Raw genomic sequence first — 72,089 nt, forward strand, 5'->3', positions numbered from 1 at the left:
CTATTAACTAATCGCATTCTGTGGCTGCTGTCCTTTGCTTTGCTGGTGAGAGTTCAGGAAAAGATGTCCCAGTGTCCACTAAGGGTCACAAAACCTGTAACTTGATCAGTTGCCAACATGTCTATTATCAAGTGAACTCCATTATCCTCACAGTGGTCCAGTGCCATTCTCACTGCCTACATAACACTGTCGTAGATGCTTTGTATTGAAGTTTTCGTGAAGTAGTGCCAACAGTTTTCTTGTATCGATCCATGAGTTCAAGGAGTAATCTGAATCCAAACAAAAGCATAGTGTAGTAAATCTATTCCCACACTTACAACAAGAATGTCATTGAATAGACTGAGTTTTTCATGTGTTTTGTGATATTGTATAAGACACTCAACAGCCTCAGCAACAGTGGGAAAGGACATTGGAGTGAAAATATATTGTTTGCATGCTGTGGCATCTGGCAATGATGCTGTTCTCACACAGCTGTTGAACATCTGTGACTCAGCACGGCTCTCTGGTGCAATGGTGTGGGATGTTGGTGCAAATATTGGCATTGCCTGAGTCAAGTGATGGGAGTCTGCCCTGCCACGTGTTCCTTTTCACAAACAATTGGGTGATGCGATCTACTGTAGGACCACAAGTAATTGGTTCCGTTCTTCCTATGCAGGATACTGTTTGGCAGATATGGAGAGTAGTAAGATGTGCAGGCTACTTTCCTATGTTAAAGCCAGTGTTTAAGGCTGAGGTGGGCCCTAAGCTCTCATCATTCTTGGAAGGTCACATGGAAGGTCACAGAGGGTGATGAAGCAGCCACACCTTACCGGTGAGCCCCGCTGGGGAAGGTGAGAGGCCGGGGCGCTTCATAGCAAGTGCTGCGCACAGTGGGAGAGCTTGGCAAACCCTGTACAATTGATTGAGAGAGGGTCGCTGACCAACTGGATATTAAAAGCATGGCAAAGGCCGAAGTCTGCAGTCTAATATAAGTCTAATACCCACACTTGAAATGAAGAGACTTGTGGATCTTTTGTAACATAATGTCCTAGCAGGAGGGAATACCAGGCACTTGCGAGTGTGGGACTCACACCCAAATTGTGTGACCAAATAACCTGTCAGGGGTGTACACCAGGTGTTTCGTGAGACAAAGAATCCTAAGGAAGACCCATGTCCTTGGGGATTGTGAATTGAGTGAACCTGTAAGAAAGTCTGTTAGGCAGAATTATATGCAGTACCCTTTGGGAACACCACACACAATAAAGACTACAAGTGACAGTACAAATTCACCTTTGGCACAAGCCTGTACTACACAGTAAAGTGGTAGTGATGGCTGTGCAGCCAGACATATCTCAAGAGCAAGTGAGCAGTATCAAATAGTTACACAAAGGACAGCTATTACTATGATTAAAACAAACACTGACTCAAGGTTTCTGAGTAAAAGAATATTCATTTATTTACACATTAGTTGTATCACATTTCACTAAAGTAAAGCAGTTGAAAAATCACCATCTTAATACACCACACCAAATCCCAATAGATTCTGGACAAGTTTAAACTCAAAACGAAGTGTGAGCCAAATGGCACTCCAGCAATTTAAAAAGGGAGGGAAAAACAAAGTTAGGCTAAAATTGAGCAGCACCAACAGGTAAGTAAGCAGGGCAATCAAGAAAGAGGAACTACAATGATGGAATAAAATCAAATAGGCTTAGGGCCAAAGTCAATAGGACAAAAGTCCTTTGCTCAAGATCACACAGTTCAGGGTAGTTCGCGGTTAAGTCTTTGCCAAGAATTCCGGAAGAAGTTGGTTGGCAGAAAAGTTAGTTTAAAGAGAAGAGGAGGAAAAGCCCTCGAATTGGCAAAAGGTTTCACACACCTTCACTGCGGCTGAACAAAACGCACAACCGAATTTGCACAGTACCTTTAAATGGAGAAGAAGCTGTAGCTGAGGTGGATGTTCCTGGTAGTTCTTGCAGGCTCACGGTTCCTGAAGCGACTGTCGGACTGACATGAAGTAGGAAGACTGGAGGGTCCTGCACTAACCAGGGAAGAAACCTGCAGCACAGCAAAGCAAAGCAACTAATAAAAGGTGTGCTCCTTAAAACCGAAGCAGGGTCCACCTTCTTGGCTATCCGGCCCACTGTAGCTCTGTACAACAAATTCGACCAGAGGAGGGAGTCCTGGCTTGCAGTTTGGACAAACTGGTTGGTCCCACAAGCTCACGGGAAGAAGATTCCTGGAGGATCCTCTCTGTTGTTGGAGTCTGAAGATTCAGACTTGCAGCAGGGCTTCACCAGGTGGTTCAGTCAGTGTAGGGGTCCTCTTCTGTCAGCTCCTCATTGGTTCTTTCATTCAAGTTGCGACTCTGCCTTTCCAATCCCAGAGACCTGCTTTTTATGCAGTTTTCCCCCATTCACACAGCCTGGATGGCAATCACACAGCAGGGTGGCTGTCCTGGCCAGACAGTCACATAGCCAATCAAACAGGAGTGTGACTTGGGTTACCAAGGGAACCCATGTCAAAGGTCCTAAAACCCCTCCCTCACATCCTGCCTACTCAGACTTTCAGGAGCCTAAGGTGGGCTTCGACACGCGAAGAGACAGTGAACAAAGGAACCAAACCTGGTTTGGCACGCAGAGAAAAACACGAGAAAGACATTTTCAAAAAGAAATGGCAAATAAACCCAGCCAGAACTGTATAAAAACGTATTTGTCTAGACGGTTTAAGTTTGAGGCTACCAAGATAGCCTAAAACAATACCAAGGTTATTTAAGACCACCGTGGTAGGAAAAATAGGGTAGTTACCACTGCCACCAGCCAAGTCTTGATGAAAAGGGAGCAAAACAATGCTCCAAGAGAAACAGGCAAAAAGGGATACGTATTAACCCTTTCCAGTAGTCCATGTAAAATGGCTTGTACTGGGTCTGTGGATTTAAAAAGACTAATAAAGTCAAATGGTAACTTTACATGTTCTGGGAGACAGTAGTAAGTCCCATAAAATGGAGTCTGAGTTGGGAAGTCTAAAAGACAACCCTGTGTCACTGCACTGAAGGTGCTCTGTAACACACAGTAAAAAGATGATGCCTGTGGAGTAGGTGAGGCTCCACAGTCTATGAACACAAAAATGTTAAACACACAGCAAAACACATCTAAGAGCAGGGAAAAGCACTCACACTCTTAGCGAGTGAAAGAAAGAAATCCTAGAAATCCAGCAAAGCTGCTGAGGGACTCAGTAGGTAAGGGAAATTATCCATTCTTGAGAATTCTCCCAAACAAAGTCTTGGCAGGAGAGTAAACCAGGCAAAGCCAATTGTAAGAAACAAATCTTAAGGAAGACCCATGCCCTTGGGATTGTGAATTGAGAGAACTGTGTAAGAAAGTCCAGGAAGGAGAATATACCAGGTGGAGCCAAGTCTGTGAAGTAAATTGCAAATGTCAGCAAGAGAAAGTTATCTTCTTGAGTTACAAAGAACTTGGTTATATTTTTGGAAGTTTTGTTTTGCTGGAAAGAAGCCTGGGGAAGGGAGATATTCCCAGGAACTGTGAGCATCATCTAAGTGGAAACCTTATTGTTGGAGTTATATGTGTTATGGAACTTGAACATGTGTGCACTTTTCAAGCCAAAGAAATTACCCTTAGTACCTTACAGTTACTTTTAGAATATGAGGGCCAGCATAGGATTTCGGACACAGGACATTTTTCTTTGGAAGTCTTGACATCTGACAGACCCTTAGGTTTGGGTGGAGCAGGGACAGCCAGGTTTTTTTCAACCCTCTTAGTATTTGCATAAAAGTCAATAACAATGAACATGGATCCTCTTTGTCTGTGTCCATTCCTGGCTCATCACATAGCTTACTAGGGATTTTTATTGGTTCATCGTGATGTCTAGATAACCAAAACTGCAAAGGCTGAGAGAAAAGGAAGGATAACTGAAACTGCACAAATTCGGCCTTTCCCATTTTTCCATTTTACCATCTTAGATAAGCAATAATTGAGTTGGTTTTGTTGCTAGCAGACAGAAGTTTACAAGCTTCAATACCAGATGCACATAGTAGCGTAGACCAATAACACACTAGCAAGATAAACTAACAGCGCCTCCAATGGTGACAGCAGTTCAATGCCTGCACAAAAAACACATTAACAGGTTGAATACATTTCTGGCAAAAAGGTCTAATATACTGGCCTGAAACTAAACTGATTAAGCTACGTATGTCATGACCCAATTAGATCAAACACATGCAAGCAGCAGTACGTGTCAAAGGAAGTATGGGACGATCTGTCCAAAGTTGAGCAAACTACTTGGGATATTGGGGCTCGTGTGAAATGTTGAGATGGGAGTGAGTTTGATAGATCGTTGGCCAGGCAACGTTTATATCTCTCCTTTCCCACCAGAAGCTAATTGAACTGTTCTGGATAAGTGTAACACCCAAGGCCACATCAGCAACAGGCACCTGTATTTTAACAATATCAGCATGTTGTGGTGCCATCAAATTAGAGCATGGTCAGATGATTTGCGAGACATGATGTCTCGCGTAGTTGGAGAGACTCTGGGCAAACTCAAGTATTATGATTGACCAATTGGAAAAAGAAATGTATATAACAATGTATGGGACATTATTTTTAACAGGCAATAGTAGCTTGTAGATATTTGTTTTTATGACTATTATGATGTAAAGTGTTTAGTGTGTAACCCCTGGGCTACCAGGAAGTCGTTGAGAACCTCTGTGTATCTTCTACCGGCCGAAGGTATCCATAAAGTTTGTTTCTTGGTGCACCGTGGTTTGCTCCCTTATGTTGGTTGATGTGGATTATAGCGAGCAGGTTCACACTTGGAGGTCACAGCAAGATATCCAGAGTTATCAGAATGGTTGAAGACTCCTGGCCGCACCAGTTGGATGATGGTGTTAGCCCGTTGAGACCAGAACCTGTGTGCACAAACAAGGAGATTGGCAGGGCCTGAGCCCTGCGAGAGTCCTGCCCGATCTCACAGGTGAACACGCTGGACCCAAGGGAGTGCAGGCAGTTAAGGGAGGTTCGGCATCAGAGGACTTAGGAAATCCTAGGACATGAGTATACCCTTGTACAAAAAACAATAGCTGTGTACATATGTAGGATTTGTTGTTTGTTTAAGTGTTGAGGTTAAGAAGAAGAGGAAAAAATTGATATTTCTGCAGAAATGTCCAAAATGACCGAGCTTAAAAGCCTGAATGCGTGATATTGCAAAATGTTTGTTGTTTGAAAATACCCAGCGCACCCATGCTCACTATATTGTGAGTGGGGGTGATGGGGGTGTATCCCGAAGCAAGCCCAAAAAGCCATTAAAAAAAACAAGGCCTGCAGGGATGTCCTCCGCACACTTGCTCACTATATTGTGAGCAGGGCTTGCAGGGGTATCCCCCGCAAACCATCCCAAAATAAAAGAAAAAAGAAAAGAAAAGGACCCTGCAGCGCCTGTTCCCGATCATGGAAGTGAAAGGGAACAGGCGTTGCAGGGACACAAGGTAAGTAGAGGTTTAGGGGTGTGGGTGGGTGCGAGGGCCAAGTTGTAAATATTCAGGGGAGAAAAGACCAAAGACTATTTCGGAAAAAGAAATCTTCAGCCTTTTCTCCCTAGAACATTAGGATAGTGGGCTTTCAACCTCAATCCATTTCTTCTGGACTAGGGAGTAATATCCTGTTGATGTGATCTGGAGATTGACCACATGGTTGTAGAAGTAGAAATGAAAAGGAGATATTGAAGAAGTCGATACCCCTACTGAATTAAGGGTGGACAGCATTGACTAGTTTAGTATTGTGAAGAAGGAGGATATTCCAAGGGGGAACGGCATGCTGTATAGTGTATTATGGCGCCATATTTGAGGAGAGGACTTGGTTATATAGCAGTGGTGTTTGTATAGTTGTTGATTGTGTATTTTGGTAGTGTAGGTTTTTGTGTTGATGAGAGTTGAGGTGTGTGATGAAGTATTGATGCATATGAAAGGGTGTGAGTTGGATTGGAATTGTGCTTAAGCCACTTTGAGGTATATAATAAAAGATGGGAGGGTGATTTGGGTAATGGGAAAAGGTAAATAAGCTGGCAGAGTGTTGATTACTAAAATTGGTAAGTATAGTATATTATTGTGTATGGTGGATACCCAGCTGGCACACAAGTGCAAATCACTCCCCCAATACCTGGAGAACATGTCAAGTATCATACATATTGGGCACAGGAAACTGCGGATAGAATGTTTAGGCCATGGTCTAGGGAGGGAACGCACATCAAGGAGGTACTGCAGCACGTTTACACAAAATTGTACCGCAACACATAAGGGAAAGAAGTTAAGAAACAGACTAAGCATTCTCGATCTATGGAAGATGTTTGAGGAAGAGGAGGAAAGCAGTCCAATTCTAGTAATGTGAAGCATGAAGAATTACTCAAGCAACCAACTGCTCCACCTCGTCAGCAATGCTTTCCAGTATTGACCATGCCCCGACAGTTCCTGTTACAGTGAGCCACAGGATATGCCAATCCCTGGTTTATATCCCCCGACAAAGACAGTGAGAGAAGGACAGAACCGATAAAATGGGACACACAAAGCTTTCTTGCATTGCAGGTAGAAAATGATATGCAGCTTCCTTTAGAAGAGCAGGTGAGAGAAGCGAAGGAGGAAGTAGAGAGGAACAGGCAAGCAAGAAGAGCGGGACACATGATAGGGACAGCTTCAGTGGAGAGAACGACATATTATCTTCAAGAACTACAGCATAGCAGCCCAGTTGCCCCAAGTGAGACCGCTAGCATAAGTTACTGCTCAGAGACAGAGGGTGGACCGGCAAATCTAGCTGGATAGAGTGAGTGAGCCAATAAGGAGAATAGAAATTGGCCAAAGGGTGGGACAATTTCACAGTGTTGATTATGAATCAGTGCATGGGGACGAGGCAATGGAATAGGTGGATAATGAAGAGGAAGTTGACAATGTTCAGGGCAGCCTCCAGCAAGCGGAAGAGGAAGAGTAGCCAGGGCCTCCAGTTCCTACGCCCCCAGTAAATGCAAGAGCTGAATCACTATATAGACTTGAACTGTGATGCCTTCCTGGCAGTATGGCTTTGGAAACAGGGAAAAGGGTAAACATGTTACCCCTGCGCTCGAAGTGCAGCACAGAGCTTCCCTTGTTACAGAAATGAATGGGATCGGCTCAGTACATCCCGTGGCCCTAGACAGATAAGGATCATTTTGTGGCAAAGTTGCCGTCCCTTACATCAAGGGCGGGCAAGTGGATTCATAAACTGGAAAAGAGAACAGCAGAAATAAGTTATCTGTGGGGAACATGAATAGTTTATTTCCTTCAATAGTGGAATACCAGGAAGATGACCTGTGGAAAAGGGCAGGATATGCAGGGGTAACAGCGAATAGTAATCAGCACAATGGTTTGCCATTAAATAATTATAAAGCAAACATGTGGAAAGCATTAACAGTAATGTACCCAGATACATCAGACATGACGGGCATAAAGGAAGGGAAAATAAAACCAGGTGAGGACCACGTACAGTATATTGATAAGATGAATAAAAAGTGGTGCTTAGAAACGAGAGATAGGACAAACATATTCCTGCATTTTATCACATTGTATGCCAAGGCCTTCCTGACAGCCTGCAAACTCAATTGGGAAAGGTATTTGGGATAGAGATGAACACATGGCCCAAAATAGGACAGTTCCCAAGGCGCTCTGGTATGTCAACTTCATATTGTTAACTCCTGACCACAGAAGAGGAACCGAGGCTGGAGGTGAGGATAAGGAATAGGACATTCTCTTTCTTAGTAAACACAGGGGTGACTAGGTCCAGTGTCACAGAGGGGGGAATCCTTGTTGTCAGACATGATAATGGGCTCATGTTAACGGTTCTTTTCACAGTAGATTTACCAGTTACAATTGGGTCGTACACTGTCAGTACCTTTACTATATTCACGAAGGACACCAGCAAATATTTTAGGTAGAGATTTGATGTGCAATTTGAACACTACTATTTTGTTTACAGAGAAGGGTATAGTGTGTTCCACACAAGGTTAATGCCAAAATATTCATTCCAGCATTTTGCGGCCAGAGATTTATGAGAGCAGTGTCACTTAATGCAGACTTCTTCTACTATGTAGTTCACATGCTGATGGGATGGGTCCCCAGAATAAAGGAGTTGCAGTTACCCAGAGAGTATGTGTTTAATTCCAAAAGTACTGACAGATATTTAATGTATAACAGATTTGTTTGTTGGTTTGTTTGTTTATTTTGCTTATATAGTGCACCATGACCCAGGGGTATCTGGGCGCTTGCAGTACAGATAGTAGTAACATATGGTTACAGGTGGGCAGCAGATACATAGTACAACCGGTACATAAAACAGATGTGAACATAATACAGATGTGTTCAGGTTGCAAGACACATGCGTGAGTGCAATATACAAGTGATAAGTATGGGAAGTGACAATAATCTGCCGGCGTCGCAGAGTTAGACACTTTTAGGTTTGTTTTTGTTCAATAACCATGAGATGACACGGCTTCTGAATTCTTTAGGAGATTGTGTGGATTTGATGTTCTGAGGAAGTGTTGTGTTCCATAATTAGGCGGCAAGAACCGGTAAGCTAGTTCTGCCCGCCTTTTTAAGGTTGTATCTGGGCACCACAAGGCAGGAGGTGTTGGTGGATCTGGTGGTTCTGGCTGATGATTTGTGGGTAAATGTATCTGTAATATACGGTCGGGCTCGATGGTTCAGAGCTTTCTGGGTAAGGCAGAGTGTTTTTAGGTCAATTATTTCTTGAATGGACAGCCACTTACAGTGTCTTCTAGTAGCCGAGATGTGCTCTCTTTTGGGAATGTTTAATGCTGCTCTGAGTGCATTATTTTGCAGAATCTGCAGTTTGTTGGTTATCAATTTGTTGGCACCTAGGTATAAACCGTTGCAGTAGTCCAACTTGGATTGTATAAGTGCGCTGGCCAATGTGAGGCAGCTGTCAGTGGATAGTAAGGGTCTGCAAGCCCTGATCAGCTTGCCTGTATAGGCAGTTGCTGAAGCAGTCATATTAACTTGTTTAGTAAGGTTGCAGTTGGCATCGAGGTAAAACCCTAAGGTTTTTACCACTTTGGCTATAGGTATGTTATTCCCATCTATGTGGATACTAGTGTAGTTAGGGCTGAGTTTTAGTATGTTGTTGGGTGATCCGACTATGAGCAGCTCAGTCTTATCATCATTCAGGCAGAGGCCATGAGTGGCCATCCATGCCTGAATGATGGTGTTGACTTCGTTGATCCGGCAGATGTCTATATTGTAGGTACCAGATAGTTGTAGGAGTATCTGGGTGTTATCAGCATAGTTAGTATAGGTGACACCCAGACGGTCCAGTTCATCGAATAAGGGCTTTGTAAATATATTGTACAAAGTGGGCAATACACAAGACACTTGTGGGACACCGCAGGTGATGGGGATCGGATCTGCCGCTGCTATAGGCGAGAAGACGCGCATGGTCCTGTTGTCAAGGAAGGACCGTATCAACATGATGGCAGAGTTTGAAAAGTGAACAGCCAATGACAGATGTTCACATAGAATGTCATGGTCGACCAAATCAAAGGCTGCCGACAGGTCTAGGAGGAGTAAAATGGCAACTTTGCTTTTGTCTTTCAGGTTATCAATGTGGCTTTTGAGGTCAACAAGGGCTGTTTCGGTTCCATGTTGTGGTCTAAAGCCAGATTGACAAGCTCCTAGTAGTTTATTGAGCTCTAGGTAGTCTTGAATTTGCAAGTATGCTACTCTAGCTAAGATTTTCAGTAGGAAGGGGACTGTAGTAATCGGCCTATAGTTGGTCAGAATAACCGGGTCAAGAGTTTGTTTCTTGAGTAAGGGGAGGACCCATGACTGATTTAGGTTACTTGGGACTGAGTTATTAATGAATGAAGAGTTTATTAGTTTAGTGATGGGCAGAGCTAAATCCCTGGCCGCATCTTTAATAATCTGTGCTGGGCAGCTGTCGTCTTTACAGTTCGAAGGTTTAAATGAAGCTATAATGATTGTACTTCAGGGATGGAAACCTTGTTGAATTTGAAACCTGAGTTATGGTCAGGGGTGGAAGGCAGAATGGGACTAATTGGATTGGCTGAGGACAGTTGGAGTCGTTTGTCTGCTATTTTGGTCTGGAGTTCTGAAATTTTGTTGGAAATCGTATTTTGGATATTGGTACACCAGGGTGCATTCTTAGAGCTGGTATCTGTAGGGGGGTTGGGATTTCCTAATTCTCTAGGGATAGTGAATAGTTCCTTAGTGTTGGATCCTGCTTGATTGAATCGATCGTTATAGGTTTCTTTTTTGGTTCGGATGATCTCACTTTTGTAGGTGGCAGTGGTATTAATAAGGTTGGTTTTGTTTTCTGGGGTAGGAGATTATTTCAAAAGTGTTTCAAGTTTTCTTTTTTTTTAACAGAGTAGTTTGATTTCAGGGGTGAACCAGGAGTTCCGATGTGCTCTGGGTTTACCTTTACGTAATTTGAGTGGTCCAATGGTGTCTATAGCTTTAGACATGGAATCATGTAGGTGTCAAACAGTAGAACAATGTCATTGGTGTCAGGTAATGCATTGAGGCTAGGGATAACCAGGGGTATTATGGCCTCGCTGCAATATTGCGTTTATTTCTGTTGATGCATGGTGGTGCAACTGGAGGATTTATTAACTCTGAGTTGTTTATGTTAAGTTCTAGGGATAAAAGGTGATGGTCAGACCACACAAGTGGTGTGGGGTCCTTGAGGGTGATGTTGCAATTGAGTTCTACTATCCAGTCGAGTATCCTTCCCTTCTCGTGGGTGGGTAAGGTGCTGACTTGAGTGAAGCCTTGTTCGGTTAGTGCAATGGCTAAGGAGGTGGCAGGTAAGTCATTAGGGTCATTGTAACCAAGGTTGAAATCCCCTAGAATAATGTTTTGTGACTAGAGTTTGGTGTTGTTAGCTGCTAATGAGGTTATGTCTTCCTCAAAGGATCCAGGAGGACCTGGGGGCCTGTATATAAGGTGGATAGTAATGGTATTTTTGGGGGATGTTTAAAGCTTGGCTGAGAGGAGTTCGCAAGATGTCAAAGATGGAGAGGTGACCTGTCATGATGCCTACCCCCAGGCATCCGGACCAAGCCCATCAGCCCCGGGAGCAGGCATCTAGACATTTAATAAAACCTCAGCAGCCCCGGCTAGGGGCTATCTGGGTTCAGTCCTGGCGCCTTAGGCGCCAGGCTCATAGTAGGAATCAGTCCTGGCGCCTAAGGCCAAAGGCTCATAGTCATTACTTACCTCAGGCAGACCATGCTGCAAATGACTCCAATCCAATATGAAGCCTGAAAGGGACTATTTTTCTACAGGGACTATTTTTTACTCGGGTGTGGTTCTAGGGACTTCTTACCTGGGACTACTTTTAAGGCTATTTAAACCACACCCAACCAGCAACACACGCTTCGCGTTATTCTGCATCCATCAGCGTAACACTCACCGTGCCTGCAGCCTGCATCCAGTCTTCTGCAACGCCCGCCTCGAATCCAGAGCTCCTAAAACAAAGAGGAAAGAAAGGGACAAGGTTAGAAAACAAACTTATTTCTATTCCACACCTGATTCTGTATCCATCTTGTCTCCGGGCCTGTAAAGAACATCATTTCTGGACGCGCCGCACCTCCAGCTGCAGCGTCGCGCAATACTCACCAGTCTTCACAGCATCCTTCGGGTCGGCGCTGCCTCCATCATTTCTTCGCCGAACTTCGGCACCTAGTAGACAAAAGAAAACCACAAGGTGAGCCGAGGGAACCCACAAATATAATTCTTACCACCATAGACTTACCTGATTTACCACCGGAGGCATCCTTTTGTGACTCTCCATATTTTCACGTGCCGCATCTGTAAAGAGAGACAAAAAAACACGTTTTCCTCATGCAACATTTACCGGCCAGCGCCGGGTAATACAGACTCTTACCTGAGCGCCACCAGCTGCCACAAGAGCATCTCTTCACCAGCCAGCTGCAAGACAAGAAAGGAAGGGGGGAACAAGAGTGAACATCGGACATATTGAACTCTATGAACTTAATACTTACTGGTGCTCACCAGGAACCTCAGAGTCAATACTCTCCGGAACTCTCCCGAGCCTTCAAACCTGTGAAGTAACTGGAATCGACGTGCCCCTGTAAATCCACGCAGGATGGAGAGCTCATCTTTCAAGAATATAAGGTGAGATTGCTGTGAGGGCATTTCGGAGGTGATTAGTTGGGGAGGACTGTGGGGGTGCCATCACTTGAATCCACAAGTGGCTAAATCCATCTCTCCACTTGCAGGAGAATATTTCTACGGGTTAAGCAGACAAGATTAGGAGGGCAGATCCAGTCAGTCATCGCTGCACTACGCATCACGTGGGTGGAGACCGCAGCTGTCCGGGTCTGGCCGACGCCCCTGTGGGAGCCAGGTGAGCATAACAGAACGCGAAGCCTATCTACAAATCCCCACCGGGGCGTTATGGAAACCTGGGAAACTGACCAACTAGCCCTATTGTTAGGGGAACTTAGGGCAGAAGTGCACTCCACGCTCCAAGAGACTAATGCCCTCAGGAGAGAACTGATTGTGTCAAAGGAGCGCACTGATGATCTTGCTCGACAATTACTGCAAAACCAAGCTAGGCAAACACCATTACCTGGACTCGGGGGGAATCCAACTCCTGTTTCATCGAGCAATCCTGTGCAAGTGGTTCTACCAGGGAGCATTCCTTTAGCTCCACCCGAACGTTTTGCTGGGGACCCAAAAAGGTTTGCCGTGTTTATGAACCAATGTCGCTTGCACTTTTTATGCAGACCTGGAGCTTTTCTAAACGACCAAACCAAAGTAGCCTTTGTACTATCATATCTTAGTGGCAGCGCAGCGGATTGGTCAATTCCATTTGTTAACCAGGATGACCCTCTTCTCAGGATTTTCAAGGTTTTCAATTGAGCATGGAAAGACTATTTGCCAGACATTCACAGTGACAGGCCCTGGATAACGAACTTTTATCATTACGACAAGGTAACCAGGATCTACTAACCTATATCGCCACTTTCAATAGGTTAGTGGTGGAAACCGGATGGCCAGAGGTAAAACGAATTACATTATTTCATCGTGGACTTCGGGGTGAACTCAAAGACGTTTTGGCCCAAGTTGTGAACCCACCTCAGGATTGTGCAGAATATATAGACTTAGTGGTCCAGTTAGACCACCGACTTCAGAATAGAAAGGCTGATCGAGCTAAATTCAAGAATCGGGTATTGGTTAAACCCAATGTTACCCTCAAAGGAACAGATGTATCAGAACCGATGCAGATCGGGGAGGTCAAGGGTCCCTTAACTGAAAAGGAAAGAGAAAGAAGATGGCAGATGCAATTGTGTCTGTACTGTGGGGCCTCAGGACATTTTCTACGGGATTGCCCTATAAAAACATCTAAAAAAGTAGTCAGAGTTGCTGATAAAAATCAAACAGAGACTGATTCGGGAAACGACCACGCCCGACAAGCGTAGAGGTCCGCTTGCTGAGTATGAAGAAGGATACTCAGACCTTGCACTTCATCATACCAATGGTCCTTATCCAAGGCAGCCATCACGTATGCACGCAGTGAGGGCATACATTGATAGCGGGGCCATAGGAAACTATGTGGACCACGAGTTGGCTTCTAGGATCAATCTATCTCTCTGAAAAAAGACAACTTCGGATGTCATCACCACAGTCGATGGAACTGAAATTGCCTCTGGGCCTGTAACTCATTCCACCGCAGAGATGACGCTATTGGGTCAGGATGGGCATCGAGAGACTATTGTGTTTGATTTAATCAATGCCCCCCATGTTCCAAATAATACTGGGGATACCTTGGTTGGAAACACATAATCCTTGTATTGATTGGCGAGAGAAGAGAATAACCTTCCCGGATTGTGCACATATTTGTTACCCAAAAAAACCCTTGAACCAAGGCCTGGCCACAGTCGCTACTCCAGTTGTGCAGTAACCTCAGGAATATCAAGAATTCCAGGATGTTTTCCAAAAGAAACTGGCAAACACCCTACCACGTCACAGATCATACGATTGTCAAATCGATCTCATACCCGGTGCACAACCTCCATGTAGTAGGATCTACGCCCTTACGGAACCCAAAAACCTTCACCTACGACAATACTTGGACCAATACCTTGCTAATGGCTTCATTTGTCCATCCAAGTCCCCTGCATCTTCAGCTTTATTCTTCGTGCCTAAAAAAAAAGGTGACCTCAGAACGTGCATAGACTACCGCGCATTAAATCAGATCACGGTTAAGAACCGATACCCATTGCTTCTGATCCCCAAATTACTAGACCAAGTAAAGGATGCTTGCATCTATACTAAATTAGATCTCCGAGGGGCATATCATCTGGTACGTGCAAAGAAAGGCGACAAATGGAAGACTGCTTTTCGCACTAAGTATGGATTATTCGAATACCAGGTGATGCCCTTCAGGTTGTGCAATGCACCAGCAGCCTTCCAGTATTTTATGAACGATGTCCTTCGTGAACTCATTGACGTCTGTGTTGTTGTATACATAGACTATATTCTAATGTACTCCTCTTCAGAATCAGACCATGTGAAGCACGTTCGTGCAGTCCTTGAGAAACTATGCCAGTACAAGTTATATGCAAAATTGGAAAAATGCATTTTTCATGCTACGGAAGTTGAATTCCTTGGATTTATCCTGACTCCAAAAGGAGTCCGAATGGACTCTCGAAAGGTGGACGCAATCCTCAAGTGGCCATCACCCAGTTCAGTTAAAGGGGTACAAAGCATGCTTGGATTTGCTAATTTCTAAGGCATATTCATTCTGGATTTCTCACATGTTGTACACCCTATCACAGCACTTTTGCGAAAAAACAAACACTTCTTGTGGACCGAAGAAGCTGAAAAGGCCTTCTAAGAGCTGAAAGCAAAATTCACGTCTGCACCTGTCTTAAAGCATCCACTCCCCGAACTTCCATACATAGTTGAAACTGATGCATCCAGTTTAGCCATGGGAGCTGTCCTGTCCCAGAAGGATCCTGAAACCGGTCAACTTCACCCAGTAGCATTTTGGTCCAGAAAGTTCTCGGCACCCGAGTTAAACTATGCAGTTACCGATAAAGAATTATTAGCCATCAAATCCGCCTTCAAGGCTTGACGGCATTATCTTCTCGGTGCCAGGCATACCAATACGGTAATCACCGATCACCGGAACTTGCAGTATTTAAAATCAGCCAAGGCCCAATCGTCGCGTCAACTTCGATGGGCATTGTTCTTTGCCGAGTTCGATTTTGTGATCACTTATCGACCAGGTTGTAAAAATGGCAAGGCAGATGCCTTACCCCGAATAGGGATGGGAGAAGCATATGCGAACCCGGAACCGGTGCCTATAATTTCAGAACAAAGAATTCTTGGCATAACCACTCTACAGACACTAGAGGATATTCAAGTAAAGATCCAACAACTCTTCGATCCAACAGCCCTGCAGGACTGAGTGAAGAAAGGCCCGGACTACTCAGTCATCAATGACCTACCTTATTATCAAGGGCGACTATTTCTACCACACAAGGAACTACAAGAACTAGTCATCTCCAATTATCATGACACCCTGATGGAAGGACACACAGGTATCGCAAAAACTGAAGCTAAAATTAAGAGACAATTCTGGTGGTCCACCTGGCGAAAAGACGTGAAGTCATTTGTAATGTCTTGTGGCATTTGCGCCCAAAACAAATGTCAGAAGAAAAAACCAGCTGGCCTCTTACAACTTTTGGATGTTCCACCTACAACATGGCACATCTTATCGTTAGACTTTATTACATATCTACCTCCATGTAATGGATTTAACAACACCATTCTAGTTATTGTGGACCTTTTTTCCAAGATGTCCCACTTTATTCCTCTAAAGGGATTACCTTCTGCTTCAATTCTGGCCAAGGAGTTCCTCGAAAACATTGTTCGAATACACGGATTTCCGTCCATATTGGTCTCTGACCGAGGTAGTCAATTCATTTCACATTTTTGGAAGAAATGTTGTCAACTGGCGCAAATCGACATGAGGTTATCAACCAGTCACCATCCCCAGACCGATGGCCAGACGGAGAGGACCAACCAGACCCTTGAACAGTACCTACGTTGCATGCTACACCAGACCGAAAGTAATTGGAAAGATATTTTATGGATTGCCGAGTATGCATACAATAACTCTGTACATTCAGGAACCGGACAAAGCCCCTTTTATACCATATATGGACATCACCCTTGCACCTCAGAACTAGATTCGCCTCAGCATTTAGAAATGCCTGAAGTTAGTCATTTGCATTCTACTATTACACAAGCCTTTAAAGAGGCAACAGAACATTTGAAACAAGCAAAAGAGAAATATAAGAAAACTGCTGATCAACATAGAAGTGAAACTCCACAATACCAGATTGGGGATCAAGTTTGGCTGGCTACAAAACACATACCTCTGAAGGGAACTCGGACATTTAACCCTAGATATTTGGGACCTTAAACTATTAAGGCCATTATCAACCCGTTAGCCGTCAAATTGGAATATATATGCGCATTTATCCTGTCTTTCATGTTTCACTTTTAAAACCAGTTCAAACAGGAACAAGATTAACCAAACCACCCGACCCCATCTTGATAGATGGAGAACCTGAATTCGAGGTAAAAAATATCCTGGACTCCAAGAGGGTTAAATCAAAACTTTTTTTATTTAATCGATTGGAAGGGCTACGGACCACAAGAAAGGTCATGGGAACCTAGTGACCACATCCATGTACCTCGGTTGGTGAAAAGATTCCATCGGAGCTTCCCAGACAAACCAGGGCCCAGGGGAAGAACAACTTTAGGAGGGGCCTTAGGGGGAGTGCTGTCATGATGTCTACCCCCAGGCATCCGGACCAAGCCCATCAGCCCCCTGAGCAGGCATCTAGACATTTAGTAAAACCTCAGCAGCCCGGCTATGGGCTATCTGGGTTCAGTCCTGGAACCTTAGGCGCCGGGCTCATAGTAGGAATCAGTCCTGGCGCCTAAGGCACCAGGCTCATAGTCATTACTTACCTCAGACAGACCATGCTGCAAATGACTTCAATCCAACATGAAGCCTGAAAGGGACTATTTTTCTACAGGGACTATTTTTACTCGGGTGTGGTTCTAGGGACTTATTACCTTGAACTACTTTTAAGGCAATTTAAACCACACCCGACCAGCAACACACGCTTCGCGTTATTCTGCATCCAGCAGCGTAACACTCACCGTGCCTGCAGCCTGCATCCAGTCTTCTACAACGCCCGCCTCGAATCCGGAGCTCCCAAAACAAAGAGGAAAGAAAGGGACAAGGTTAGAAAACAAACTTATTTCTATTCCACACCTGATTCTGGATCCATCTTGTCTCCGGACCGGTAAAGAACATCATTTCTGCACGCGCCGCACCTCCAGCTGCAGCGCCGCGCAATACTCACCAGTCTTCACAGCATCCTTCGGGTCGGCGCTGCCTCCATCATTTCTTCGCCGAACTTCGGCACCTAGGAGACAAAAGAAAACCACAAGGTGAGCCGAGGGAACCCACAAATATAATTCTTACCACCATAGACTTACCTGATTTACCACCGGAGGCATCCTTTTGTGACTCTCCATATTTTCACGTGCCGCATCTGTAAAGAGAGACAAAAAAACACGTTTTCCTCATGCAACATTTACCGGACAGCGCCGGGTAATACAGACTCTTACCTGAGCGCCACCAACTGCCACAAGAGCATCTTTTCACGAGCCAGCTGCAAGACAAGAAAGGAAGGGGGGAACAAGAGTGAACATCGGACATATTGAAGTCTATGAACTTAATACTTACTGGTCCTCACCAGGAACCTCAGAGTCAATACTCTCCGGAACTCTCCCGAGCCTTCAAACCAGTGAAGTAACTGGAATCAACATGCCCCTGCAAATCCACGCAGGATGGAGAGCTCATCTTTCAAGAATATAAGGTGAGATTGCTGTGAGGGCATTTCAGAGATGATTAGTTGGGGAGGACTGTGGGGATGCCATCACTTGAATCCACAAGTGGCTAAATCCATCTCTCCACTTGCAGGAGAATATTTCAACGGGTTAAGCAGAAAAGATTAGGAGGGCAGATCCAGTCAGTCATCGCTGCACTACGCATCACGTGGGTGGAGACCGCAGCTGTCCGGGTCCGACCAACTCCCCTGTGGGAGCCTGGTGAGCGTAACATGACCAATCTCATGTATGTTGTGGATTTGAAAATGATGGCGGTTCTTCCTCCTCGAGCGTTGGGTCTATCTACTCTGATGATGGAGTAGTTGTCTAGAACAGCTAAGGTAAGGGAAGGGCCTGCAGTGTCATGCAGCCAGGTTTCCGTCACAGCAAGGAAATCAAGTTTGTTAGTCAGAATGAGGTCATCGATCTCAGTTGCATGGGCAACGAGGGACCTGGCATTTAGGAGGGCTCCTTTTATAGGTAATTTCTCTGTGTCCTTCAGGACATGGTTTGCGGTATTGTCCACTGGGTTTATTAGCTGGTTGGTGTGGGTCCTGTTGCATATTTTCTTTTTTCTAGTAGATTTAGTGCAGCGCTTACTAATGGAGTTGGGGTTACATTTAATTGGAAGGTTGTAGTGTATCAGGAGTCTGGTGGCTAGTCTATTGTTGTGATCTGTTATGTCTGGGATGGAGGTGGAGATACTTGTGCATGGATGAGGCAATTGAGAGGCAATGGGGGGGCAGGGTATGTTATATTTAAATCAGGGAAAGTTGAAGGAGAGTAATGGGGCGGGGCAAGAGGTAGGCTTAATCTTGGAGTTCCAGTGGGTTGAATTTAATGCTGGAAGGAAGTGGTGGGTCTAATCATGGGCTTCTGGTCAGGGATGGCACTTAGGCGAACCCATAGGTCAAGGTCTCTGAGGGGCTCCAACATGTGGCTGAGGTTGGCTGCTCGGGAGCTTTGAGAACTGAGTATCAGCGGAATAATGCAAAGGGTGCAGATCATGATAGGTCTGTTAGCTAGCGTAAAGCGGCTATTACAGAAGCAATATTTTAGATAGTATAAACTAGATCAGCATAGTGTAGATTCATACATGGATCAAAACATTCAGTGCAGAATAGCTGTTACAAGAGACTTTTGTGCATGATAGGCACGAACATTTAGGCACAGTAAACTATTTCACAAGTTAATCACATGTGCAAGAAATGGGCTGTATATTCAGGCACAATAGGTAATTTTGCAAGTTGATTACATATCCAAAAATGGGATTACACTGATCTGGAACGGAGGTGCATGTGCGTATGTAGGGTATAACACTGTACATATATGCAAAACAGAAGCAATGATGACTAGATCTAATCAGGTGTTATTACAAGTCCAGAGGTAAGGTAGTAGGCACAATAGCACAAAATGGGTAATATGGAAGGCACCCGACTGAGCTAGTTGGTCAGCATTATCATATGTAGGGTGTACAGGTAACATAAATATGCAGACAGTGACTAGGTCTAAACAAATAATATTACATTAGCATGTGTAAGGTGAGGTGCATGCCAGTAATCAGGTTATGTACCATAATAGATTGAGAGAAGCCATGAGAACATTTTAAGGTAGCAGTCTAATACCTATTGGAACATTACATGTCAAGGCAGAGTGAGGATGGGAGCTTAGCTCTGTGCAAACACAGTCAAATTTTTGGCAGTAGTGATCAACAGTTTGACACAGTGTGGGTTGTGCCATCAAATCCGGGCGGGGTGTAGCTGGGAGCTAATTCCGAGTACTCATAGGTACGATTAGACATATGCAATCAACATTGAATACGGAGCTGCTGGTCGGGTGAGTTGAGCGTTGGCAGCTAAGATCAATGCAAATCACAGTGCGGGCGGCAGGATAGGGCAAACCCGGTCTGTGCATAGGTAGAAGGGACATAGAGTAGTAGCATTTGGAATTTTTAATTCACAGATATGAAGCATATACAATTGGAATCATATGAACTCACTTGGAGTTTGGTCGGGGCATTGCACATAGATGATCATAAGGGAATATGGAGAAAACCCTTGATAAGTGTTTAGGTGCACAAGATAGATTTTGAATGTTATAGGGTTGATTGATTGAGGGTCCGGCAGTATGTTCTATTAATGTTGTTGGCGGGGTGGCGTGCGAGAGACGCAGTGGTATGATTACTCACGGTTTTCTGGACGTTAGAAGGGTGGCCACGGCACAGACCTCCACGGACAGCCCACCGACAGGCGATCGGCCTTTTGCGCCAGGCCTTGTGATGAACAGACCGGCTATCGCCTTCCGGTCCTACCTGAAGAACAATATAGGACAGGTAGCCCAATCAGGCTTCTGGGATTGGGCGATGAAGCGTTGCTAGGCAACGTGACTACACCGCATGGCGGCGGCCATTTTAAGGATGTCCGGGGCTTATGTGATCAACAAAAACAGCTGATTCGGTGGCGCAAATCATGGAGCGCTTCTCATTTCAGTGCGCAGTGATTCCAGGTAGGCAGATAGTGCTGCAGCATAAGCACTCTGCATTACCCTGATGTCGCTGATGCTCGGCGACTTTGCGCGCCACAGATGCAGTGATTTCGGATGAGATGGGCTCCAGCCCTCCTTCCCCTTCCTCGTAGTGGGTGAGTCTCCAAAAAAAAAAAAAATCATATTATGGTGCATGTAGAAGCAGCATAGGTGAGAGAAGACAGAGTGATTTTGCATGCGATAGATGACAAAGGCATTGACAGGAGCACAGTTTTAGCAATTGATCCAGCACTGCGATAGACTGATCGTACTGATGTACAGTTGTTCCAAGATGAGGACAGTGACGATTAGTTCTTTTTTCAGATGAGCAACCCATGCCAATTGAGAATAGAGTACAGCGAGGTTCCCCGGAGAGTATTATTGGCTAAAAAGGTGTCACTATATTGTTTACGAAGATTTTGAGAAAGTGCCCAAAGAATTAAGGACCAGTAATCCCCATGAAATAGTTTGCCTTAAAAGCATAGGAGCAGTTAGAATTACATTGAAGAATGGAGCAATGTTACCCGAGTGAAACAAAACTGAAACAAAACCCGACATCAAGAGAGGCAGAGAAAGGAATGTATGAGACACTATTTGCACTGCTACAGCAAAACATAATAGTGCCATCAGAATCCCCATGTAACACGGTTGTGTAACCAGTGAAAAAAGCATAGGGAGTGACATGGAGAGTTATACAATATTTACATCCCTTAAACAATATTCTGGAGGGCAAGTTCCCAATTGTTTCTAATCCAGCCACTAATTTATGTAGCATACCCACTATTACCACCATTTTTAGAGTTATTGGCGTAGAAAACGGCTTTATTTTCCATTCCATTGCATCCAGACTCATAATATCTCACTTTGTTTACCTATGGAGGGAAAAAATTTCAGCACACAAGATTCCTACAAGGGTACTGTGAATCCCCTAATGTAATAGAGTGTTCCAAATGGATTTGGCAAACATACAGACAAAGAGCACAGTGATAAAATATGTTAACAATCTATTAGTGCACAGCACCATGGAAGAGCAATGGGAGAAAGATTCAATGATGCTCCTACCGTTATTGGCAGAGATGGCATAAAGAGATAACAGAAAAATTACATTATTGCCAGAAAGAGGTAATTTATCTGGGATAGATAATATCAGCAGAAGGAAGTAAGGTGTCACACCAGAAAGAGCAGAAGCAATTAAAAAAAAGCTACACCCAAACACAGTGAGAGAAATGCAACAATTTTGTGGGATTGTGCAACTACACGCGATCATGGGTGTTTGGCTATACTATGCATATCAGAACCCTGTTGCTAGGATTAAAAGACGGACAGAAGTGGCAAGAAACACTTAGCTGGACAGAAGAGATGGTTGAAACATTTTACTGATTGAAAGATGCAATTACACATGGCACAGTATTATCACCACCAGATGACAGCTGTCCTTACACAGAAATATTTGATGGGGTACACAACCATAGCATATTAAAGTGGATTGTTAGATCCAATGAAGAAGGGGCATTTCCCATGTGGGCAAGTACTGGTTGGAGAAGCATTTGCTATTGAGAAATCAGCACCAATAACAATGAACTGTGCAGTGACACTCTATGTAGAGCATGCCCTCTTTGCAATTTTGCAGAAACCAAAAAGCATGCTCAATACACAGCAAGCAACTGGCTATGATGAAGTGGTCATATCCAATTCTGCAGTTAAGTTTGTAAGGCACCGCATTGTGAATCGGGCAGTCTGTATCGCCGAGCCGGTAGATGACAGCCATTTTGTGTATGATTGTTCCACCTATACTGATGTACATGATGACATACCTCAGGTGAAGGAAAATGCACTTGAGGGGGGAGATAATGCATTAGTTGATGGTTCATCGACGATCGATCAGATGGGATTGAGACACACAGGTGCATCAGTTATACATAGTGAGGAAGGAGACATCAAGGTAATAGTGAGAATGAGATTGCTGCCACACTATTCTGCACAAGCATTGGAACTATTGGCATTAATAACAGCATTACAATTGTACACTGACAAAGAGGTGACGATGTACTCTGATTCAGCGTATATGACCTCCACTGTATATTCATGATTGTCCTGCTGGAAACAAAGTGGGTTACAACAATCAGACAGTACGCCAGTGCAGCATGCAGCATTGTTGTCCGAATTGATTGACGTGCTCTCACTGCCTATGTCAGTAGCGGTTGTGAAGTGCTACACCCACACTAATGGTACCGATACGATAGCATATGGCAATGAGGCAGCAGACCAGGCAGCCATAGAAGCAGCACATTTAACAGAAATGGTAGAGTTAGTGCTATCAATAAGCAATGAGAAGGTACATCAGAAGGAAATAGCAAAACCATGTAGTGCAGTACCCCTGAAACAGGTTTGTTTGTTTTATCTTTGTTTTATTATTTGTAATGAGCACCTAACCCAAAGGTAGCAGGGCACAAAAGAATCAAGAGGATTGTATAGCTTAGGGTACATGAGGCACTATGGATGGGGTCCAGCTATGGTTACAGTGCTGGAAACATCAGCAGTGTTAAAAACAGAATACAGTAGATAATATTTACATAACAATATACGCAATATACAAATTTTATGTTAAAGCTAACCATAGGAGATCAGTGAGAGTACATTAATTATCATGTTCCTTAATCCAGAGGATAAGATTGGATATGAATTGTAAGTAAGGAAGGTCTTCCCTTAGGGATGGCGGTAGGGAGTTCCAATGTTCTGCTGATTTGACAGGAAAACTAGTCCCCCCCCAGTCATAGTGCGTTTGAATCTTGGCATCAGTAGAAGGTTGAAGTTAGCCTTTCTAGAAGGGCGGCAGGAAGTTTGTCTAGTGAATCTCATTGTAAGGTATTGAGGGGCAGAGTGGTGGAGACATTTGTGGGTCAGCATTACAATAGTCCAACTTGGACAGGACCAAGGCTCTAGCTAATGTAATACAGTTGTTAGAAGACAGGAAGGGTTTGGCTGCTCTAATAAGTTCACAGGTATAGGAGGTAGCGGAGGCCACAGCATTTACTTATTTTTTGAATGTCAAGGTGGAGTCTAAATGGAAGCCAAGGGTTTTAACCTCCTTAGCTACGGCAATATTGTTATTGTCGATTTCGAATGAGTGAGGAGTAGTTCTGGCCTAGTTTATTAAGGTGTGGTGTCGTGCCTAGGATGAGGAGTTCTGTTTTGTCATAATTCAGGCATAGAACATGTGAGACCATCCATGTCTGGATGATGAGGTACACTCTATTTACAAAGGCCAAATCCTTGTCATAATCCCCCGTCAGCGGGGTGAGGATCTGAGTATCATCAGCATAGTTCGTATAGGTGATACCCAGACCATCAAGATCATCGAAAAGGGCTTTTGTGAAGATGTTGTACTGGGTGGGAGAGACACACGAGCCCTGTGGCACACCACAGGTGATAGGCATAGGGTCAGCAGCTGCTAACGGGGAGAAGACTCGCATTGTTCTGTTGTTGAGAAAGAACTGAATCCAGTAAATAGTCTCTTGGGAGAAATGGGCTGCCGACTCTAGATGATTGCAGAGAATCCCATGGTCAACCAGATCGAATGCAGCTGAGAGATCAAGGAGCAAATGTAGTGCCGATTTACCCTTGTCTCTCAACTCATCTATCTGTGCCTTTAGATCTACAAGCTGACTGTTGGACTCCTAGAAGGTGGTTGAATTCAAGGTAATGTTGTATTTGTAGGTATGCTATTTTATCAAGGATTGTGAATAGGAATGGCACTGTGGTGATAGGACGGTAATTAGTGGGGATGGACGGATCTAAGTTTTGTTTTTTAAGGAGTGGGAGGACCCAGGATTGTTTCAGATTATTAGGTATGGTGCCTGAGGTGAAGGATGCGTTTATTAGTTTGGTGATAAAAGTGGAGAGTTCGCGAGCAGCATCTTTTATAAGTTGTGCTGGGCATAAATCGCCATGGCAGTCCGACGGTTTGAGAGTAAGGATAACTTTTTCAACCTCTTTGGTGGATACTTTGCAAAAGTTAAAGTGGGGAATAGACACGTGAGGTGGAGTCAAGATGGATTGCGGCGCTGGCACATTGGTATTACTGGATTTGGAAGTGGAGAGAAGAGTGACTTTTTTGTTATTGATCTTAGTTTGCAAGGTTGTAATTTTATTGGCTAGAGCATTTTGAATACCCGTGCACCAGTTTTTGTCCTTGAGGCAAGAGTCTGGGGTTTGGATAGGGGCTTTTACTTCTTTCAGAAATACAAAAAGCTCTTTCGTATTGGATTTAGCTTGAGAAATTCCGGTTTTAGGTTATAGAACTACAAGGACGTGCATCATAGGAAGAGCAAGAACTGTGGACAAAGAAGGGCTGTTCATTGTCCCCTACAGACCTGATGTTGTGGCAGAATATCACAGGAAACCCTGTAATGCCACGGGAGTTATTGACAGTAGCATTAGAACAGCTGCACTACCCCGTGCATGCATCTAGAGAATATATAGCAGCATAGTTGCATGAACAGTGGTCTATTCCCAATTTGCAGGTGCATGATCAAAATTGTATTGTTAACTGTGCAGTTTGTCAACAATATACTGCAGGGCATACATTGAGGATGGTGGAGGCAATATTACCTCGCCCTTCTGGGCCATTTCGGCATCTCCATATTGATTACATTGAATGAAACAGTGATGTAATGAGGCTATTGGTATATGATTGTCATGGTTTGTCCCTTTTCATGCTGAATAGAGGCAGGTCCATGTGTTCATACAGATGCCAAATCAGCAGCCACATTCCTGTTCTGTGAGGTGTTTCCCTGCTTAGGAGTGTATGAAGTGTTACGATCCAAGAATGGAAATCAGTTTGCCAAATATCTATTTAAAGAAATGAACACATTATTGGGCATAAAGCATACATTATGTTGTGTCTATCACCGCACAGGCGAACTTCATGGTAGAACGCCTCAACAGCCTGCTAAAAGAGCGCATTTCTAAGTTGCACGCTTCACTCACCAGAAAATGGCTCTACTGTTTGCCACTGGCTCTTTTCGCCTTATGCAATCAGCCAGGTTCTGATCACCACCTCACCCTGCATGAATTGTTTACTGGCACGAGAATTAATGTTCCCCTTGTTGATTTACTTAGTAAATGTTATGCCCACAGTACTGCTACTGATTTAGGTGATGAGTTTCATGTATATTTGACAGCCATGAATGATGCTCTGAAGTTTATATACTGCTGGTTGAAGATGCAACAGGGGGTTCTGGCCACAGTGACTAGAAGTGAGAGAGAAGATAAAGATCGGACAGCCCATATACCAATGCCCTTGCAGTTGTACACTGGTGATAGGTTACTCATCAAGAATGTTGTCAGGAAGTGGGATGCCCCATGGTTTTTAGTACTATACAAAGTACAGTGGGCTACTGAATCGGCTGTTAAGGTCTGAGGAAGGTGAGGATGGCTCCACCTCAGAGATGTCAAGCAGAGCAACAGTACCGCCCCACTGTACAATGACCAGAAGCAAGGGGAAGAAGAAGAGGAAGAGGACCTTTGATTTGTTTAAGTCTTTTAAATGTTGTGTGGCCTGCAACATGCACAGACTTTGATTTTTCTGCTTCATGTTTTCAGAGAAACACTTTTTTAAAGGTAAAGTTTCCATGGATAGTAGGGTGTTTAGTAGTTTTCTTGTTTTTTCTTTCTTTCCTTTGGGTAGAATATAGTAGAAATATGAGAAAAGAAGAAGTAGAACATATGAGTTAAACAGTGAATAGAAATTGGAGAAGTATAAGAAGTAGGAAGAGAGAGATCGAATGAAAGTTGCTATGTTTGCTATCTCAGACCTCATGCCACAGTTGCCCTCAGATTGTTTGTAGCACCAGAAATACTTGCGGACATGGCACAGTGTCTGGTTCATCTCACAGTTTGCAAAAAAAGATGATTGTTTCAAGACCATTGGGCCTATGTCAAGTTGATGGATAGTAGGGAGTATTTCAGCCTTGTTGTAGATGATTATGCTAAGGAACAGAGGATGTTGGAGAGTTTAGCTGGAAAACACACACTAGTTTAATACACTTAGCAAGAGACACGCATGGGGAGGTTACTTATCAATGACACAAACAAATGCCACAGGAGCTGTGCTTCCATGGTGTTGAACCAGGCCGCAGATCTGTATAAAAGGGAATGTTTTTCAAAAACAAGTTGGTTGGATGGAGTGATGGGATGTCTTACAGAAATAATGTTTGGACTAGCAGAAGAAATGGTTACATTGCTGAACAGTAGGTGTATTGGTGATTGGGGGAAGTATGCACATTTGTGCACATGGGTTGATGTTAAAAGAGAGACTATGCATATACAAAGAATGACAACACTGTCATTGTGCTTTACGAATAATGGCGCAGTACATATATGGAAGAATAAAGGATGCAAACAGATAATGGATTTGCCAGGTATATAATTGGGCACTGCAGTATTGATGGGCCATTATTAGTCCTGTGGCACATGAGCATACATGCACCACCTGCCATGTTGGAAAGGTATTTGTTCTCTTACCACCCTGCGCTCACAAGCCCCAGTAGTGCCCCAGAACCATGATTTACCTATAAATGAACAATCCATAGTGACGTATGCAACCAGCATGAAGGGTGCTCATAAGAGTGTTGGGATACGAAGGCGTAAGAGAGAGAATTATTTCTCAAAATGTTCCACAGACAGATTACTGGAAATACTGGCAATATACATGCTGTTTAGTAAGGCACCTCTATTTTTTGCATTCCTGCTGGCCCCTGGAGTACTGGCTGCAGCAAATGCGAAATGTCTACAGATTACCAGGTGGGAGTTATTCTGGCGAATGGCACAGAGGGAGGTCTGAACACCATTAATGAAGAATTACAGGCTGTTAGGATAGGCTAACTGCTATCCAGAATATGTATCTGCTAGATCTCCTAGCTGCTATGGAGGGAGGCGTGTGTGCAAAAATAGGCACAAGCTGCTGCACCATAATATTAGCTAACAATGTGCAAAATGGCAGTTTAACAAAAGCTATATCTGCCTTGCACACCTTCGACACTCATATGGAGAAGGAGAGTAGAATAAGTAGTGGATGAGGACTGGTAGTATCGGATGGTCTGATGGCTGACTCCCTGGTTGGGTAAAATATTTAAAGTAGTAGAGCCTCTTTTTTTGGTGCTACTAGTGAGCATGTGCATCCTGCATATAATAATGGGCTTTTGTAAAGTATGTAAAGTAGTAAAAAAGGGAATGAAGAAAGTAACATGATTTCCCTTAGTATTGCTACTATAGAAACCACTGCTGGCCAGGTGCACACCAATACACAAACAGATGCCCCAGATGAAATTAGGATGGTTCCAACAGAGAGACCAATTGCACCACCTGGAACTAGGTTTCTGCCCATTTTTGATCCCGAGAACTATACACAACGCTACGTAGATTGTGAAGGTGATGATGATTACTGTTTTATGATCTGTGCTCCAGAAGAGTATGTGAAAAGAAAGAGGAGGTAACTTGTGGGAGTCTGTAGAGCTGGTATCCCTAAAGATGAGTATGACAAAATTAAAGATAAAGGACTTTTGGTCAATAAATTGACTGTAGGGGGAATGTGATGCTGCCGATAAAACCAGTGATGCACAGGAACATGCCCATCTGTTCCCTAGTGACAACAAACATACAGAATAAGAAAACTAGAATAAAGTGCCATTTTGTGAATGCCGCCGCTATGTAAAATGTAACACAAGTAGTATTAGAGTTAATGTTGTTGCATTGTAGGGAACTAGTTTGCCACAATAAAGGGAGAGTTAGGTTCTGAATAGACAGAGAGGTAATGTAGTGAATGGTGGTATGCACGGTAGGGTATATACATGCAGTGACATTATAAATGACCAGAGAAGCACCATTTTGTCCCTTTACAAGGCCCCACACATAAACACAGTTAAAAAAGCACAGCATTGCAGTTTAAACAGCTTAATAGGGATTTTTGTTGGTTCATGGTAATGTTCAGACAACTGTAAGTGTCAAGGCTGAGAGAAAAGGGAGGATAGCTGAAACTGCACAAATAATCTTTACAGTGCTTCAAGCTTAGATAAGCAATAATTGAGTTTGTTGTATTGCTAGCAGACAAAAATATACAAGCTTCCATCGCCAGGTGCACATAGTAATGTTGCCAAACACACACTAGCAAGACACATCCAGTTCAATGCAAGCACGAAGAGCACATTAAAAGGTCGCATAATCCGGCCTCAAACTAAAATGAATAAGCTACGTACCTCATGACCCAATTAGATCAAATAACTGCAAGTAGCGGTATGTGTCAAAAGGAGTACAGGACTAACTATCCAAGGTTAAGCAAACTACTTGGGATATTGGGGACCGGCGTCAAATAATGTGATGGGAGTGAGTTTGTTAGATCTTTGGCCAGGCAACGGTTCTATCTCTCCTTTCCCACCAGAAGCTAATTGGACTGCTGCAGATATGTATAATGCCCAAGGCCACATCAGTAACAGGCAACAGTATTTTAACACTATCAGCATGTCGTGCTGCCAACCAATTAGAGCATAGTCTGATGATATCCAGTGCATGATGTCTTGCATAGTAGGAGGGACTCTGGGAGGACTCATGGATAATGATTGACCAATTGGAAGAAGAAATGTATGGAACATTATTTTTACAGACAATAGTTTCTTGTAGATACGTTTTCTAATGAATGTGATATGGTAATGTTTACAGGGCTACCAAGAAGTAGTTGAGAACATCTCTGGACTTTCTTCCAGCCGACTGTATCAATAAAGCTAGTTTCTTTGCGCACTGTGATTTGCTCCCTTATTTTAGTTGGGGTGGATTATTGGGAGAAAGTTTACAATATTGCAACCAGATAACAACTTTGTTACATGTTTCTTTAAAACATACATTTTTTTATTTGCATTCTCAAGAGATGCCTTCAACAAATGAATACTAAACCTTATTATGGACAGCTGGTTCGCACATAAGCCCAGCTCTTGAAACACTTCTTATGAGCCACGGTTGTTAAGGTATTTTCTGTTTCTTGAATTTCAAGGACCCCTCTTTGGCATTACAAGAGAAAGCAGGGGCAATCCCTGAAAAGGTTGACTTGAATCCACACTCAAAATAGTCACATCAAAAGTAGTACATTGTCCACTTCTGGCACCTTCGTATTTTGCCAATCACCTGTTTCATATCCTGCGGTGGGGGGACATGGGCATTATTCCATCCTGCACACCTGCTTTCAGAGATGAAAGGACTCGCATTGAATGGGGCCGAGAAGACCACAACATCTAAAGCAGGAGCAGAAGAATACTAGGAATACGTCTCTGCTGTTACAGAACAATTCGGGCCAGCCTCTGGATTTGAGAGTCTTGGCACCTCTATTCAGGCCAATGTCAGTCCCCTCTCTCTGTGATGCTGCAGCATTTGACTGCTTGGACTGGTTAGACTCTGCCAGGGACCAGCCTAAACCCTCAATCCCACAGCTAAAATCAACAGCCAAATAAGTCGTTAATAATATCATCGCCTAAATGGTGACCCTTGTATCTGATGATTCAAATATCTTCAGTCTATTAGCCAACATTGTAGGTGCTCTAGTCTTGGTACCAGTTAGCTGGCTTGCCATATTTCTCTGGCTTTCCACAGCATAAACCTTCATCTCTATTTTACACTTCCCAGATGAAGATGATGGTAGCCACGCCCTGGCATTTCGTTTAGCCATCAATCACTTTCACCAGGGTGTAACCAGGAACAAATAGCAGCAAACCCGGAAACACCCTCTTTTAGATGAAAGTTCATGAAGTGTCTTGTAATATTTTGCACTAGCACACAGTGACCTATGCCTTATGACCTGGGCAGTACAAACAGCACAATCAGCAGTGATGCAGTGGACAAGTGATGTGTATAACCAAAGCATCAAGACCACACTGGTCTGCATTGGTCTACCCAACCGCTACTGGCAGCTCTGTTACTCAGCTTTATACATCAAATATACCCAAATAAAAGAGTTCTCATGACCTTGCCTGGATCCACACTGAATAACACACATCCTGTATAGTGAGCTATTTTAGGGTAATAAATACACAATAATGGGGTACAGTTGATACCAGCAGTGACCGGTAGTGACTTTTTCACCCCAACCCCAAAAAGTCCCCACACCCACTGTTACATTGAGGGTGGGGACCAAGTCTCACCTCCACACTGTACACCTCATCAGTCTACAGCAGCACTGCTCTGCCCTCCCAGAGCAAGGTGTTGAGGCACAAGTGTTAACATGGTCATTGGCAAAGATATGGACAAGAGGGAGGCTATTTTCCGGCACCACTCATTTGCTCCTTCACTCCATACACAACAGGCTGTGTGGTTTCCCCTCCAGATTAACATGCTCCGAGGAGTCACTGGCAAGCCCATGGGAGCAGAGCCGCACTCAGGATTTAGCTAGTGTCGACCTGCACAAATCAATCGCAAATGTTTTTCATCTGCCTCTTCCGCTACCCTACTAACATTGTCCCTCACTCTTTTCTAAATGGCACTATATGGTATCACTTTAAATGACATTTAGCAAGGACAACCAAAGCATTGCTCGCCATGCTTGGGCCTCAGAAACAATATCTTAATGTTAATGTTAAAGAACATTTGTACCGCGCACTATCACCACCGGAGTGGTCCCATGGCGCTCTGGCGGCTCTGAAACAGGGAAGGGGGGAGGTGAGTTAGTGGGAATAAGCTGGAAAAGTGCAAGAGAGCAGTGATGTGCTGTTGGCAGCCTCAGCCCGGTGGGGCCGTTGACTGGGCTTGGGGTGTTTTACGGTCGATAGCTGTCGTGAGAGTGTATGTGTGGTTTGTTTTGTTGTTGCAGCGGATTGTTGTGTTGTAGGTTTGTGGCTCTGTTTGGTTAGAGTTTGAGAGGTGTATGCAGAGGGGTGAAATTGTTAGTGAATCGGTTAATTGGCATTGCTGTCCTTGCAGTTATATCTAGGTGTGATGCTTGCTATCATGCACTATTCCATCTGAGTATGGCACTTGCTAAACTTCAATATCCTATCTAGATGTGAGGCAGGCTAGTGATCACGATTCCCTCTAAGTGTGGCACTTGGTAACATTCACATTTTCATTTAAGTGTGGCGTATGCTAACATTCACATTTCTATTGGATTATTTGGATTAAACCAAGTTAAGATCTAGTAGAATTTTTTTTTTTTTAAGCCAGCTATGGTGTGGGATGTGTTGAAGGAGAAATACCGAATGAATGGGAAATACTTTGTATGAAGTGAGTGGACCTATTCCTGCTAATGTTGCTCCTACATCTAACGGTACTGCACCCATCTGTGATTCTATTGCGACGATTACTGCCAATGCTAATACTTTGTATGAAGTGAGTGGACCTATTCCTGCTAAAGTTGCGCCCACGTGCAATGGTACTGCCCTCATCCGTGATTCTATTGCGACGATTACTGCCAATGCTAATACTTTGTATGAAGTGAGTGGACCAATTCCTGCTAAAGTTGCGCCCACATGCAATGGTACTGCCCTCATCCGTGATTCTATTGCGACGATTACTGCCAATGCTAATACTTTTTATGAAGTGAGTGGACCTATTCCTGCTAAAGTTGCGCCCACATGCAATGGTACTGCCCTCATCCGTGATTCTATTGCGACGATTACTGCCAATGCTGATCCTTTTTATGAAGTGAGTGGACCTATTCCTGCTAAAGTTGCGCCCACATGCAATGGTACTGCCCTCATCCGTGATTCTATTGCGACGATTACTGCCAATGCTAATACTTTTTATGAAGTGAGTGGACCTATTCCTGCTAAAGTTGCGCCCACATGCAATGGTACTGCCCTCATCCGTGATTCTATTGCGACGATTACTGCCAATGCTAATACTTTGTATGAAGTGAGTGGACCAATTCCTGCTAAAGTTGCGCCCACATGCAATGGTACTGCCCTCATCCGTGATTCTATTGCGACGATTACTGCCAATGCTAATACTTTTTATGAAGTGAGTGGACCTATTCCTGCTAAAGTTGCGCCCACATGCAATGGTACTGCCCTCATCCGTGATTCTATTGCGACGATTACTGCCAATGCTAATACTTTTTATGAAGTGAGTGGACCTATTCCTGCTAAAGTTGCGCCCACATGCAATGGTACTGCCCTCATCCGTGATTCTATTGCGACGATTACTGCCAATGCTAATACTTTGTATGAAGTGAGTGGACCTATTCCTGCTAAAGTTGCGCCCACATGCAATGGTACTGCCCTCATCCGTGATTCTATTGCGACGATTACTGCCAATATTGCGACGATTACTGCCAATGCTAATACTTTGTATGAAGTGAGTGGACCAGTGAACCTCTTCCTGTGATTCTATTGCGACGATTACTGCCAATACTAATACTTTGTATGAAGTGAGTGGACCTATTCCTGCTAATGTTGCACCCACATGTAACGGTACTGGCCCCATCTGTGATTCTATTGCGACAATTACTGCCAATGTTAATACTTTGTATGAAGTGAGTGGACCTATTCCTGCTAAAGTTGCGCACGTGGGCAGTGTTGCGTCCCATGAAGTTACCAATGCTGATCCCCGGCATCAGTAAATGAAGCTTCTTCCCACGATTGTCGCATTTAATTGGACCAGGGTTTTCCACAGTGTAGTGACTATTGGGACTTGTGGTTCACCCAATGCCTTCAACATTGTGCTCGCTGACAATCTAGTTAATCCCAACATTGCCAACCGTGCCATTGCCCATGGTATAGTTCCTGTTAGTAAATGTATTCTGACTAACATTGTTAAAATGGCCCCACTCAGGACCTACTCTTCCTCAACTACCAACCACTCCTCTAATGTGACTGTCAACCATGACCCTAACCTTGCCTTCGCCCCCTGCAGTCGGGTCTCCCATACCCCTGCTCCCATTAACCTTGCCACTCATAGCACAGAAGAAGGCACCTGAAACCCCACCTCCCAGTCCAACCCTCAACCTAGCATCAGTCAATGCTCGCTCACTGCCTGCTCATGCCTTAGACATCCACGACCTCCTGAGAGTTAACAACCCCGAAGCCCTTGCCATCATAAAAACCTGGCTGCACGAGGCATCGGGGCCGGTTCTATCCCTCGCCACCCCAGCAGGTTACACTATCTTCAGGAGTGATAGGTGGAACTCCAGAGGAGGTGGAGTTTCCCTCTTAGCCAAAGACCACCTACGCATTAGACAGCTCAACACCTTGCTTAACGAAATCTGACCACCTCCCCCAGCAACACTATCACTACCCATCTTGTCTATCAGCCCACTGGCCCCATACTAACAATTGAAGAAAACCTTCTTCCTACCCTAGGAGAAAACATCAAGCCTTCCTCACAAGGAATTCTGCTGGGGGACCTCAATTTAGGCCTAAATGACCACGTCGACTTAGCAGCCACCTCATTAGCTAACTCCCTAACCGCTATAGTTTTCAGCCAGCGCATCCACAACCACACATATATTGTTGCTAAAAATTGACATACTTCAGAAAAAAAATACTAGCCAAACAAGCTAGCCTTAATCAATCCCGCCAACTAAGGCCCCCCACACTTCTACTTCCTACACCCCGGGAGCCCCACTGTTCAGCTTGAAATGAATCACCATTCAACAAACTCTACACATCTTAAAATGCTTATAAACTATCACAATGCAAAGGGGATGTTTGCCTGGCCCCCCTGATCAAAGACGATGCTGAAGTACTGGCGGCGTTTCTCAATGCCGTCATCAACTCCTCCTTCTCAAGCGGCATGGTACCTTGCAGCCTCAAAGAAGCTTGGGTTCTACCACTCATTAAAAAAAAACGACACTCGACCTGGCCTTACCCAACAACTACTTGTCCAACATGGCAGTCCCCTTTGTATTAAGAATACTTGATAGAGCAACATATGTTCAAATCAAACGTCATCTAGAAGCAAACCATCCTAGGAGTTCACCAATCTGACTTGCGCCCAGGGCATGTCACAGAGTCAGCACTTCTCCACCTGAAAAACCAGTTGGACGAGATTAGGGATGAGGTGAAACCTGCCTTACTGTTCCTCCTAGACTTGTCGGCAGTCTTCGAATTAGTTGACCACAATATACTATGCCATCACCTCATCTCTGCAGCCTCCTTCTCCCCAGAATGGGCATCCTAGAAAGATTAGTAATGAAAGTATTCTCTGAGAATGCCTGTGCTGCACCATCCCCTATCAACTCTGGCATACCCCAAGGGTCCTGTGTCTCGCTCACTCTCTACACTATATGCTTCCCCACTGCAGGAGCCTCTCTTCGACCTCTTGGATTCCTTTGGCATAGCGTATACCAATTACGCCGATGACATGCACATTCTCCTCCGCTCTCTGGCACCTACACTGACGCCGCTGCCACTTTGAGCTATACCTACTCCACCATGCAAGCCTGGATGGTGACCCATGGCCTCTGCCTTAATGATGAGTAAACTGAACTTCTCATCGTTGGTCCTCTGCCATGCTAAAACAATTGGACGCAGAGTACTAAGCGTTCAACTTCGATGGCACATTTAGCCCAGTCTCATCACCTGTAAAAACCCTCTGAGTATATACCTTGATGCTGCACTCTCCCTAACCCGTCAAGTAAACATTATCCTCATCAGCAACCTACTCAACCAAACTCGTAAACATTGCCAGACCCTTCCACTCCACAGACAGCTGCCTGAGGATCATCTGTGCAGTGATGGGTGCTAGGCTAGACTTTTGTAATATACATTTTGCTGGTAACTCAGCCCACAACATAAAAAACTCCAGACCTTCCAAAACAATGTCCTACAATCTGCCCTGAACATTCCCAGATCAGAACACATATCAGCTGCCGGCAGAGCAGTACGCTGACTCCCCATTCGAGAAGGAAACATATTCAAGACTTTCACAATCACCCACAGATGTATTTCCAAATCTGCCCCACCCTACCTGGTTCAAAGAATCGGCAAGACTCACTCGGCCAGGCCCAGCAGAACCCCTTAGACTCACCGACTGGTTCAACCTTAATTCAAACATGCCAAAAGCAGATAGGACACATTTCCCAGTCATTTCTGCAGAGCTATGGAATTTCCTCCTCCCCACATGCACTAAGGTCAGAGGAATCCACGCCAGCTGGAAGCTGCATCAGCTGTTTGCTTTTCTTTCGGAACAACCGGAACAACCGTCTGTTCCAAGGAAATCCCCGCCGCGTATGCAGTCCGGAGAAGCCCCAAAATGGATGCCCTTGTCATGGAGGCATCCACAACATCAACTGGTGCCGCACAGTTCACCGCCTCAGGCCCAGGTTCCCATTTGCTGTGTCCGCCTGCCCATCCCTCCCCTCCTGCTTTAAATGGAGGGGGAGAGAGCCGAGAGGCAAAGCCGACGAGAGAAGGCAAAGAGAAAAGGCCTCCTGTGCTCTTTGCAGCTCCGCTGCGAGCACGTCTTCAGCCACGCCAGCTGGAAGCTGCATCAGATGTTTGCTTTTCTTTTGGAACAACCGTGTGTTCCAAGGAAATCCCCTCCACGTATGCAGTCCGGAGAAGCCCCAAAATGGATGTCGTTGTCATGGAGGCATCCACAACAACAACTGGTGCCGCGCAGTTCACCGCCGCAGGCCCAGGTTCCCATTTGCTGTGTCCGCCTGCCCGCCCCTCCCCTCCTGCTTTAAATGGAGGGGGAGAGGGCTGAGAGGCAAAGCTGACGAGAAAAGGCCAGGAGAAAAGGCCTCCTGTGCTCTTTGCAGCTCTTTGTTGCTCGTCTGCCGTTTGCCCAAAACCTATGCCGCACTTAGAAGGTAAGAAGCACTACTCTTGCAAGCTTCTCTCCAACCCATGCTCCACCTCAAGGCGTCTCAGGATACGCGCCCGTACTTTGCAAGCCGCCATCAGCTCACAGCCCATCCCCACGAGCACCCGTCATGCCCAGCTATGCTCACGTACTATACAACCCTCCCTATTTGCCAATAAGGCCAGGCTCCTCCGCTCAACATCAAAGCCTGCATCCACTACAAGTACCACCAATAAAGCGGCCTACAAAGTACTTAACCCCTCATACAATTGTACTGCCTCCATACCAAATGCTATCCCACATGTGTCCACCACCACTGAAAATGAGCCCCCCAGTGTAAAATCTGTGATGTGCAAATCTTCTACCACCATTTTGAATGCTATTGTGCCAAATGCTATCCCACATGTGTTCACCACCACTGCAAATGAGCCCCCCAGTGTACAATCTGTGATGTGCAAATCTTCTACCACCATTTTGAATGCTATTGTGCCAAATGCTATCCCACATGTGTCCACCACCACTGAAAATGAGCCCCCCAGTGTAAAATCTGTGATGTGCAAATCTTCTACCACCATTTTGAATGCTATTGTGCCAAATGCTATCCCACATGTGTCCACCACCACTGAAAATGAGCCCCCCAGTGTAAAATCTGTGATGTTCAACTCCCCAAACACCCTAAGCACAACCACCCCCTCCACCTCACCCCCTCTTCTTGTGAACCCCCACCCCCAAGCACTACTGAACCCCACCCGAAATGCGCTATGATTAACGCTAGGTCCATCAATGCCCACGCGCTAGGCATCCACAACCTCCTAACCTCCCACGACCTAGATTTACTCATGATCTCAGAAACATGGCTACGTGAGGCCTCCGCCCCGGCGCTCTCCCTCGCTCTACCCCCTGGCTATTCCATCACTAGACAAGATCGCTTCTCCAAAGGTGGAGGGGTAGCAATTATTGCTAGAGACTGCCTCTCAATCAGGAAGGTAGAACAATCCCTGAACAACAACAGCGACTACCTCCAAGTCAAAATAACCCTCTCTCCCCAATGCACCATTACTGTGCACACTGTCTACCACCCTCGAGGCCCACCAGGAGACTTTCAAGCCTCTCTCATCCACCTCCTCTCTGACAACCTCAAAAAACAGTCTAAAGCCATTCTCCTTGGGGATGTCAACCTAGGGCTCCTGGATAGTAAGGATGAAGCAGCCAAAGCCCTTGACTCAGCCCTCAAGGCTCTAGGCTACAAGAACACCATCCTTAGCCCAACCCACACCCAGGGCAGAACACTCGACTGGATCGCACAGCACAACTGCCCACTCATCATCACAGGAAACACCCCCACCCCATGGTCTGACCACCACATCATCAGCTTTAGCATCCTCACCACTAGCTCCCCTACTGCCCCCTCACCTCAACCACTCCCACCCTGCCTCGCCAGAAGCTCCCACCAGCTCACTAAGGAAAGGCTACTGACCTTCCTCAAAGATCCAGCCTTCAGGCCACCTTTTTCCTCAGACCCTGAAACACTCGCAACAACCTATGATGCTGCCATCAAAGCAGCTATCAACTCCATTGCCCCTCTCAAACCCACTACCCACTCCAACCCCTGGTTCACCACTGACCTCCTCACACTCCGCAATGAGAAAAAAGCAGCACTCACACAGTGGCAAACGTCCCACTCTGGCAAAGATAAGATGATCTTTAAAGCCCTATCCACCAAATACAAAAAGGCAATCACCCAAGCAAAAGCCAAATCTTTTGAATCCAGAATATCGGAAGCCCAATCTAGTATAAAAGAAATCTTCGCAATCTTTAGGGAGCTCGAGACACCCACCTTGCCCCCCAGAACTTCACCAAAGACAAAGTCTGGTGTGATGAAATACAAACAGCCAAGCACACCAAATTAAGCCTCCTCAAAAACAAAATACTAGCCACTAAACAAGCCCTACCCAATAAGCATATCCCTGTCCCACCATCTGCCCCAGACCACCCCCCTACCCTTCTCCTTCAAACCCATTCTGAAAAAAGACATCATCAACATTATGAGGAACATCAAGCCCTCTAACTACAAAGGTGATGCATGCCCAGCCTCCATTATCAAAGACTGCACGGAAGCGCTAGCGCCCTTCCTAACAGCCTTTGTGAATGCCTCCTTTACCACAGGAAAAATCCCCGCCTCACTCAAGGAAGCTTGGGTACGCCCTCTTCTAAAAAAGCCAACTCTCGATCCCACCTCCCCTAACAACTACAGACCCATCACCACTGTCCTTTTCCTCCTCAAAATATTGGACAAAGCAGCCTACCTGCAGGTTCAGCACTTCATTGAAGAGAACAACTCCTTGGACTCCGCCAATCCGGTTTCCGCCCCAGACACGGGACCGAAACTGCCCTACTTGACCTGAAAAACCAGATGGACGATGCTAGAGACATGGGTAAACCAGCACTTCTCCTTCTCCTTGACCTATACGCGGCCTTCGACCTCGCGGATCATGGCGTCCTATGCTAGCACCTTTCCTCCACGGCAAAATTCTCCCCAGAGGACACAGCATGGATCACCCCCTTCCTACAAGACAGAACCATGCAAGTATTCTCTGACCTAGCTGCTGCATCACCAATCATCATACTCTGTGGTGTGCCCCAAGGTTCTTGCCTCTCCCCCACCCATACAACATCTTTACACGACCCCTCTTCCTCAATCTCGACGCTATGGGCATCTCCTACACTAACTACGCCGACGACACTCAGATCCTCCTTACTCTCACAGGTAACTATGACACTGACTCCCTGACCCTGAACAACCTCTACAACACCATCCAAGCCTGGATGGCAGACAACGGACTATGCCTCAACTCTGATAAGACGGAACTCCTCCTGGTACGTTCCCCCGACAAGCTAAAAATTCTAGAATCACAATTCAGACACTTCACCATTGACTCCATTAAAATTCCGGTCTCTTATTCTGTCAAAACTCTTGGAGTCTACGTGGATTCCAGCATATCCATGGATAGACAAGCCAACGCAATAGCCTCCGCAGCTGCATATGATGCCAAACTTATCAACGCTGTCAGACCCTTTCTCTCCAAAGATAACTGCACCAATATAGCCAGAGCCATCACTGGCTCTAGGCTAGACTACTGCAACGTACTCTTTCTAGGAACATCCAATAAAAACTTAAGAGAGACTACAGGTAATACAGAACAACACTCTCCGGGCAGCCCAAGGCATTGCTAAAAGAGAACACATTTCTGAGGCCAGAAAACTAGCCCACTGGCTCCCAATAAAGGAAAGGATTGTATTCAAAGCCCTGACACTGACCCACAAGTGCATTCACCTCACTGCTCCTGCCTACCTCTCACAAAGGATACACCCCGTCTCCACTACCAGGCCAACCAGATAACCATACACCAACATGCTCTCTGTGCCACTAGTAAAAAGAGTCAGAGCGTGCGGATCCAGCTTCCCTTATCTCGCACCCACTCACTGGAATGCCCTACCTCCTACTATCCGAGGTGAGGCCTCCCTCACCACCTTCCGCAAAACTCTGAAAACTACCCTCTTCACATAAGGCCCGACACACCAGCACGAATACCTATCATATAAGCTGTAATATATGACCAAATGCAATATCTGTAACAACAGTATGATGTCTTGTAGTATTCATAATGTGTCAACAGTTGCTATCATGCCTGTACCCTGTAACCAAGTTATTGCAAGTAACAACGCCTCCATGCCCCTGGGCTGCTTGGGTGCTATATAAATATAAATAAATCCTATTGGGACTTCCACAGAGCCCGTAAAACATGGCTGTTCCGGTAACCTGCTCAACATGAACCTCCCATCAAGGTAATGTACCTGATGTGATGTGTAGTACGTGCTGAATATAACCACTATGTATTCTGGTATTCGTGCTCCCTGCCTCTGGGCGACATAAAACTGCATCTCTCCAACGCCCTGATGCCGGAGGGTTTGTGGGCACTATACAAATGAATAAATAAATAAATAAATAAATAAATAAATAAAGACACAACTGTATTCGCCAGGTCAGTGACATGGTAACTACACAGGCATGCCTTTGTTAAAAAGCCTACATTTCTCTAAAATTCACAAGCATTTCAGCCTTTATCTGTGGGAAGGTTTGCATTTACTTACATCCATTGTCCATTAATTGCAATTCTGTCATGTTAATGATTGAGAAAAGTGTTCATTCTTTATGAATTCTGTCATCTGTCAATGAAAGACTTTATAGGTCATTATAAAGCCCATGATAAGAGAGATGAGAGGGGCTGCTAATGGGACAGCAGCAAGAGGCCTGGCTAACAAGTCCTGGGTAGAGTCTGAGACTTAGACCATTTTGAATTTTTCTAAGAATGTTGCATCACAATAGATCTAATTGGACACTCAGATTAACACACTGACCATTCACAGGGCAGATTAAATACTTTACTAATTTGTGCAGCATATGTCACTGATACCCACACTGACATTGAACCATTGCGACTGACACTTTGGTGTTGCAGGATGACATTATTTGATACAGAAGATTTTTTTGAACAAATTGCCTTGCTTTTAAAACAAACATATATAGCTAACAATATGGTTTCAGAGTATATGAATGGGTTTTGAATACTATCACAGTGTACACTCACAGTGTAGAAAGGTCCTTAGAATTCCAAATAGGAACCAACACCTCTTAGTAAAATATAACCATTCGTGGCAAGCATACTAACTCATAAATCACATGTGACTAGGAGTTCATTTAACTCTTAGCCTATATAGTATGAGTATCTAGAAGGCTTCAATGATGCAACTGACAGCAGAGCCGATGACCTCATCAAGTCACTTACGGACATGCACTTCACTCAACTTTTCAACTCCACTACTCACTCTGAAAGATGCCCCCGGGCTCTGATCTTCAGACAGAACACCTCAGTAACTATCCCGTCCTTCACACCCGTGCCCTGGTCTGATCACTCTCTTATTGAGTTCAAGCTGGCCCATGCCCACTTGGCACATAAACGTACCACAACGCTTCCACCAACCCTTTCAGGCAATACTCAGTCTCCAAAAGCATCCTAGTTCCCACACTGGTTAAACACCTCTCGAAACATACACCCTCACTGGATGACTCGCAAGCTCAAGCATCCTTAATTCTTACAGCCCCCATTGACCAACACGCCCCCTTGGACTAGTGCCCCCAAACCAGGGAGAAGAACAAACAGATGGTTTTCTGATTAACTCATGACCCTGTGCCACCAAAAATGCGCCCTGGTACACACCCGAGGAAACTCCCCACCCCCTCAACCATGATGCTTTCATCACAGCATCTAAAAAACTTCAGAAATACCCTCATATTGACCAAAGCCAACTCACTCAATACAAGGATTACCAAAACCAGTTCAAGTCCCAAAGAACACTTCACTGTCCTTAAAGAGCTGCAATACCCCACCCCATTCGCTCCCTCATTCTCATCAACAAAGCCTGGTGTTCAACCATCCAGGCAGCCCTTTTGAACAAAATCAAAAAGATTAAAGTCATAATCACCACCAAAAGCATCAGCTCCTAGCTAAACCAACTACCCTGACCCCCATGCTGACTCCCCTCTCCTCCTGCATCCTACCCCAGTTCCATTTCTCCCCTTTCTCTACAGAAGAAATTGTCACCACCATCCACCACCTCAAACCATCCAATTGCAAAGTTGATGTTTGCCCTGGTCACATTATCAAACTCTGTGTGGCCACCCTAGCATCTGTTATTGTTGACTTTGTTAATGCCTTCTTCACCTACAACAACATCCCGAATCCTCACAAAAGCTTGGGTCTCACCCCTCATCAAGAAACCCTCCCTTGACCCCACCCTACCCACTAACTATCAGCACATCACCACAGAACCCTTTCTCCTCACAATCCTAGACCATGATTCATACTCCCAGATCCAACTCTATCTAGGACATCAACAGCAGCTTCTAGGCTCAAGACAATCCAGATTCACACTGTGCCCCGGGCCCCAATATATTGCGAACCTCATGCATCTTCATCAAAGCCATGGAATCAAAACAAGCAGTCTGCTCAGCAGCCCTCACTTACGGAAGCCAATAAGCCATCTAACCCTAACATTATACATGTACCAAGGGATGCCAGGGTTATCAATAATGTGGGGAATAACAGCGTTGATGAGACTCACTATAATGCACTCAGATATTTAACATAGGAGAGCTTGACCAACTGTAAAGAACATGGGAGACAAAGGAGAGGCATAGTATATCTGCATGAGGTCCCGAAACTGAAACCCAATCAACGTGAACCAAGGTATGCGCTCCTAAACAAATGCTTTCACTGGCTTCGTATATCAAGGGGTTGTCCCCTCTTGACCCGGGAAGCCATTGTGAACTGCTCCAGAATGTACCACTATTGGGATTTTACCAGAGATTCTGTGAAGATGCAACCTAGAGACCAGAGAGTGGCTGTTGGTGTCTTGGACTGGTGTGGGTGCCATGGCTGGAAAACAAACAGCACAATCCTCATTCACCACCCGTCCGTCTGATGCACCATGAGCCCTCCTGGAAACACTAACTATAATCCTGTCCTCTGTAAAGAACTCACAGTGACAACAGTAAAGAAAGACACAAGTGATCACAGTTCAAGTGTGTTTATTAAACTGTAAGTGCAGGGTGGAAAAACGCCTAACCTAAACCTAAAGAGCGGCTAGAGGTCGACTTCAGAGAATACCCTCTGGTTTCTCACATAACCTCCACCTATGCTGGTTGGACAGCAGTGTTTCACTTGGTGATCTCACTGTGGAACACCCTCACTGCTGCTCCAGTCTTCCAGCATACACCTTAGCTTGTTACTGCTGACTTTTGTAGGAGATGCTTTAAAAAGTTATCTCCTTTCTCTTTCTCTCTATTTTCCTGTCTCTTCCTTGAGTTTCTAGTAACTCCTCCTCTATCCTTTCAAGACAAACCTCTGCCTTATGTCCCCACACCCCACAAAACAAGCATTGTTCTGTTTGAGAAGCTTCTGATTCTTTTAGAGATATTGTGGACGTCGGCCTTCTTCTATCCTTATTCAGGAAGCTAAAAGATGTTTCCACAGTGTTATGTTTCTCTAGGTTTTGCCCCTCCTGGTTAACATAGGGTTCCTCTCGCATCTTCCCTCTCCCTTGCTCGCCCCCTACGTTTTCCTTTGAATAATAAGGAAGGGTTTCTGAAGTCTTATTTTCAGTAGAAGGGATTTCTAGGTCTCATCCTGATTTTTTATGAGAAGATATTTCCCCCAAGGTCTCATATGTTCGGTTCTCCTTGGGTAATTTGCTCAGCTCGGATTCCCTAGTTCTTTCATTTTATACCTTTCTCTCATCTCCATTAGTACTTAAGAGGTGGAGACTTGGTGGATCCTCTACACTTCTCCTTTTCCCCTGGAATGACTTCACGGGTAACATCTCTAGCAACGGGATTTTTAATGCCCTATGCCCAGGGAGATGGTGTGTTATTAGGGCTTTTAATTCCTGTGTTCCAGGATTTGGGTCTTCTGGGTAGTGGCAGGGATGGTCTATTGGAGACCTATTCAACCTGCTAGGGTTTGCAGTGATTCCCTTAGATGGGGAATTCCACATGGTCTCATATATGAGGGTTCCCAGGATTGCACCTCGGTGAACACTTTGTGGAGTGGAGGAAGTATTGAGGAAGATAAACTTTATCTCATCTCTGCAATATAGAAGGGGCAATTCGTCTATAATATTTTCTTGTGGGGTATTACATATATGGCCTAGGTTGTAGAATAACCTATTTGAAAGTCTAGAGAGACCACAATTGTATCCCTCTCCGGTACCAGATAGTCCTGAGGACATCGGAGGGAATAACTATTGCCCTCTACTATTTCCTGTTCGGGCGGAATGGCTTTAAAGGGTGGAAAGCAACGCCCAGTCCCCCCAGAAAGCAAGGTGGAGTCCCTGTGGGGTTGATCAATTTTCTAAGAACTTGGGTCTCCATTGTAGTAGGGGTCCCAACTTGTTTCAGTTGAGCCATATCCCGCACATGACACCATATATAAGAAACCCATGGTGACAACAGTATAGACAGACACAAATGATCACAATTCAAGGGTGTTTATTAAACTGTAAGTGCCGGGTGGAAAAACACCTAACCTAAACCTAAATCTGAGATGGAGGCAAGTGTTGACCATCAAATGAAAAATAAGGCAGTTCTTGTGGCGTCATGTCAAAAAAAATGCCTATAGTAAAAAAAAAATATACTGCCTATTCCTTACAACTAATTACAGAAAGCTTGTGGGATAGGGTTTTCAAAAATAAAGAGAAAGTGTTTGCAAATAATAAGTCAGGATGTGATTTTCTTGAGGTCTCCCTTCCCCACATTTTTAGCACGGGACAAGGACTTTGGAGCACAGCACACGCTCAAGCCTTCCCAGCACGAGCTAACAGTTCTGTTTCAGCTATCAGCTTCTTTGATGGTTAAGTCTCTTGCCTTTGTGGGCCTGATGTTCTTTACAAACAAACATAAAGTTCTGTTCCACGAATACCCTAGGTGCTGGGTTCACCCCTGGTCCCCCTCTTCTGGATGACGACCCCTTACAAGTCATATTCAATGAAATAACAAAACAGTTCCTTTCTCAGTGAACTTTGGGTGATGACATTTTAGCTCTGGATCTCCCTCGGCCGGGCTCGTATCCCAAATGACAAGGGGGACACTTCACTTCCCAATATCTTGCAATACTTCTTGCTTTTACGAATCTTAATGTCTTTTTAAACAACAGCACAGGATTCACCCCTGTTTGTCAGCCTCCCTCTGCAGGGTTCACTCTGGCCACATTTTGAAAAACAGTACACTGTGGGCATCCCTCGGTATGGTTAACTTCAGTCAACACACTGCTCCTAAGGACTTCAGGCTTCGCCCCTTTTTGTTAGCATCCCTCCGCCAGGTTCACTCTTGGCAACCTTTGTAACGCACTGTTCATACACTCATTTCACCAAGCGGAATTCATTTCCCTCCATTTCTGTTATCATCTGCCGGTCAAAGACTTTTGACAGTACAGAGAATTTTACAAGACCCCTGTATGATCACTTTGAACCCATTTGTGCCTTTTTCCAAGGCCTTCTGGTTATGGTAGTTCCAACAATTGGATAATTGCCAGAGTTTCCTTAGTGACAGACTTTTCTGGTGCTGGTTTTCCCCCTCTTTCCTTAATAATATTCTTTTGCTTTTCAAAGTTCCAATTAGCTGTTGGCCACTTTTCGTTCGACGCAGTTCGGTTTACTATCGACACGCCCCTCGACTCACAGCTGTGATGAAACCACTTTGCTTTCTTGCCTGTAGAGTCAAGGCCGGTACCATTGTGCCATGCATCTCTCCCGAGCTTTGCTGTCAGCGGAGGAGGCACCCAGGTACCATTGACATCTGTTGCAATACATGCTGGCTACTCTTCACAGTCTTATGATTCCTTCTTTGAGGCTTCATTCGTCTCTGTCAATAAGGGCAAAGTTACTTCTCCTCTTGTTGCTTCCGTGTACCCATTCCAATGGGGTCCTCTTGGACACCAAGGGAATGGCGATTTACACTTTCCGCTGCCTGATATCCCGTGCCACCAGGACTTGTAATGACCCGGTGGCACCTGGGATATCAGGCGGCGGAAGAGGTGTTACAAGTTTGGCGTCAATCCGGCGGTAGCACCGGCGGGTTACCGCTGAGCTTGTAATGAGGTGGACATGATGTGGTGTTCTGAATAACGATGGCATTTGGAGCAGTGGGTGGACATTTGAGAGGGGCCATGAGTGGAAATATGGAGGTTGGAGATGTGTTATAAATGGAGCTGTAAGCTTTCAAAATTGCAAACAGATAATGCTTTGTATTCCCACTGCTGTTTCCTATTCAGACTTCATGGTTGCTGATCCAAAGAGCAAACAAACAATTCATATTTGCAAATAGTGAACACCTTTTTTTTTTTTTAAATAAGAAACAGTTTATGATTCAATGTCCACATTTGCAAAAAAAAATATATTCACACCTGCGGTACTGATTGAAGGGCTATCTTCAATGGGTATTTCGACTTTATGCAGAAACATGACAGTCACTGCGATTCCTGCAGTTGGGCGTTATATAACACGGGGATACACTATGCCTGGTGGAGTCCCATAGCTTTCACTATTCAAATAACTTTTAATCAACCTGTGAAAGACTTTTTTGCATTGTCTAATGTATATTCTTTTTCTTCCTCATGGCATTTTTAATCTCTGTGTTTTTTAGACTGTATATAATAGGATTACACAGTGGAGTAAATGCAGTGTACGACAATGACAATATCTTGCTGTCTATTATGGAAAATGCTGACGTTGGTCGCATATACGTAGCGCAGACAGAAACATAGAATAAAATAACCACAGCGATGTGGGAGGCACATGTGGAGAAAGCCTTGCGTCGCCCGAATGAAGATTGGATTCTCAAAATTGCCAAGATGATCTTGGTATAGGATGTCATGACTAAAACTAACGGCATGAGTCCGAACGTAGATCCAAGGATGTAGCTTACTAGCTCAATGGTGTGAGTGCTGGTGCAAGAGAGCTTCAGCAGGGCCATAAAATCACAGAAGAAGTGGTTGATTGTGTGCGATTCACAATAGGAGAGTCCAGACAAAAGTATAGTGTGTGGTAGTGGGAGCATGAGACCGGTAACCCAACATCCAGCCGCAAGGCAAACGCACACCGCTTTATTCATGATGGTCAGGTACCGTAAGGGATTGCAGATGGCCACATAGCGATCATAAGCCATGGCTGAGAGGAGGAAGAATTCTGTGCCCACCATAAGAATAAAAAAATACACCTGCAAAAGGCATTCATTACGAGAAATGCGTGCACCTTCAAGAAAGAAGTGGGCCAGCATTGGTGGAAAGATTATTGAGGAGTAAGTTATGTCGATGAAGGACAAATTTGTGAGGAAGAAATACATTGGTGTGTGCAGTCGAGCGCTGGTGTAGATTAAAGAAATAATAATAATATTTCCCACTAGTGTTAATAAGTAAATAAGTGCAAATGCAGCAAACAGCAGAACTTTCAGTTGTGGAAAATCCGAAAATCCCACAATCAGGAACGTTTCGGTCGAGGTGAGATTGTCTCCATCCATTTGCCCAACGATGCAGCTTTGCAGAAATTTAAATGTGATCCTGAAATTAAATGCAGAGGCAAAGTAAATACAATTTGCAGGATAGAGGTGACGGCATACATATGATGGGTATACTCTGTGGGCACGATTCTCAAGTGGGTGTTACGTACTGAAAAGGTAGTTAAAAGCGTTAACAACCTTTCCCATACTTACGAGCTAAGATGGCGCATTCTTCCGAAGTTGGTATGAATTCGCCAGCTTCGGAATATATGTGGCAGTTGCTAGGATGGGAGGGAAACCAACCTAGCAACAGCCACATTCGTTACCTGCCACTTAAAACAGGTATTCTTATGGAACACCTCCACATTTAAATGTGTGCTAAAGTGGCAGGCATATATGGTATCTTTTTGGTGCCAGAATTGTGGTGGAGTGCCACAGGAAGCCGGTCTAAGTGCAGATGGGTGGCCAATTATAGTGTTTGTGGTAGGATGTTTGTGACAGTACATACAAAATGGAAATACATATAAATAAAAACATGTTCTGTGCAAAAACACCACAGACAAATGTTCCATTCCATGCAGCAGTACTGGTGGAAGTAGGGAAGAGATCTGGAGTATGAAATGGGAGAGTGGAAGTGCTCGTGCATACCTGTGTTCCCGGTAGGACTTTTGTAAAATAACGGTTATGTCGTTATTTATCGAAAGTTCTGCCGAGATTTCTCCATTGCGCCAGTTATACCAAAAAACAGATGCACTGTCGTGCACAATGAGGACGCCCAGGCACACTTGAGAATAGTGGTGGAGCCTGGGCGTCCAGATTTGGTGCAGTGATTCGTGCTCTTTAGCACGCTCACTGCGCCAACTTGATAATCGTGCCCTACATATCCAAATAGAAGAGTCATCATTTTTATCAGGTATTTTGAACTCTAGAGAAACGTGTCTTATCCTTGTAAAACCCAGAGCTGCCGAGCTTGGGAGGCTATCTACATTACAGACTTGAAGAATCTCTAGTTATGCTTCTCAAACTGTTATTATTCTTCTAGTTTTGCTGATTAAAATGAGCTGTTTTATGTTGCATTTCAGACTGTGGCCATCAGTGTCAGCTGGTACGTTTTTGAAATTGGAGCTGCGCACATTTTGTCCACAAATATACATGAACAACCGAGCACAGTGAGAGAGCCCGAATCAACCAAGAGAGGTTTATGGGGGTTCTCCCCCATAACATTTTGGTGTAATGGGTTAAAAAGGTGCATTATTCAGCACACTTTCTGTGAGAAATTGGCTAAAAAGCTGACGGTTTGCATGCGGTTTTGTTGGATAACTTATGAAAACATCCAATAGATGCAAGTGACCAACAGTGCACAGGAATATTTCCCAAAGCATTATCATGAAGCCCTTCCCACAATATATGCCAGTATAAAAAACATGCTCACGTTGGCTTTGCCCATACATTTCCTGGCTGGTTGCATCTTTATATGCCAGAATTCCCATGTCAGAACATACTCATGTTTATTTTGTGCATCATGCCCGTAATGACACTGGGCCTCATCACGAGTTCGGCTGTATTCCCGGCTGTAATACCGCCGACTGTAATAGCTCTAGCACCGACCGGTCCAGTGGAATTACCACTGGATCACGGGTTGGGCCTTAATGGTAAATCCATATTCCTGATTGGGTCCATTGGCTCCAATGGGGAATTTTCGGTGCTAATACTGCGGGCTAACACAGCCGGCTGTAATACAGCCAAAAACAAGGGATTTTCACCTCCAGAAAAAAGCTGGAGGTAAAACAGATGATTTAGCACCCAACTCGTGATAGGGCCAGCCTTAAATGCAGCGGTAATACTGTTACCACAGCATTTAAGGGCTAAAGCCCAACTAGCGATGAGGCCCACTATAGGATAACATGCCCAAGCGGGTGCTGCCAATATATGTCAGTACCTGCATGTAAGAACATACTAGTGTTGGCTTTGCCATTAAAATTCCCACTCCCCAGTAAGCAAGTATGTCCAAACTGGCTGATATCATGTAGGCCAGTAAAGACATGTAAGAACACTTATGTGTGCTGTATGTTTCATGCAAGTAAAAAATGCCATGCCACTGTAAGATAGTATGGCTAGACTGGCAGCACCAAAATACAAGTCTAGCCACATAATAACACTTATCATGTTGGCTTTATCATAGATTCCCAGTAAAACACTTTATGTCACAGTAAAAACATGGAAACTAGTAAAAACAAGACCACCCAATAACATGTATCAAGATTACTTTATCATAAATGGCCAGTAGAAAAAGCCATGCCACATTGAGAAATGGCTAGACTGGCTGCACCAAAATGTGAATATAGCTGAGTAACAACATTTATGTTTTCTTAATCATCAAAGGCAAGTAAGAAATGGCTAGACTGGCTGCACCAAAATGAATGCCTGTCTAGTCACGTTATAAGGCTTATCATGCTTGCTATTTCATAGATACCCAGTAAACATTGTCATGACACAGTATGTAATGGCAGGCTGGCTGCATCAAAATGCAAGCCTAGCCATGTGATAACACTCAACATGCATAATTTATCAAAGGTGCTTAGTTAAAAAATGTGTTCCACAACCCTTTTGCAGTGCCCAAATCACAATTCCTTGCCGGCACAAACCCAACACTAGTACACACACATTCACTTACTCATTCACTTGCTCATTCAAACACACATTCATAGAGCATTCGCTCACTCAATCACACAGCAGTCACTAAGTAATTCATAGAGCATTCTCTCACTCAATCACTCAGCAGTCACTAAGTATTTGACTCTTGCACCCAAACACCATAGACTTTTCATTACCCAGCACTAGCACATGCACATTCAATCTTTTTTTCACTTGTTCATTCAAACACATATTCACACGACCTTCACTCGCTCATTTACACTGCATTCAAAGAGCATTCAAACCGAATTCCCGCTCTCATTCACACACGTACACATGCACCATACAATTGCTCATTTACACATGAATACATACACATAACAACATACATACACATCATACATGCAAAATTCAACACCTTCCTTGAGCCCCTGTCTGGATGCTGTTCCTTCCTAGATGCTGCCTCCCTTGATGAAGGCCTTCTGTCTTCCATGCACAAGAACATGAGCCAGGAAGCACAGAACGCTTCCTGGCTCCTTGACATGCGTTCAGGAGGCAGAGCGTCACATTATCAGTACCACAATCAATGTGGATATGTGGAAAGGTGTAGGAGTATTCCCTCACACATTAAGACATGCAGTTCCCCAGTATGCATCTCCTATGGGCCATACAAGTCTGGTGAAGCAAAACAACATTGAACATGCACGTTGGGGAACATAAACTGTCAAAGGGAAACACTGTTTGACATTTTAAGCCAACCGAGGAACACTCCCTCAACTGCAGAAAGCAGCTGGCAGAGCACTTAGGCCCCTATTCTCATCCAGGTGTTAAATACCAAAAAGGACGTTAAAAGGCTTAACAACCTTTTCGGTACCTAAGACCTATTCTGAAGGTGGAACATAATTCCGAAGTCGGAAGGAATGCACCACTTTCGGATTACATCTGGGGGTTGCTAGGGTGAGTTGGAAACCAACAGCAACCGCCACATACATAATCTGGCTTTTTGGAAGGGTATTATTGAGGCACTGCTCCAGTTTAATATGTGCGCTAAAATAGCGCAAATATACAGTACCCTTTTGGTGGCGTTAGACTGGAAGAGTGCCACAAGAAGCCTTGTTTGGTGTAAATGAAAGTTTTCATATACACCCGTGGGTTGTATATGAACACTTTCATGTACACCAAAGCAAGCAGCTTCGACATTGCATTCTGCAATGTCGAAGCTGCATACTTTGGTGTAAATGAAAGTGATCTCTGTGCTACTACAGAGATACGTGCACAATGTCTGTGTAGATCGGAATAATATTCTACTTATTGGAACACTGATATTAATATTATCATGCATATTTGATGGTGATTAGATACATACATAAATTGGTGGTTGTTTTAAGATATGTATGTATGATCTGGTTTATTGAATCTGATTTCCGTCTGCAAGATATATGGTTTGCAAATCAAATATGATAATAGGTGCATTGGAAAATGGGATAGCTAAGAGGGGAATTTGCCATTTTGTCAAACTTGAAAAGTTCTATAAGCCAAATAAAATACTTCCTTGCCCCCGGGTCAATGTAAAAGGAGAAATTGTATGTCATTGTTACAAACAACAATACATGTACCACAACTCCTGAAATGTGAAGAGGATGGTGGCCCCTGTTGTTTGAAATTTGACCAAACAATTCAACAAAATACTTTGACTACTCACACAGCTTTACTCACAGCTTCCAAGCCAATGAGCATTGCTTCCTCCCACTTTGCTAATGACTTACTACTTACTACTTACTACGCCCTTCCTAACAGCTTTTGTTAATGCCTCCTTTACCACAGGGAAAGTCCCCGCCTCCCTCAAGGAAGCTTGGGTCCGCCCTGACAAGACAGAACTCCTCCTGGTAGGTTCCCCTGACACGCTAAAAAACCTAGATGTCCAATTCAGCCACTTCACCATTGACTCCATTAAAATCCCGGTCTCCGATTCTGTCAAAAAAACTCTGGGAGTCTACCTGGACTCCAGCCTATCCATGGATAGACAAGTCAACGCAATAGCATCCGCAGCTGCATATCATGCTAAACTTATCAACGCAATCAGGCCCTTTCTATCCAAAGAGAACTGCACCAACATAGCCAGAGCCATCACCGGCTCCAGGCTAGACTACTGCAATGTACTCTTTCTAGGAACCTCCAACAAAAACTTAGAGAGACTACAAGTAATACAGAACAATGCTCTCCGGGCAGCCCAAGGCATTGCTAAAGAGAACACATCTCTGAAGCCAGAAAACTAGCCCACTGGCTCCCAATAAAGGAAAGGATCATATTCAAAGCCCTGACACTGACCCACAAGTGCATTCACTTCACTGCTCCTGCTTACCTTTCTCAAAGGATCCACCCTGTCTCCACCACCAGGCCAACCAGATCACCATACACCAACATGCTCTCTGTGCCACTAGTAAAAAGAGTAAAAGCGGGTGGATCCAGCTTCCCATACCTCGCGCCCACCCACTGGAATGCCCTACCTCCCACCATCCGTGGCGAGGACTCCCTCACCACCTTCCGCAAAACACTGAAAACTACCCTCTTCACAAAAGGACCGACACATCAGCACGAATACTTATCATATATGTTGTAATATACGACCAAATGCAATATTTGTAACAATAGTATGATTTCTTGTACTATTCATAATGTGTCAACAATCGCTATCATATGTACCATGTAACTAAGTTATTGCAAGTAACAGCGCCTCAATGCCCCTGGGCTGCTTGCGCGCTATATAAATTTAAATAAATAAATAAATAAATAACTAAAGTGTGTGACAATCTATCAGTCCTCCCCTCCCTTGCCTCACCACCCTCCTTCCCTTTACCAACATTCCCACATACCCCTTCAACTATTCTCCCCTAACAAATTTTGACCCATGCTTTTTTGTGCCAACCCATCTTCTGCTCCTGATGACCTGATATTCACCCCTGCATACTCATTCTTTTGGATCTATCTGTCGCTTTTGACACTGTTGACCACTCCTCTCTCCTCTTAAGTTTCCAGGACCTTGGATTTCACAATTCTGCTCTAACCTGGATTGCCTCCTTCCTGGAAGGCTGAACCTTTAAAATCTACAGGACCTCACAAGCCTCTGAACCCACATTTTTCTGTTGGTGTCCCCAAGGGTCAGTCCTTGCACCTCTGCTCTTCACCCTTTGTACCTCTGCTCTGTGAAGACTTATCTTGCCCTTTGGCTTTTACTATAATCTCTTTGCTGATGATTCTCAAATCCTTTTCTCCTTTCCATCCTTCACCCAAGTCATCTCAGAATGGATTACCAACTGTCTTACTGCAATCCATCACAGGATGGCTCTCTGCTGCCTCATGCTAATTTTTTCAAAAACAGAAATCATCTTTCCCACAGCTTCTATTGCCATCCCTACCCTCATTTTGCCTATCTCCTTCCTGCCTAAGCTTCTTGCTGCCTCGCCCATGGCTGGCAACCACAATGTATACTGCTCGTATTGGCAATGTCAGCATTTGAAAAATGTGTCCATTTCCTACTCACCTCTCTATGAAAACTGTAAGAAAGAAGAACACAACCTTGGACCCTGTCTAGAGGTACAGTCTGCCTTACATGAAGTGAATGAAGGGTAGAATGTCCATAGAGGGAAGCAAGCTCCCTCCCCTAAACATCTCTGAGGGAACAAAGGGAGATACAGAACTCAGAGGACCTTCAGTCGCTCCAGAACCAGTGCCCAGCTAGAACACAGCGTGCTCTGCAACAAACTCCCTGTACAGGGAGTGCCAGAAGGTCTCTGAACCTACAACCAAGGACACGTCAGCTACCTGCAACAGACTCCTGAGCTTTGTGCCATTAGCTTAAAAGGACAACACAAACCCATTTAATAAGCTGGGAGAAATGCCTCGACAAGCTTCTACCACCGTCTGCCTTTAAGGACATTTTTGAGCCAGTCTAGTTCATTGAACTGCAACCGACTGCTACGCTGACCATGGTCAAGCCACAATCGCTTGAAGACATACAAGACATCTCCACCAGTGCTTCAGAACCGCCGTTCAGCACTGAGACAACAATTCCTGACACCGAGCTGCTGTGTAGCGCAGTCTGCAGCCATACGTCCAGCAACGTTCACTGAACCGTCTGCCGTCTGATACCCGCAGCTGACTCCCATCTTGAACTCTGTTACAGAAGCATGCAGAGCACCGAAAGCCACTAACCAATGATTCACAACCTTTCAGAAATAAGCATGCCGTTCCATCCCAGTTACAAAAATTGGACAAGGAGGTTTATAATTTGCTTGTTATTCCAATCTGTTTGGCACCCTTCCGATTTACTAGAGTTGGAGAGCTGATTGATGGTTTAAAAACCGATATTCACACCTAGACTGCTGGTGCCCGGGAAGTTGATTTGTCTAATTGGTGGCAGAGTTGGGATCTAGTTGGAGCCTTGCACACAGCTTAGTCCCCCAACGATAAAAGTACTGTTTTAGGCAACATTTAGACGCTGCTAGGTATTTGTTAGTAATCATGGATTTTGACATAGAGACTGTGAAAGGCATTAGCAAGCTCAGGGGCAAAGCATTTGTCTTGGAAGCAAGAGAACACAGTCCAACAAAGGTTTTAATCCCAATTCCGCGCTTAGATATCCATCTCTGCTATTAAGCACATTATAAACAATCAATTATAATTACAATGTAAATTACAACTATGTCAAGAAAGGGGACTTCCATCATCACCAGGATAAATAAAACTGACTTGCTGACCAACCTTCAAGCTTCCGTCGAAGTAAGGGCAGCTGGGAAGTATACCCCAGTGGACGGACTAGGCCCTGTGTACCCGAATAAAAGAGACCTTCCAGGGGGGGTAGTGGAAGATGACGAAGAAGACAGCATGTTTAGTGTTTCTCAACAACTATCACTCCTAACACTCCAGAGTGTCAGTGAGGTCAGGGGCTAGTGTGGCATCCCACAGGTACCAGGCCTCGAAGTGGCCCATGAATTAATCTGGCTGTTAACGCTGTAGAGGTACTGCTGGAGGAAAGGAGACTAGCGCTGCAGGAACAAAAAGAGCAGAGCATGGTCACCATAGAGCTGGGCAAGCTGGCACTCGAAGAGAAGAAGGAGGCCAACAGATCCACCTCTAGCAAAAGCATCGGTAGTAGCTCAAACCAGGGTACCCAGGATAAGCCTCAGCGCCACATCCCCAAAAAGTTAGTGCAGGCTTATGAAGTGGGGAAGGACATTTTAGAGTGGTTTTAAGTGTTCAAGCTTGCATTTCAGCTACAGGAGGCTAAGGAGGTTCTGTGGGGTGCAGCCCTGATGAGTCGCTTACCGACACAGGAGACTGATGCAATTTGGGAAAGGCTGTTTTCAGTCTCAATTGGGGTAATACCTGGTTCACTTTTGGCTTTGGCAATGCATGCTCTCTCCAACTTAAATAACAATGTTTAAACACTAGACTTCTCTTTTGCAGCAGTTGCTGAATGCAGTAGTGAGGCTGGCTGGCTGTGGTAGCTTAAACAGAACGGTTCTTTATTTACCATCAATTTGGAATGAAACTCAAGGACTTAATTCAGTCTTCCGAAAAATAAACTTTCCTTCTGTGGCTTCTTAGATAAGGTGTACCATCTGGACCTGCAGATTAGTCCTCATACGTCCAGAGCATCTCCGCTGTGGCTCTCTCTTCCTCTGCTCAGCTGTTCTGCAAGAGAACAGATGAACAACACACAGTCCGTCATTGATTTCTAGTTTATATAGGGGATGGACTGGTTCTAGCCAATCAGCATTTATGTGATCTGATTTTCTATAGATACACCCCCAAGCCCCGCCCCCTTCCTCTCCAACTGAAGCTTGCCATGATGCCTCTCCCACCGACTCCAGTGAAACACATGCCCCGCTGACTCCAGTGTTTGCTTTCCAACCCTCCGTGTGGCGTTTCCTCGTTCTCATGTAGGGTCTGTCCGCGTCTCTCCATTTTATTAACTGCACTCGTTACACCCAGCGTTCTTTCAAATTGCAGCGCTCGGAGACCAGTATGCAAGGTTTCCTCTACACATTCCTTATAAAGTGGCACTCTGTTCTCCAGTGTTCTCTGGTCCGTATCTATTGCTTTGTCACCCGTTCAAGGCGGCTTTTGGTGGCTTTTTGACGACACAGCCCACTCACACTCTTCCTCCTAGAATCGTAATTAGGCACAGACAACCATTTCTTCATGTGCTTTACAATGTTTAAAGTTCAACAATTGGTTTTCACAGCGTTTGCTCTTCACACAGGTGAAAGAAAGAATACCGCTCACATGCAAGTGCTACATTTCAAGTGTTCCTTTGTTAGACACAATGTTCAACTTTGCATCACTTCTGCTCATACAGAATTGATTATTTAGCTGGATACTGTTGCTGGCAGTGCTCCCGCAAGGAATCAGGATGCCTGGTTTCAACTGACCGGCTTCTGGGTTTCTTTCTACGCATGTTGCACAACTTCTACTACTTCTGGCTTCATTTGGGCACACACCCTTCCTCGCTGAAGGTGTCTCCGGTCCAGCCACTCAATTAAAGAGCCCCTCTCACTCCTGAGACCCACAGCTTTACTGCAGCTTCTCGCCATGGTCTCTGACATGCTTCCCGCTGCTCAATCTCTGCAGTTAGTCTAACATGGGGAAAAACAGCCTTCCTGCATGCCTTCCGCTGCGCTGTGGAAGATGACCCTCTCTGTACATTCAGGTGAAATCTGCTGCATCAAAGTCCTGGCGTCCCTTCGGTTCTCCCATTTCTGCCTGGATTGCCAACACTGTGCCTTCCTCCTTCTGCTACTACTTCAAGTACTTCAGCCACAGTTCTGCCTCCTTCTAATTTCCTGCACCTGAGGGGGCCTTTTAAGCCTCTCAGCTTCCCTCAGGTGTGGGCTATCAGGCTTAGTGCTTGACTGCTACTACTACATAACTCTTTCTCATTCCAGTACTTATGATATTATGGGACCTGTAGTCCCTATTGACAAAGGTAGTTCTTTTAAGTAACTTCTTGTTTTTAATGGTAGATTTATTTTCCTTAAAGTTATGCTATGAAATGATACAATATTTACAATGCGCCTGTACACAACTGTTTCTAGGCGTGACAAGACTAGGGGAGGCAGGGGGAAGTCAAGACAAATGATCTCACTAGACCTTGTCCCATTCAGATCGTGCAAGTGCGACAACAATAAGTGCAGGGGGGAAGGAAGAGGGTAAAGTGCATGGGAAGGGAAGGGAGAAGTGCGATCAGGGCAGCATGGCACTGAATAAGTGCAGCCAGGGCAACTTGGCACTGGAAGTGCAAGGAGGCAGGGGGACTGTAGGGGTATAGATACAGCCCATAAGTGCACGGCAGGCCAGGAGGCAGTTCAAGGAGGACTGGTCATAGGGAAGACTGGTACCCAGTGAGATTCTGAGGGTAACACGTCCACAGTCAAACAGCAGGCAGGTAGGTTAGCAGGGATGGTTTTACCCGAAAATACTGAACTTTAATTATCGAATTGCACATAAAAGCAAATGCAGTCCATCTGAAAATTTACAAAAATGCTGAAAATTTAAAAAGCTTTCATTTTTCGTGTAAATCCTACATCTAATGCTGCATTTCCAACTTAGTGAGATTAAGGGGCTGATTCATGGAATGTGTGCGCTGAAAAACGGGGATTTCTGCGCCATTCTGCCCGCAAATCCCTGTTTAACAGGTACGATGTCCTTTCATTGCCTGCTTTTACATCGCCAGGCTTTTAAACGTGCACATTCCATCGAATGTGCTCATCGTTTTTTTAGGGGGGGTGGGAAAGGGCATGTAAGGATTTGGGCGGGTGGGCAATAGTAAAAAATAAGTGTGGGTGGGTGGTTTGCGATGAGCACATTCGATGGAAAGTGCACGTTTAAAAACCTGGCAATGTAAAAGCAGGCGATGAAATGACATGGAACCGTTTAACAAACAGGGATTTGCGGGCAGAATGGCGCACAAATCCCTGTTTTTGGGGCACAAATTCTATGAATCAGTGGCTCAATGTAATGTGCTCTCCTTTTACCTTGATATGATTTTACTCGGCCGGCTGCCGTGCATTATCCTCAGAAGTGGTAAAGGAAGTGGCCACTAAAAGCAAACCTTGGGTGCCTGCATGAGTGCTGGCGGGAGAAGGAGACAGAGGGCGGCCTGCTGGCATGTCGCTCTTTAAAAAAGGTACGTGAGAGTGGGATAGGCAGGCAATCGGGGTTGCAGGGGTGTCCCCCGCATGTGTGGTGGGCAGACAACATTTTCAGAATGCAAAGCTTTCATCTTCGCATTAATCCGCCACGTCCATTTGTCCATCGACATTATCATGTAGATCCAGCAGAGATAGAAGGCAGAGGAGAAAAGGAAGGACGTGAGCTGCTTCCAGAACTTCATGTGGTCAGGCTCAATCTGAGAGAGGCAGGAAGGCCATTCCAGAGGGAGGAACCTGCAGAGAAGAATATCTACCCCCCATTCTCTGCTTGGAGAAGTGTCTTACCCTCTGAGAGTTAGAGGTAGCTGTAACGCTCACCTGATTCTCGCAGAGGCGCCGGTCTTGACTGGGCGACTACCGTATCTTCAAAGGTGATGTGTAGCACCCGGTTGGCTCTTTGGGCTGGACCTCTGTGCACTGTATGCCTGATGTGTAGAGTAAGATGTCTGCAGATAGAAAATATGGGGTTAATGAACTGGGGTTATTGGGGTGTCCCTATCTCTTTCCTCTTCTCCTCTCCTGTAGACCCCCGAAGGTTAACGCTCTCACCTTAGGTAAGTGAATGCCGAGCTCTCCATCTGCCTCGGGGCAGGGTGCTGTAACCAGTTTCTTCACTGGATAGGTAGCGCAGGCCTCTTGACTTCAGAGGACTGCTGTCCGTCGTTTACTGCACGAACGGTAAGTTTCGAGTCATTCAAATGTCTTTAAAGTCTTTAGTAATGATGTCTCTTGTTTTGCAGGGTTCCGGCGATGGCGGATGATGGGCTGAAGTGAGTTGAAGATGGAGCCCGGGTGATGAATAGAAGCGCCTGGAAGCACGTAAGTAAGCGCTTGTTGCCTGCTTCACTATGCGCTCTAACTGTCTTTTTATTTTGCAGGTACGAGTTCGGAGCGGCTGCAGGGTGCCGGAATACCCACTGGATTAGATGTGGAAAGGAGTAATGGCACGTGAGTATTAAAGTTCCCCTATGTCTTTAAACGCACCTTGTTTTGTCTTTCAGATGCGGGATGCAGCGCCGAAGGCCTCCGGAGCGTGCGAAGAGTTGGTAAACTTTTGTCTTTCAGATGCCGGAATGCAGTGTGAAGACCTCCGGAGCGCACGAAGAGTAGGTAAGCCTTTGCCTTTCAGATGCCGGAATGCTAACCTGTTCTTTCTTGTCTTTATAGGTGTTGCTGAAGACTGGATTCAGGATGGTAAGCCTTTTTCCTTAGGCCCAGGACCGGATGCAGAAGACACGATGAGCGTTCTGCTGCAGAGGTTGCAGAATAACGCAAAGCAAGATTCATCCACCGGGTGTGGTTTAAATAGCCTCCTGTAGTGCTTAGGTGTCTCCTTCCACAGCCACGCCTAAGTAAGAAAAGAGTTCCTGGTAAGAAAAGAGTTCCTGCCTTCCAGAAGAGTTCCAGTGTTCTGAATCTAGGGAGTGGCTCCAGCCCCACCCAACAGGAAAAGTAGTTCCAAACAGAAGAGGATCAGAGGCTCAACTGGCAGGCAAGTAAGCAGCATGGTCTGCTGAAGGTAAGTCCACCCAAGCATTATGAGCCCGGCGCTTCCAGCGCTGGGACTGGGCATATTTATGAGCCTGGTGCCACTGGCGCCAGGACTGGGTCCAAAAGGTCCCAATTGGGACTGGTTGGCACTCGGAACCTGGGTTATGGATCTGCTTCCAAGGGAGTTGGGAAAACCCTGACCTTTTGGAAGCAGAGATCATGACAGTACCCCCCCTCAAGGCCCCTCCCAAACCGGGCTTCTCCGGGGGTTTTGGCTTGTCAGGAAATGTTCGGTGAAATCTTTTGATTAGGCGAGGAGCGTGGACATATTCAGCAGGTTCCCAGGATCTCTCTTGGGGGCCGTAGCCTTTCCAGTCAATTAGGTAGAATAGTTTAGATTTGGAGATCTTGGAGTCCAGAATGCTTTTGACTTCAAACTCGAGTTCTCCATCCACTAGGATAGGTTTTGGAGATTTGGTTAGTCGGGTTTGAGGTTGCACGGGTTTTAATAGAGAGACGTGGAAGACCGGATGTATCTTCATGTGCGGGGGCAAGTCCAACTTGACCGCTACTGGGTTTACTATGGTAGTGATGGAATAGGGACCAAGGTATCTTGGGTTGAATGTGCGTGGCCCTTTTAGAGATAGATATTTGGTGGATAACCAGACTTGATCCCCTACTTGATAGTGAGGGGCTTCCTTCCGATGTTGATCTGCTCCTTTCTTGTATTGTTCTTTAGCCCTTTGAAGGTGAGAAACAGCTTCCTTAAAGGCTTGGGTGATTGTAGAATGCAGGTAGTCTACTGCTGGTGTTTCAAGATCTTGGAGGGGATCCAACTCCGAGGTTCGAGGGTGACTGCCGTACAAAAGAAAAAACGGGGTTTTCCCAGTTCCCGAATGGACAGAGTTATTGTAGGCATACTCGGCTATCCAAAGGATATCTTTCCAAGTTTTTTCAGTTTGTTGCAGCATGCACCGTAAATACTGTTCCAGAGTTTGATTGGTCCTCTCGGTTTGTCCGTCGGTCTGAGGGTGGTGACTGGTCGATAGTCTCACATCAATTTGAGCCGACCGACAGCAACTTCGCCAAAAATGAGAAATAAATTGACTACCTCGATCCAAAATTAGAACCGAAGGAAAACCGTGCAGTCGGACGATGTTTTCGAGAAATTCTCGGGCCAGAGTTGCTGCTGTTGGCAAGCCTTTGAGCGGAATGAAATGCGCCATCTTGGAGAATAAGTCCACGATTACTAGAATCGTATTGTATCCAGAGCATGGAGGTAGATCGGTGATGAAGTCCATAGAAAGCGTATGCCAAGGGCGAGGTGGGATGTCAATAGGGCGTAAGAGGCCTGCTGGTCTTTCCTTTTGACTCTTGTTTTGGGCGCATACTCCACAGGACATTATAAAGTCTCTGATATCTTTTTTCCAAGACGGCCACCAGAAGTAGCGCTTGATCTTTTCTGAGGTCTTGGCTATACCGGGATGACCTTCCATTAAAGAGTCGTGATAACAAGAGATTACGTTTTTCTGTAAATCTGTGCTGGGTAGGTTTAATCATTCTTGGAAATACAATAAGTTGTCCTTTACTGCAAAGTCCTTTCCCTGCAGATGCCAATTCTGTATGTCTGCTGGAGTTACAAGTTGCCTGGCTTTATCCTTAACTTCCTCTATGGATTCTGTGGCGATTACACCCAGAATTCTTTGTTCGGGAATGATTGGTACAGGTTTAGGGTTGACCAAGTGTTCTTCCACTCCCATCCGAGAAAGGGCATCGGCTTTACCGTTCTTTGTACCAGGTCGATAGGTAATTATGAAGTCAAACTCGGCAAAGAATAATGCCCAACGGAGTTGTCTAGAGGATTGGGCTTTTGCGGTTTTCAAATATTGTAGGTTTTGGTAATCCGTAATCACAGTAACGGTGTGTCGGGCCCCCAGCAGATAATGCCGCCAAGCCTTAAAGGCAGACTTGATAGCCAGAAGTTCCTTGTCAGTAATCGTGTAATTGATTTCAGGAGGCGAGAATTTGCGGGACCAAAATGCCACGGGATGCAACTGATTGGTTACCGGGTCCTTTTGTGATAGAACTGCCCCCATGGCAAGGCTTGAAGCATCAGTTTCCACGATGTAGGGGAGTTCGGGGCGAGGGTGTTTTAAGATTGGTGCAGAGATAAATTTAGTCTTCAAATCCTGGAAAGCTTGTTCCGCCTCGGTAGACCATTCAAAACGTTGGTTTTTCTTTAACAAGGCAGTGATGGGCTGGACTATTCGAGAGAATTCGGGGATAAACCTGCGGTAAAAGTTAGCGAAGCCTAACATGCTTTGCACACCTTTTACGGAGGATGGTGATGGCCATTTGAGAACTGCATCGACCTTCTTTGAATCCATACGCACTCCGCCAGGTGATAATATGAATCCCAAGAATTCAACTTCAGTCACGTTGAAAACACATTTTTCCAACTTAGCGAAAAGTTTGTGTTGACGCAATCTTTCGAGGACCATTTTCACGTGTTTCCGATGTTCAGATTCCGATGAAGAATAAACGAGGATGTCGTCAATGTAAACAACAACACATACATCTATGAGCTCTCTGAGGACATCGTTCATAAAATATTGAAAGGCGGCCGGGGCATTGCAAAGTCCGAAGGGCATGACCTGATATTCAAATAGCCCATACTTGGTGCGGAAGGCCGTCTTCCATTCATCGCCCTCTTTTACTCGTACCAAGTGGTAAGCTCCTCTAAGATCCAGCTTTGTATATATGCATGCTTTTCTGACTTGGTCCAGGAGTTCAGGGATCAAAGGTAACGGATATCTATTCTTAACGGTGATCTGGTTCAGGGAGCGATAATCGATACAAGTTCTAAGGTCTCCTTCCTTTTTTGGAACGAAGAACAAAGCTGAAGAAGCTGGGGACTTGGAAGGACGAATAAACCCATTTGCCAGGTATTGATCCAGGTATTGTCGAAGGTGAAGGTTCTCAGGCTCGGTGAGGGCATAAATTCTACTACAAGGAGGAGTAGATCCAGGTATCAGGTCTATCTGGCAGTCATAAGACCTATGAGGAGGTAGAGAGTTAGCCTGATCCTTCCGGAAAACATCTTGGTATTCTAGGTATTCGGGAGGTAACTGGGGAGTCTCTGAAGAAATTGCGGCCAGTGCAACACCAGGTGGAGGGTGACAAGTAGAGACACATTCTGGAAACTGGACCGTTCTTGCTCGCCAATCGATCAGAGGATTGTGTTTCTCTAACCAAGGTATTCCTAGAATAATCTGAAACTGAGGGGCCTTGATCACATCGAACACGATCTTCTCATGGTGTCCATCTTGACTTACTAGCGTCACCTCTTGAGTGGTATGCGTTACTGGCCCGGAGGCTATCTCCGTACCATCCACCGTAGTAATGACGTCCTTTACAGCCTTGGGACAAAGAGTTAGATTCATCCTCAAAACCATTTCATGATCCACATAATTGCCGATGGCACCGCTGTCGACGTAAGCTTCAATTGCATGTAATCGATCCGGATTATCAGGGCTAATGAGGACCATAGGTATCACGAAATGCGAGGTCACGGAACTGGTTTTCACGCTCGGCAAGAGGACCTCTATTCTTGTCGGGCGAAGTCGTTTCCCTGCTCAGAGTTTGTAACTTTGGTAACTGCAGCTCCTACTGCGTTCTTGGCAGGTTTCACCGGACAGTCTCGAAGAAAGTGCCCTGAGTTTCCGCAATATAGGCATAATTGCAACTGTTTCCTCCTTTCCCGCTCCCTTTGTGTTAGAGGACCTTTCAGACCCCCTATTTGCATGGGTTCCCCGGAATCTACTCCTTTGGAAGGAGTTGGCGGTTTGGAAAATACTCGAGCATCAAACTTGGAACGATCGGCCTTCCTGTTCTGCAGCCTGTGATCTATTTGAACGACCAAGTCTATATAATCCGAACAGTCTTGTGGGGGATTCACTACTTGGGCTAAAACGTCTTTGAGCTCTCCACGTAGACCTCTATAAAACAGCGTAATCCTTTTGTCCTCAGGCCATTGAGTTTCCACTATTAGTCTATTGAAAGATGCAATATAAGCCAAAAGGTCTTGATTACCCTGTCGCAACGAAAGAAGCTCATTGTCCAAGGCCTGCCCCTGTGAATGTCTTGCGAACAGTTTTTCCATACTAAGCTGAAAGGCTTGAAAATCATGGAGAACCGGATCATCTTGATTAACTAGAGGGATCGACCAGTCTGCCGCATTGCCACTAAGGTACGAAAGTACAAAAGCTACTTTTGCTTGATCAGTTGGAAAGGCTGCTGGCCGGCATAAGAAGTGCAACCGGCACTGATTGATAAATACTGCAAACCGTTCGGGCGGAGCCAGAGGTACATTCCCAGGTAGGTTGATCTGCACTGGATTCATAGAGGATGTTGAAGGAAGATTTGCCCCTGATGCGGGTAACGGGGTCTGTCCGGCTTGTGACTGTAGCACTTGTCTAGCAAGATTGTCTGTTCTCTCCTTGGAAATAATTAGTTCCCTTCTTAGAGCATTCGTTTCCCGACGAGCTGCATGCACTTCTGCCCTTAGTTCCCCAAGTAACCGGGCTAGAGGGTCAGTATCCGAGGTTTCCATAGCGCCTGGGCGAGAGTTTTGCGGTAGGCTTTGCGTTCTGTAACGCTCACCTGATTCTCGCAGAGGCGCCGGTCTTGACTGGGCGACTACCGTATCTTCAAAGGTGATGTGTAGCACCCGGTTGGCTCTTTGGGCTGGACCTCTGTGCACTGTATGCCTGACGTGTAGAGTAAGATGTCTGCAGATAGAAAATATGGGGTTAATGAACTGGGGTTATTGGGGTGTCCCTATCTCTTTCCTCTTCTCCTCTCCTGTAGACCCCCAAAGGTTAACGCTCTCACCTTAGGTAAGTGAATGCCGAGCTCTCCATCTGCCTCGGGGCAGGGTGCTGTAACCAGTTTCTTCACTGGATAGGTAGCGCAGGCCTCTTGACTTCAGAGGACTGCTGTCCGTCGTTTACTGCACGAACGGTAAGTTTCGAGTCATTCAAATGTCTTTAAAGTCTTTAGTAATGATGTCTCTTGTTTTGCAGGGTTCCGGCGATGGCGGATGACGGGCTGAAGTGAGTTGAAGATGGAGCCCGTGTGATGAATAGAAGCGCCTGGAAGCACGTAAGTAAGCGCTTGTTGCCTGCTTCACTATGCGCTCTAACTGTCTTTTTATTTTGCAGGTACGAGTTCGGAGCGGCTGCAGGGTGCCGGAATACCCACTGGATTAGATGTGGAAAGGAGTAATGGCACGTGAGTATTAAAGTTCCCCTACGTCTTTAAACGCACCTTGTTTTGTCTTTCAGATGCGGGATGCAGCGCCGAAGGCCTCCGGAGCGTGCGAAGAGTTGGTAAACTTTTGTCTTTCAGATGCCGGAATGCAGTGTGAAGACCTCCGGAGCGCACGAAGAGTAGGTAAGCCTTTGCCTTTCAGATGCCGGAATGCTAACCTGTTCTTTCTTGTCTTTATAGGTGTTGCTGAAGACTGGATTCAGGATGGTAAGCCTTTTTCCTTAGGCCCAGGACCGGATGCAGAAGACACGATGAGCGTTCTGCTGCAGAGGTTGCAGAATAACGCAAAGCAAGATTCATCCACCGGGTGTGGTTTAAATAGCCTCCTGTAGTGCTTAGGTGTCTCCTTCCACAGCCACGCCTAAGTAAGAAAAGAGTTCCTGGTAAGAAAAGAGTTCCTGCCTTCCAGAAGAGTTCCAGTGTTCTGAATCTAGGGAGTGGCTCCAGCCCCACCCAACAGGAAAAGTAGTTCCAAACAGAAGAGGATCAGAGGCTCAACTGGCAGGCAAGTAAGCAGCATGGTCTGCTGAAGGTAAGTCCACCCAAGCATTATGAGCCCGGCGGTTCCAGCGCTGGGACTGGGCATATTTATGAGCCTGGTGCCACTGGCGCCAGGACTGGGTCCAAAAGGTCCCAATTGGGACTGGTTGGCACTCGGAACCTGGGTTATGGATCTGCTTCCAAGGGAGTTGGGAAAACCCTGACCTTTTGGAAGCAGAGATCATGACAGTAGCTGAGCAAAGGACTCCAGAAGGAAGGTATTCAGTCAGGGACAGGTGGATATAGTGAGGGCCCTGACCCCAGAAGGCCTTGTGGATGATGCAGAGGTTCTTGAACTTGATCATTGCAGCCACTGAGTGCCGGTGAAGGGATTTCAGGGCTGGAGGGATGCAGTCCCTGGGCTTGAGGTGAAGGATAAGTCTTGCAGTCCTGTTCTGAATAAGATGCAGGGGGGCAAAGAGTACAGCTGGGCAGATTGAGAATAAGGCTCTTGCAGTAGTCCAGCCTGGAGAGAACAGGGCTCTAGAGACAGTGAGCTTCTATAGGAAGGTCAGAAAAGGTAGAATACTTCTGAGGCGGTGGAGCTGGAAGTGGGTCTTTTTGGCAAGGTCCAAAACGGAGATAGGAGGAGAGAAGGAGATAGTGGCATTGACAATGACACCAAGGTTTTTTGCCTCAAAGGAAGACAAGGATAGAGGGCCCAAGGAGGGTGGCCGGAGAGAGAAAGGGAAAGGTGTCCCAATGAAGAGGATCTCAGTCTTACTGGCATTAAGGTAGAGATCGTTGGAGGCACGCCAATCCTGAATCATGGATAGACAGTCAGGAATGAGCGAGGAAGGAGAGGAGGCTGAGAAGACCCTGACAGAGAGCTGAGAGTCATCTGCATAACACTGATGATTATAAAAGAAGGTGCAGCTAAGGTAGGCCAGAGGGGCCAGGTAGATATTGAAAAGCCAGGGTGAGAGTCTAGAGTCCTGGGGGACACCACATGTGGAGAGAGAGGTTGCAGAGAAAAAGTACCCGAGTTGGACCTGGCATGGTTCTTCAAAGAGGAAGGAGGTCAGCCATGCCAGGGCCTGATCCATGATGCCCAGATTCTTGCAAAGTCAATTGATCAGGGTTGCGTGATTGAGTGTATCAAACACGGAGGAAATATCTAGGAGGATGAGGAAATAGGGGGAGCTGGAATCCATATTAGAGAGCAAATCTTCACGCGTGTTAAAAATAGCAGTTTCCATGCCTCTGGCTGCTCTGAAGCCAGACTTATGGTAATGGAGTTAACCAACAGATTCAGTGTGGAGAGTAAGCTGGGAGATGGCTGGCTTTTCCTGGAGTTTGCCAAGGAAAGGAGTGATAGAAATCGAGCATTAGTTTGCCGTACAGGTAGCATTTGCCGAAGGCCTTTTTAGGAAGGGTACACAAGGGAGTGCTTGAGGAGAGAGAAGAAAGATCCAGTGGCAAAATAATGATTACAAAAATCAGCCAAGGCTGGAGCGAGGGCGGGAATGTGTTCCTTAATAGTTCTGGAAGAGCAGGGGAACACCTGTTTGGACAAAACTTTCATAGATAGGACTTGTCTAGAAACTTCATCAGGTGTTGTAGAGAAGGAGGAGAAAGGAGAGCGAGAGGCAGCCACAGGGGGCCTGGGAGAGGTGGAGGTAGAGGGAGAGAGAGAGGAGGACGAAAAAGAGGACAGGATGTCCTGAGTTTTAGAGGTGAAGTGAGTAGCCAAGGCCATACACACAGCCTCATAGGGAACAGAAGATCTGGAGACTGTGGTAGGATTGTACAGCTCCTTCCAGATTTTAAAGAGTTTCACTGTGTTGTTAAAAATCGCAGGGATGCAGGCTTAAATATGCACCCTCTTCTTGGAAAAGACAGAGATTCTTTGATGCCTGTGGAGCAGGTGGCAGGCCAGGTTGTCAGTGGATATGGCCAAATCCCTCCACTTCCTCTCAGCCACCCTGCACTTTGTTTCAGGGTGGTGAGCTCGGAGTCAAACCAAGAGTTGCGCTTGGCGTTAGGCTTCAGATGGATTCTCATGACAGGGCAAGGAGGTCCACGGTGTTGTAAATGGAAAGAGGCAGAATAGAGATGGCTGTGTCAGAGTGGGAGTCAGCAGCAGGAGTAGGAGGAGCAGAACAGGTTGAGACAAAGGCAGCAACTGACGGTTATAGGTCAAACGATTGAAAACAAAGGATCGAAACACAAAAGGCTCAAAACCAAAGGATCGAAAGTCAAAGGATCGACAACCAATACACATAATGTAAACAGGTCATTCGATCGAAACAAAAGGATCGAAAGTCAAAGGGTCGACAAACCACACACATCATATACACGGGTCATTTGATCAAAACAAAAGGCTAGCCCATTGAAATAGCAATGAAAATAAAAAAAAGGGTTAAAGGACATGATAGTAAATGAAGAGTAAAGCACCTTGTTTTAAAACAACACAGCTGACGGTTGAAAACAAACTGTCACTGCGTCAGGAAAGTGACAGAGAGAGCAGCTGACCAAAACAACCGAGTGAATAACGTATACGTGACTGGAAAAACAGTAAATTACACACACTAAATAAGCGAATTAGAAAGTCGTGCACACAGTTTTTTATTTGAAGTGGGGGGTTCCCCCCCGAACACACCCCTTTTTTTTAACCTTTTTTATAAATGCGAAACCCCTAAAACCAACCAACAACCAAAAAAAAATAGAGAGACTATGAAGAAAGAATCACAAGCATTGTAAACAATTTTGAAAGTACAGAACCTATGCAATTCCTAGAAGCAATAGCATGCAATTTAAAATGTTAATAACAAATAAAAGCAAACTCACCAAAAAAACGCTAGCTGCGGACACCGAAAACACACACCAAATGCTGGAAACCATATCCAAATAGTGACTCCATGCTGAATTCATCCATTGGAGAAAAAAACCCAAATCCAAAAACGCGTACTCCAAGCCAAAAAATCCATAAAATTAAAATCCATCCATGCAGGAAAAAATCAGGAAAAACAAAAATCCTTGCCAAGGTAAATCCATCATCTGTTAAAGTCGAAAACCAAAATCCATGAACACGTTATCCAAGCCTAAAAATCCAAGACACGATCCAGTAAAAAAAGCATCCAAGCGGAAGAAAAAATCCACAAAAAAAAAAACCCATCCGAAAATCCATTAAAAGTGGGAGCGTGAGCAACAGGAATCCGAACCGTGATCAAAAGACTTCAAAAATGGCGTCTACGTCGACGCACGCAACGTAATACGTCATATGTTACAAACAGATAACAAATATACATTACTATGCATGTGAAAAGTAATACAACACCACCATCTAGTGGTCAAAAAGTAATACATTCAAACTACCTTTTTTCCTTGTTACAAAGCAATTCATATATTTAATTATTTAGTAAATAAAAGCACAGTTATATATTTATTTATTTACGAAGGTTACCTGCTTACATATTTATAATGTTCAGAATATTACAACAAATACATATTAAACATTGGAGAAAATGAATAACAAAAGTTATATTTATTGAACAATAATAATAAAAATATATCAAATAAAAACCATTGTAAAGTTTATTTTTAATGCATTTCGACCATATCGACCCTTTGACCATTCGACCCTATTGAAATTCGACCAAATTAAGTCAACCCTATGACTGTCGATCCTTTAACTGTCGACCCTTTAACTGGACACCGCAACTGACACTCGCTTAATGCCCCGAATTACCGAGAATGAGGGTGGCAGTACTAGGGAGGACTTTGCCTGGGGAACAGGATGTTTCAGGTCGGAGGAGAGCAGAGAGGAGAGCTGAAAGTGGTAATTCCAAGAGAGAGGAGTGGTGAGAGGGTATGTAACGCTCACCTGGTATCCACGGGGACGTCACTCAACCTGTTCTGACCTCTTACGACCTCGAACCACTGACTTTTGACCTGAAGATTTAAGCATCACGCTTCAATATAAAAAATGTATAAATTTGGCTACAAAGCAGTAAAAAATTCTCACTATTAACATATCAAGTTGTTTAATTTAATTTTTTGTAAACATTTTTTCTTAGCGTTTTGGTTTTACATTAAACCATTTCCCATTTTCATTTATGGATTGTTAAAATGAATCATAATTTACAGTGTTACATTTAAGATCAGAGTACAAATATTAAAACACCAATTCATAATGGGTCACTTTGTAATCTATTCCTGTTATAAATTTACTTTTTCTAAAAACATGATTATTTGATCCAGCAAACAATAGTGTTTAAAATATATTTGATATTGTGCCATGCGTAATTCTCTCAGTTTGTTACAGTGCACTAATAAGTGTTCCAGAGTTTCGCACTCGCCTTCATCATTGCTTTATCGACATTTAGCGTTACTCCCCCCATCTTTAGATCAAGCAGGCAAAATGGACATAGTAGGACATAAATTAAGACGTAATCGCATTATTTTTGCTTGATATTGTTGATCCGGATATTTTAGAATGTACGTTGGTATTTGATGACATTTTTTTAGAAGAAAGTTTGTGCCTTTGCAGATTTTATAGCTCCTGCATTTTGTTTGTGTAATGATCCAATTGTGATCCCATATTTTCATGTTTGCTCTGTCGGGAGTTTGTTATTAGGGTGGTCACATCTTTCCACGATCTCCTTACAGTGATCTCTCCATGGATCGAAACATTTATAATACTTATTGTGCATGGTCTTCGCGATGATAGGGATAAATGTCTGACCAAACGAATCTTCCATTAAGTTTTCCTATAAAGGGATAATGTATTCCACCACACATTGGCTTTGAGTTATATTAATCCCAGTTAGTTTCTAATAATAGCGATAGTATAGCTTCTTGAAACAGGTAATAATTGTTTCCAGAAAGGGCCTTCAATTTGATCCTGCTTTGGATGGTGTTGAGGGAATTTGGATTGTGCTTCATATGTTTTAGTAGGTATAACTTTCTGCTTATAGTAAATCAGCCCTGTGATATAGGAAGATTTTCCATATTTGGCATGAAGGATTTTTCCTTGTGGGTTTAGGGAGAGTATTTTATGTCTAATGTCTAGCATGTATGGTGTATCATATTGATGTTTACACCCAGGTATTTATACTCATCAGTACACATCAATTGAGTTGTTTCTATGGTCCACTGGAACTCAGAAATGTTGTGAGTTCTGTTTTTGCATGTCATTTTCATAATGTTAGTCTTTTGGGTGTTTATCTCTAATTTATTTTTGATTGCATAATTGCTAAGCCTCTGGAGGCCAACTGGCGTTTGATCGATGAGTGCCATATCGTCCGCGTATGGGAGCCATGCTATATAATGTGTGTGCAATTTGGAAGGAAAGGACTTAGCTAATTTTAGATGGTCGCTTTGTCGCTGATGTGAATATTGAATAATGTGGCTGCAAGTATGCATCCTTCCTTTAATCTGCGATTTGTCTGGATGGATTGAAGCAAAAGGCTCAACCACACAGCCAACACTGTTGGGCAGATTTGGACCATGTTTAAAACAACTTGGGCATGAAGCATTGACTTGCAATCCTTTTGTGGTTTGGATTTATTCCGTTCTGGACTTTTAAAAATTATTTACAGAGAATGCAGTGTCCCCTTCACAAAAATAAATAGCTACATCTGCCCAGATACATTGAGAATCCGAGTTTTTAGGGTGTTTATAACTGAAACAGCTGCCATCTATTTTTTTTTTTCAGATCAAAAAACATGCAAATGCTATCAGGCTAGAGGTGGGGGGAGGCAAGAGGACACCATGTGAAATTTGGTAATTGAGGTACCAAGTGTGCAACACAATGCTCAAACATTTTTCACTTACCCTCGGATATTACTAGGGTATAACCACGGCTACCCGAAATTTCAAATGACACTGCGTCACAAAAACAACAAGTGTTGTGGGGGGAATGGGAGAGGGCAGCGGAGTTGAGGAGGCCATCAAAGGAGTGGACGGAGCAGGCACACCTGAAGGGGGCACTTGGTGAGAGTCTTTGAGGGCAGGGAAGCATTTATTTACCACAGTTTTCCCCCAATAACCACAGGAATAACCTCGGGTATAACCTGGGTTTATTAACCTTGGGTATACCCGCGGCTATGAGTAAAAAGGTATAGAAAAATGTTTGTCATTGGGACATAAACATTGAGGTCAGGGGTGAAAAATCACTGGCCAAAGACCATGGCCAGTGATTCGGTAGTGTTTTAAAGTAAAGAGTGGGCATGGACAAGAGGGTATGGAATTCAGTGAGCACTGCCAAAGGCCATGACCATTGGGCTGCAAGTGTTTTCAAATATGAAGTGAGCACGCCCTAAGGTTGTGCACACTGGCCCTGACCAACGGCTCTGGCCAGTGGGCTGCATACAGTGGTCACGGCTGAAGGGTATCAGGTAATATTATCCCCATAAATAATATCACCATACATATGGTCACCCGGAAATGGCATAGGCAACATTATTTAGTGGGATAATATATGGGGTAAATGGGAGGGGGGTTTAAAAAAAGGTAGGAGTTG

The sequence above is a fragment of the Ambystoma mexicanum genome, chromosome 3p (genome assembly GCF_040938575.1).
Source record: "Ambystoma mexicanum isolate Mex_15411 chromosome 3p, UKY_AmexF1_1, whole genome shotgun sequence".
Taxonomy (NCBI): domain Eukaryota; kingdom Metazoa; phylum Chordata; class Amphibia; order Caudata; family Ambystomatidae; genus Ambystoma; species Ambystoma mexicanum.